Here is a 72,089-nt window from a genome sequence, read left to right as displayed (position 1 = left end):
CAATATGTCATTTGCAAATATCTTTTCCCATTCTGTTGGCTGCCTTTTAGTTTTGTTGATTGTTTCCTTTGCAATGCAGAAGATTTGTATCTTCATGAGGTCCTAATAGTTCATTTTTGCTTTTAATTCCCTTGCCTTTGGGGATGTGTCAAGTAAGAAATTGCTGTGGCTGAGGTCAGAGAGGTTTTTTTCCTGATTTTTCCTCTAGGGTTTTGATGGTTTCCTGTCTCACATTCAGGACCTGTATCCATTTTGAGTTTATTTTTGTGAATGGTGTAAGAAAGTGGTCTAGTTTCATCCTTCTGCATGTTGCTGTCCAGTTCTCCCAGCACCATTTGTTAAGAGACTGTCTTTTTTCCATTGGCTATTCTTTCCTGCCTTGTCAAAAATCAGTTGGCCATATGTTTGTGGGTCTAGTTCTGGGGTTTCTATTCTATTCCATTGGTCTATGTGTCTGTTTTTGTGCCAATACCATGCTGTCTTGTTGATGACAGCTTTGTAGTAGAGGCTAAAGTCTGGGATTGTGATGCCTCCTGCTTTGGTCTTCTTCCTCAAAATTACTTTGGCTATTCGGGGCCTTTTGTGGTTCCATACAAATTTTAGGATTGCTTGTTCTAGCTTCGAGAAGAATGCTGGTGCAATTTTGATTGGGATTATGTTGAATGTGTAGATAGCTTTGGGTAGTACTGACATTTTAACAATATTCATTCTTCCAATTCATGAGCACAGAATGGTTTTCCATTTCTTTGTATCTCCTTCAATTTCCTTCATAAGCTTTCTATAGTTTTCAGCATACAGATCTTTTACATCTTTGGTTAGGTTTATTCCTAGGTATTTTATGATTCTTGGTGCAATTATGAATGGGATAAGTTTCTTTATTTGTTTTTCGGTTGCTTCATTATTAGTGTATAAGAATGCAACTGATTTTTGTACATTGATTTTGTATCCTGAGACTTTGCTGAATTCATGTATCAGTTCTAGCAGACTTTTGGTGGAGTCTGTTGGGTTTTCCATGTATAATATCATGTCATCTGCAAAAAGTGAAAGCTTGACTTCATCTTTGCCAATTTTGATGCCTTTGATTTCCTTTTGTTGTCTGATTGCTGATGCTCCAACTTCCAACACTATGTTAAACAATAGCAGTGAGAGTGGGCATCCCTGTCGTGTTCCTCATCTCAGGGGGAATGCTCTCAGTTTTTCTCCATTGAGGATGATGTTAGCTGTGGGCTTTTCATTAATGGCTTTTATGATGTTTAAGTATGTTCCTTCTATTCCCACTTTCTCGAGGGTTTTTTTAAAAAAAAGAATGCTGAATTTTGTCAAATGTTTCTTCTACATCAATTGACAGGATCATATGGTTCTTTTCTTTTCGTTTATTAATGTGATGTATCACATTGATTGATTTGAGAATGTTGAACCAGCCCTACAGCCCAGGAATGAATCCCACTTGATCATGGTGAGTAATTCTGTTTATATGCTGTTGAATTCGATTTGCTAGTATCTTTTTGGGAATTTTTGCATCCATATTCATCAGGGATATTGGCCTGTAGTTCTCTTTTTTTGCTGGGTCTCTGTCTGGTTTAGGAATCAAAGTAATGCTGGCTTCATTGAATGAGTCTGGAAGTTTTCCTTCCCCTTCTATTTTTTGGAACAGCTTGAGAAGGATAGGTATTATCTCTGCTTTAACTGTCTGGTAGAATTCCCCAGGGAAGCCATCTGGTCCTGGACTCTTATTTATTGGGAGATTTTTGATAACTGATTCAATTTCTTCGCTGGTTATGGGTCTGTTCAAGTTTTCTATTTCTTCCTGTTTGAGTTTTGGAAGTATGTGGGTGCTTAGGAATTTGTCCATTTCTTCCAAGTTGTCCAGTTTGTTGGCATAAAATTTTTCTTAGTGTTCCCTGGTAATTGCTTGTATTTCTGAGGGATTGGTTGTAATACTTCCATTTTCTTCATGATTTTGTCTATTTGGGTCCTCTCCCTTTTGTTTTTGAGAAACCTGGCTAGAGGTTTATCAACGTTGTTTATTTTTTCAAAAAAACTCTTGGTTTCATTGATCTGCTCTACAGTTTTTTTTAGATTCTATATTGTTTATTTCTGCTCTGATCTTTATTATTTCTCTTCTTCTGCTGGTTTAGGCTGTCTTTGCTGGTCTGCTTCTATTTCCTTTAGGAGTGCCATTAGATTTTGTATTTGGGATTTTTCTTGTTTCTTGAGATAGGCCTGGATTGCAATGTACTTTCCTCTCACGACTGCCTTCGCTGCATCCCAAAGCATTTGGATTGTTGTATTTTCATTTTCATTTGTTTCCATATATTTTTAAATTTATTCTCTAATTGCTTGGTTGACCCATTCATTCTTTAGGAGGGTGTTCTTTAACCTCCATGGTTTTGGAGGTTTTCCAGACTTCTTCCTGTGGTTGATTTCAAGCTTCATCGCATTGTGGTCTGAAAGTATGCATGGTATGATATCAATTCTTGTATACTTATGAAGGGCTGTGTTGTGACCCAGTATGTGATCTATCTTGGAGAATGTTCCATGTCCACTCAAGAAGAAAGCATATTGTGTTGTTTTGGGATGCAGAGTTCTAAATATATCTGTCAAGTCCATCTGATCCAATGTAACATTCAGGGCCCTTGTTTCTTTATTGACCGTGTGTCTAAATGATGTATCCATTGTTGTAAGTGGGGTATTAAAGTCCCCTGCAATTACCACATTCTTATCAATAAGGTTGCTTATGTTTGTGATTAATTGTTTTATATATTTGGGGGCTCCCGTATTTGGTGCATAGACATTTATAATTGTTAGCTCTTCCTAATGGATAGACTCTGTAATTATTATATAATGCCCTTCTTCATCTCTTGTTACAGCCTTTAATTTAAAGTCTAGTTTGTCTGATATAAGTATGGCTACTCCAGCTTTCTTTTGACTTCCAGTAGCATGATAGATAGTTCTCCATCCCCTCACTTTCAATCTGAAGGTGTCCTCAGGTCTAAAATGAGTCTCTTATAGATAGCAAATAGATGGGTCTTGTTTTTTTTATCCATTCTGATACCCCATGTCTTTTGGTTGGAGCATTAGTTCATTTATATTCAGTGTTATTATAGAAAGATATGGGTTTAGAGTCATTGTGATGTCTGCAGGCTTCATGCTTGTACTGATGTCTCTGGTACTTTATGGTCCTTGCAACATTTCACTCACAGAATCCCCCTTAGGATCTCTTGTAGAGCTGGTTTAGTGGTGTGAATTCCTTCGGTTTTTGTTTGTTTGGGAAGACCTTTATCTCTCCTTCTATTCTGAATGACAGACTTGCTGGATAAAGGATTCTCGGCTGCATATTTTTTCTGTTCATCACATTGAAGATTTCCTGCCATTCCTTTCTGGCCTGCCAAGTTTCAGTAGATAGGTCTGTCACTACTCTTATGTGTCTGCCTTTGTAAGTTAGAGCCTGTTTATCCCTAGCTGCTTTCAGAATTTTCTCTTTATCCTTGTATTTTGCCAGTTTCACTATGATATGTCCTGCAGAAGATCGATTCAAGTTACATCTGAAGGGAGTTCTCTGTGCCTCTTGGATTTCAATGCCTTTTTCCTTCCCCAGATTAGGGAAGTTCTCAACTGTGATTTGTTCAAGTACACCTTCAGCCCCTTTCTCTCTCTCCTTCTTCTGGAATTCCTATGATACGGATATTGTTCTGTTTGATTGCATCACTTAGTTCTCTAATTCTTCAGTGATACTCTTGGATTTTTATCTCTCTTTTTCTCAGCTTTCTCTTTTTCCATAATTTTATCTTCTAATTCACCTATTCTCTCCTCTGCTTCTTCAATGCATGCTATGACTGCCTGCATTTTATTTTGCACCTCATTTATAGCATTTTTAGCTCCTCATGACTATTTCTTAGTCCCTTGATCTCTGTAGCAATAGATTCTCTGCTGTCCTCTATGCTTTTTTCAAGCAGTGATTAATTTTATGACTATTATTCTAAATTCTTGTTCTGTTATCTTGCTTAAATCGTTCTTGATCAATTCGTTAGCTGTCTCTACTTCCTGGAGTTTCTTTTGCAGTGAATTTCCCGTTTCATCATTTGGTTAGTCCCTGCGGTGGCTCCAAACTGCAGGGCACTTCCCCTATGCCGTCCAGAGTAACTTGTGTTGGTGGGTGGGGCTGCATTCAGACCTGATGTCTGTCCCCAGCCCACCGCTGGGGCCACAGTCAGACTGTTGTGTACCTTTTCTTCCCCTCTCCCAGGGGCAGGACTCACTGTGGAGTGGTGTGACCCCTGTCTGGGCTACTTCCACACTGCCAGGCTTGTGGTGCTTCTTTGATGGGATCTGGTGTATTAGCTGGGGTTGATCCGCAAGGTGCACAGGGGCAGGAGAGGCAGTCTTAGCTTGCTTTTCCCTCAGTGGTCCCCTGTGGGAAGGGCCCTGCAGCACCAGGAGGGAGGTGGACCCATCAGAGTGATGGATCCACTGAAGCACTGTGTTGGCATTTCTGCAGTGCAAGCAATTTGGGATGGGAACTGGTTCCCTTTGGAATTTTGGCTGGGGGATGGGAGAGGGAGATGGCGCTTGCCCATGCCTTTGTTCTCCCATTGAGCTGAGCTCTGTCTTCTGGGGCTCAACAACTCTCTCTCCCAGTGTCCTCTTGCCTTCCCTGCTCTCTGAGAGCAGAGCTGTTGACTTTTAATGTTCCAGATGTTAAGTCCTGCTGGCTGTCAGAACTCACAGAGTCCGGCCTCTCCACTTTTGCAAAGGGCTCTGCCTTGCCAGGGGGAGGGGGGCTGCCTGGCTGAAGGCTGCTCCTTCCTGCCAGTCCGCGTAGCATGCACCTCCTCTCCGCCCTTCCTACCCTCTTCGCTGGGCCTCTTGTCTATGCTTGGCTCTGGAGAGTCCATTCTGCTAGTCTTCTGGTGGTTTTCTGGGTTATTTAGGCAGTTGTGGGTGGAATCAAGTGATCAGCAGGATGAGGTGAGCCCAGCGTCCTCCTACGCCGCCACTTTCCCAGGTCCTAAGCCACAGTTTTTAAATTAAATATAATTTATTGTCAAATTATTTTCCATACAACACCCAGTGCTCATCCCAACAGGTGCCCTCCTCAATTCCCATCACCTACTTTCCAATAGAAATTTTAGAATTATTTGTTCTAGTTCTGTGAAAAATGTCATTGAAATTTTGATAGAGATTGCATTGAATCTGTAGATTGCTTTGGGTAGTATGGACATTTTAGCAATATTAATTCATCAATCCATGAGCATGGAATAGTTTTCCATTTATTTGTGCCTTCTTCAGTTTCTTTCATCAGTGTCAGAGCTTTCAGTATACAGGTTTTTCTCCTCCTTGGTTAAATTTATACCTGGGTATTTTATTCTTTTTGATGCCATTATAAATCAGACAGTTGCCTTAATTTCTGTTTCTGATGGTTGTTAGTGTATTGAAATGCAACAGATTTTTGTATATTGACTTCATATTCTGTCACTAAACTGTTATTAGTTCTAACATTTTTTTGTGGCATCTTTAGGATTTTTTTTATATATAGTATTGTGTCATCTGCAGATACTGAAATTTTTACTTTTTTCCTATTTGGATGCTTTTTATTATTATTCTTGCCTAATTGTCATGGCTAGAATTTCCAATCCTATGTTGAATAAAAGTGGTAAGAGTGGGCATCCTTGTCGTGTTCCTGATTTTTAAGGAAAAACTTTCCATTTTTCACCATTAGGAATAATGTTAGCTGTGGGTTTGTCATAAATGGCCTTTATTATGTTGAAATATATTTCCTCTATCTCCATTTTGTTGAGAGTTTTTATCATACATGGATGCTGACTTTTGTCAACTGCTTTTTGTGCATCTATTAAGATGATCTATTGAGATGAATTTTATCCCTCATTTTGTTAATGTGGTATATCATTTGATTGATTTACAGATGTAGAATTATTCTTGCATTTCTGCAATAAACTCCACTGGATCAGTGTTTATGATCCTTTTTATATATTGTTAAATTTGATTTACTAATATTTTGTTGAGAATTTTTGAATCTGTGTTCATCAGGATATTGGCTTCTAATTTTCCTTTTTTTTTTTTTTTTTTTTTTTTTTTTGTGGTGTGTTTGTCTTGTTTTAGAATCAGGGCAATGCTGGCCTCATAAAATATGTTGGAAAGCATTCCCTCTTCAACTTTTTGGAACAGTTTGAGAAGGATAGGTAATAAATTTTTCAATGTTTGATAGAATTCACCAGTGAAGCAGTCTGGTCCTAGACTTTTGTTTCTTGTTAGTTTTTTGATTACTCGGTCAGCCTATTTACATTTTCTTTTTTCTTCCTGATTCATTCTTAGAAGACTATATGTTTCTAGGAATTTATTCATTTCTTCTAGGCTGTCCAGTTTGTTGATGTAAAATTGTTCAAGAAGCCTTATGATCCTTTGTATTTCTGTGGTATCAATTGTAGTTTTTCCTTTTTAATCTCTGATTTTATTTGTTTGATTGCTCTCTCTCTTGATAGAGAATGTAGCTAAAGCTTTGTCCATTTTGTTTATCTTTTAAAAGAACCGGCTCTTGGTTTTATTGATATTTTCTATATTTTAAGTCTCTATTTCATTTATTTGTGCTCTGATCTTTATTATTTCCTTTCTTCTACTAACTTTGGGCTGTATTTGTTCTTGGTTTTCTAGTGCCTTTAGGCATAGAGTTTGATTTTCCTTATGTCTTGAGGTAGGTTTGTATCACTACAAACTTCCTTCTTACAACTACTTTTGCTACATCCCATTGATTTTGGAACATTGAATTTACATTTTCATTCATCTCAAGGTATTTTATTTTCCCTGTGATTTCTTCATTGGCCCATTTGTTGTTTAACAGCATGTTGTTGAATCACCATACATTTGTGAGTTTTACAGGTTTCTTCTTGTACTTGATTTCTAGTTTTGTATCAATGTGATTAGATATGATCATGTGATCTTGATATGAGTTCAGTCTTCTTAAATTTACTGTGGCTTGTTTTATAGCCGAATATGTGATCTATCCTAGAGATGTTACATGTGCACTTGAAAGGAATGTGTATTGTGTTGTTTTTGGATGCAATGTTCTATATATATATCCATAAAGTGCATCTTCTCTAATGTGTCATTTAAGGTCGATGTTTCCTTATTGATGTTCTGTCTGCATAATCTATCCATTGATGTAACAGGGGTATTAAAACCCTTATACCACGTACTGTTATTATATTGCTGTATTTTTTTCCCTTTAGGCCTATTAATATTTGCTTTATATATTTAGGTCCTTCTATGTTGAGTGCATAAATATTTACAAATGTTCTATTTTCTTGATGGATTAATCCCTTTATCTTTTTATAGTGCCCCTTTTTGTCTTTTGTTACAGTCTTGTTTACAGTCTATTTTGTATGTTATAAATATAGCTACACCAGATTTCTTTTTGTTTCCATTTTCTTTGGATATCTTTTTACATCCCTTCACTTTCAGTCTGTGTGTGTCCTTAGTTCTGAAGTGAGTCTCTTGTAGGCAAAATATAGAGGAGTCTTTTTTTTTTTTAATCATCTATTCAGCCACTCTGTCTTTTGTTTAGAGATTTTAGTCCATTATATTAAAGTAATTATTTATAGATATGTGCTTACTGCCATTTTATTAATTGTTCTTGCTCTTTCTTATAGTTCCTCTGTTTCTTTCTTCTCCTCTTGCTCTCTTCCCTTGTGATTTGATGACTATCTTTAGTGTTTTATTTAGATGTTTTTCTCATTATCTTTTGTGTATTTACTGTAGGTTTTTGCTCTTTGGTTACCAAGAGGTTTACATATAACTGCCTATATAGATAGCAGTCTTTTTTAAATTGATAGCAACTTAAGTTTTAATGCAGTATAAAAACTCAGTATTTGTATCTCTTCTTCCACAGAGTACTTAATGTTTTTAATGTCATAGTTTACATTTTTTATTTTATGTATCTTTTGACTAGTTATTGGAGTCATAATTAATTTTGTTACTTTTGTCTTTTAACCTCTGTACTAGCTTTTTTTTTTTTAATTTTTTTTTCAACGTTTTTTATTTGTTTTTGGGACAGAGAGAGACAGAGCATGAACAGGGGAGAGGCAGAGAGAGAGGGAGACACAGAATCGGAAACAGGCTCCAGGCTCTGAGCCATCAGCCCAGAGCCTGACGCGGGGCTCGAACTCACGGACCGCGAGATCATGACCTGGCTGAAGTTGGACGCTTAACCGACTGCGCCACCCAGGCGCCCCTGTACTAGCTTTTTAAATGGTTAATCCATTACCTTTACTATATTTTTGCCTTTATCAGTGAGATTTTTATTTTCATGTAGTATCTTTTCACTAATTAGTAGCTTTTCATTTCAGCTTAAAGATGTCCCCTTAACATTATTTAAGGCTAGGTTAGTGGTGTTGAACTCCTCTAGCTTTTGCTTGTCTGGGAAATTATTTCTCCTTCAGTTCTGAATGATAACCTTACTGGTGGTAGAGTATTCTTGATTGTATGTTTTTTTTTCCTTTTGGCACTTTGATTATATCATGCTATTCCCTTCTGTCCTAAAAAGTTTTTATTGAAAAATCATCTGATAGTCTTATGGGGGTTCCCTTATATGTAACAAGTTGTTTTACTCATGCTGCTTTTAAGATTTTCTTTTTATCTTTAACTTTTAAATTATAATGTGTCTTGGTGTGGACCTCTGTGATTTCATCGTATTGGAACTCTCTTTGCTTCCTGGACCTGGATGTTTGTTTCTTTCCCCAAGTTAGGGAAGTTTTTAGCCATTATTTCTTCAAATAATTTTTCTGCCCTTTTCTCTCTGTTTCTTTGGGCATCCCTATAATGCGAATATTATTCTGTTTGATGTTGTTTCATAAGTCCCTTAAACTATCTTAATTTTATAAAATTTTTTTTTCTCTTTTTTATTCTCTTTATGTGAGTTTCACTGCCTTTTCTTCTTGGTTGCTGATTTGTTCTTCTGCTTCATCTAGTCTGCTGTTGAACTGCTCTAGCATATTTTTTTAGTTCAATTATTGTATTCTTCAGCTTTGTGACTTCTGTTTGGGTATTTTCTTATATATTTTTTATCCCTTTATTGAAGTTCTCATTGTATTCATCCATTCTTCTCCCAAGTTTAGTGAGCATCTTTATAATCATTACTTTGAACCCTTTATCAGGTGAATTACTTATCTTTGATTAAGGTATTTTTCCGGAGTTTTATGTTGTTTTTCTATTGGGAACATATATCTCTGTTTCTCATTTTCCTTATCTCTCTGTGTTTCTTTTTATGTATTAGGTGAAGTAGCTACCTATCCCAGTGTTGAAGAAATAGCCTTGTGTTAGTGATGAATCTTGTCATACAACCTTGCCCCAGTTCTTGGTTATCTATCAAACTTTTTTGATTGTCTAAGCAGTCTGATTGATTCTTGACAGGTCCTAGTTGAGGTTGTGCCAAGCCATGTGAGTGTTCCAAAGAGAGAGATTTCAATCAGCCCCTAGATGCAGTCTTCTTGGAAGTGAGACCCTCAGGCAGCAGCCTTTAAACTATGCAAATAGATACAGCTCTGTGGGACCACAGTTGTTAACTCCTGCTGGCCTCCAGATGAGGCAGTTTAGAGGTGTTCCCTTGGTAACATTTGCAAAACTCAGGGCTCCAGACATATGTATATGGTACTTTCTGGGAGGTACCAGAGAGCGGTAACAAGGCCAAGAGAGAATGCAAAGATAAGTGCCCCAGCCTACATTCCCTGAGAGCTCCTCAATAGTCTCTAGGTGTGTGGTAAACATGAAGCCTGCCCCTCAGGCTGAACCTCCAAGAAAAGTAAATAGGCCTTTCTCACAGGAAGTCTGGAGCTGTGTTTCAGTTTACTGTCTGTGCCATGCCCATTTCAGTCCCATGGGACCTAGAAATACAGGTTCCCCTGGCCACTAAAACCAGATGTTTAAAGGACATCCCCTGTGTGGACTATATGTGCCAGTTTGGCAGGGCTTGACCAGGCTGTGGGGGAACCTAGAGCCAGGGCAGTTTTTCTATTTGTGGTGGGCCTATAGGAGGGTTTGGAGAAAGGGTGAGCCCATCAACTGCAGTGGAGCCATAGGAGTGTACAAAGCAGGGAAAGCTTGCTGACTTTCCCAAGACTGTGGGAGATCCTAAGGGCTGGACAAGCCTGCTTGCCTCAGTGGGGCAGCTGGTGGTGGCAGGAGAGGGCAAGACAAACCAACCGGCTTAGTGATAATGAGCAAAAATGATACCTTTTAGCACCTTTGTCCCTGGAGATAGGCCCAACAGACCCCTGTGTCTTCAATAAATGCTTTAATATTATTTAATGAATCTCCTTCAGGTATAGTCTGTGAGACTATTTCAAACTGTTTTAAGTCTATAGAAAACATAAACAATGAATTAAGGCAGCTGTGGATACCATTGCTGGCTGCGGTGCTCCACACACATTCTCTTTAAATCAGTAGATGCGAATTCATCTGTTCATCCACAGCAGAAAGCTTAATTATGTGCTCTCAGAGTGGCAAAGTAGAGTATATTTGCACTAAGACCAATTAATATTAATATTAATATTAATATTGTAGAGCCTAGTGTATTTGGTTTTTATTTTTCATTAAAAGTCACCCCCACTTGCTAATCATGCCTTCGATCTTGGCCAGGATAGGATGAATTTTACAGGCTGTGTTCAGAATACAGACAGTCTCATGATGCACTGGAGACAACCACAGTGTTTAGAAGGCTTACAGCAAATTACTTTCCACTTAGTAGTCCTAATATTTAGGGTTCAGAAAACCAATTAATACAGTTTACTGGCAAAGAAAGGGAATTAGGTTGGATTAAGGTACAATTTCAGTGCAATTTTGTCTCCTTTCCTGGTGCAGAAGTAAAATAAATAATAAAAAAGAAAGAAAAAACTTAAACTGGCTGCTGACATACTCCAATCCACCCACATATGATATAAATTATCTGTTGTTCTGAGGTCTTAATTCTAATAAAGATCTGGTGAATATATGAAATGTTTAATATACTATTGTGGTTTTTTTTCAGAACTCAAGTTAAGTTCTGTTAATATTTTTAGTGTTTTCTTTTGTTTTGTTTTCTCTTTTTACTTAAGGAAGCCTTATTGGTCTTGGGATCTTTATAAGAACTACATCTTTTCAAGGACTTTAAGTGACCCCTAACTTCAATCTCCTTTATATGACTAAGATCATATTTCACAAAAAGTAGGAATTACCAAGAATATGGAAAGTAAAAGCCAGATCATTTCATCTTTATTGTTTTTAAAATCAAGTGACTGAAAAATAGGCATACTTTTTCACAACAAAATTTCAGGGCAGTTACTAGAACCCATTACGTACGTGGTGGACCTAAAATTCTAGCATATTCATTCTTGCATTCTCTTGCCTCTTAAAACACACATGCAGGTATGTCACAGAAACAAAGCAGAGAGCAGAGAGTGGGGTTAAGAAGAGAACCTTGTTACTTGTCAGGTGAGTACTGTCTCCAACAGCCTAGGTGCTTTTTCTCATTTTGAAAATAATACAACTTAGCATTTATATAGCATACACTATGTAATAAAATAAACTTCCAGCTTATTTCTGTTAAATGATTTGCTCATTTCATGCATTCAGAACAACAACAACAACAACAACAACAACAAAATACACTGCAGGGCAATAGGTGCTTAAAAGCACTTTCAGGGAAATACAGCCATTAGAATGTCATTGGTATATTGTATACATGTTATTTTTTTAAAGTATTTTTCCTTTTTGGTACTGAGGTAGAATTAGCACCTGCAACCCACAGTAATGTTTTTTTTTTTTACAGGATGCTTCCACTTTTTAGGCAGTTTTTATTAAAGCATTGAAGCTTTGTGGCTGTGACCTCCTTTATATATTTCATATATAGCACACTTTTCAGCTAGTGTGAAAATAAACAAATAGAGCTACAGAAACTCATTTTCTTCAATACCTCTCCCACATCTAAACATCTACTTTACAATAATATCTATATGTCCTGGGGTACAATTCCCCCTATTCCCTGACTTACAACTTTTGTCTCCCTAGTATCAGGTTGGAATAGCACATACTACATATTTTCTCAGTGCATCAGAATTATAGAAAGATCTAAGCTATATAACTTTATACAGGTTTTCCTTGTGATAAAAATTCAATGTGCTAATAATCCTAAAAATTTCTCATTTCGTTCACCAAATATAATGGTTTTATGATTTACACAGGGGGCTGTACCATAAAGGAGGTAAACCATTCTGAATGGATTATAAAATAATTCCCTATGGTAACTAAAGGTGCATATGTTTCTATCCTTCCTCATAGTAAGATTTCTTTTCTTGCTTGTGAACACTTAGAAAAAAAGATGCTTTAATATAAATATGGTCTTTGTCTTTAGTTTAACAGCTGACATAAACTACAAACTTTTTTTTTTCCAAAAGTAAATATGGTAAAGGGAATAATGAAGCCAAAAAATTGTTGAGTGCTGCTGATATGGGTCACAACTATGGGCTAGATGGGTAAATCTTACTGTGTGTGTTTTTTACTTTGTTTTTAATTGCAGTATAGTTAACATACAGTGTTATATTAGTTTCAGGTGTACAATATCGTGATTCCACAATTCCATACATCAAGCAGTGCTCATCATGACAAGTGCATTCCTTGATCCTCATCACCTGTTTAATCCATCCCCCTGCCCACCTCCCCTCAGTAACCATCAGTTTTCTCTCTACAGTTAAGAGTCTGTTTCTTGGTTTGTATCTCTCTCTTTTTTTCCTTTGCTCATTTGTTTTGCTTCTTAAATTTCACATATGAGTGAAGTCATATGGTATTTGCTGCTTAGCATTATACTCTCTAGTTCCATCCGTGTTGTTGCACATGGCAAGATTTCATTCTTTTTTATAGCTAAATGATATTCCATTATATATATAATGAAGTATATGTGTGTGTGTATATATATATGTATATATATATATACTTCCATAATTTGGTTTTTGTAAATAATGATGCAAAAAAACATACGGGTGAATGTATTCCTTTGATTTAGTGTTTTTGTATTTTTTGGGTAAAAATTCAGTAGTGAGATGACTGGCTCATAGAGTAGTTCTATTTTTAACTTTTTAAGGGACCTCCATACTGTTTCCCACAGTGCGTGCATTAGTTTGTATTCCCACCAACAGTGCATGAGGGGTCCTTTCTTTTCACGCCGTTGCCAACACTTGTTGTTGCTTGTGTTGTTGATTTTAGACCTTCTGACGTGTGAAGTGATATCTCATTGTAGTTTTGATTTGCATAGCCCTGATGATTAGTGATGTTCAGCATCTTTTTGTGTCTATTGGCCAACTGGATGGTTACTTGGGAGAAATATCTGTTCATGATTTCTGCCCATTTTTTAAATGGATTATTTGGCTTTTGGGTGTTGAATTGTATAAATTCTTTATATATTTTGGATACTAACCCTTTATCAGATATGTCAGTCACAAATACCTGCTCCCATTCTATAGGTTGCCTTTTAGTTTTGTTGATTGTCGCCTTCACTGTGCAGAAGCTTTTTATTTTGATTTAGTCCCAATAGTTATTTTTGCTTTAATTTCCCTTGCCTAAGGAGACATATCTAGAAAAATGTTGCTACAGCTGACATCAGAAACATTATTCCATGTGCTCTCTTCTTACTCCATGTGTTCTCTTCAAGGACTTTTATGGTTTCAGGTATCACATTGGACTCTTTAATCCATTTTGAGTTTATTTTTGTGTATGATGTAAGAAAGTGGTCCAGTTTCATTCTTTTGCATGCAGCTGACCAGTTTTCCCAACACCATTTGTCTTTTCCCCATTGTATATTCTTTCCTGCTTTGTCAAAGATTAATTGACCATATAAATGTGGGTTTATTTCTGGGTTTTTTATTCTGTTCCATTGATATATGTTTATTCTTGTGTGAGTACTATACACTGTTTTGATTACTACAGCTTTATAATATAGCCTGAAGTCTTGAACTGTGATACCTCCAGCTTTGCTTTTCTTTTTCAAGATTGTTTTGGCTATTCAGGGCCTTGTGTAGTTCCAATCAAATTTTAGAATTGTTTGTTTTAGTTGTATGAAAGATGCTATCAGTATTTTGATAGGGATTGCATTAAATCTAGAGATTGCTTTGGGTAGTATGGGCATTTTAACAATATTTGTTCTTCCAATCCATGAGCATGGAATGTCTTTCCATTTCTTTGTGTCTTTTTCAATTTCCTTCATCAATGTTTCATAGTTTTCAGAGTACAGGTCTTTCACCTGTTACGTTAGGTTTATTCCTGGGTATCTTATTATTTTTGATGCAATTATAAATGGGATTGTTTTAAGGGGCACCTGGGTGGCTCAAGTCAGTTGAGTGTCCGACTTCAGTCAGGTCATGATATCACAGCTCCTGAGTTCAAGCCCCGTGTCAGGCTCTGTGCTGATGTCTCAGAGCCTACAGCCTGCTTTGGATTCTTTGTCTCCCTCTCTCTCTGCCCCTAATCCACTTGCATTCTGTCTCTGTCTCTGTTGAAAATAAATAAACATCTAAAAAAATTTTTTTAATAAAAAAAATAAATGGGGTTGTTTTCTTAATTTCTCTTTCTATTGCTTCATTGTTAGTATGTAGAAATACAACAGATTACTGCATATTGATTTTGTATACTGCGACTTTACTGAATTTATTTATCAGTTCTTTTTTTTTCTTTTTTTTTAACTTTATTTTTTCTTTTTTAAAATTTACATCCAAATTAGTTAGCATATAGTAAAGCAATGATTTCAGGAGTAGATTCCTTAGTGCCCCTTACCCATTTAGCCCATCCCCTCTCCCACAACACCTCCAGCAACCCTCAGTTTGTTCTCCATATTTGTGAGTCTCTTCTGTTTTGTCCCCCTCCCTGTTTTTATGTTATTTTTGTTTCCCTTCTCTTATGTTCATCTGTTTTGTCTCTTAAAGTCCTCATATGAGTGAAGTCATATGATTTTTGTCTTTCTCTGACTGACTAATTTCACTTAGCATAATACCTTCCAGTTCCATCCACGTAGTTGCAAATGGCAAGATTTCATTCTTTTTGATTGCCAAGTAATACTCCATTGTATGTATATATCACATCTTCTTTATCCATTCATCTGTCGATGGACATATGGGCTCTTTCCATACTTTGTCTATTGTTAATAGTGCTGCTATAAACATGGGGGTGCATGTGTCCCTTCGAAACACCACAGCTGTATCCCGTGGATAAATGCCTAGTAGTGCAATTGCTGAGTCGTAGGGTAGTTCTATTTTTAGTTTCTTGAGGAACCTCCATGCTGTTTTCCAGAGTGGCTGCACCAGCTTGCATTCCCACCAACAATGCAAGAGATCCTCTTTCTCCGCATCTTTGTCAACATCTGTTGTTGCCTGAGTTGTGAATGTTAGCCATTCTGACAGGTGTAAGGTGGTATCTCATTGTGGTTTTGATTTGTATTTCCTTGATGAGTGATGTTGAGCATTTTTTCATGTGTCAGTTGCAAAACTAAAAGGCAACCGACAGAATGGGAGAAGATACATGCAAACGACATCAGATAAAGGGTTAGTATCCAAAATCTGCAAAGAACTTATCAAACTCAACACACAAAAAACAAATAATCCAGTGAAGAAATGGGCAAGCAACATGAATAGACACTTCTCCAAAGAATTCATTTATCAGTTCTAATAGTTTTTTGGTGGAGTCTTCCTCTTATGTGTTTTTTATTTCTTTTTCAAAGTATGTACATTTACTTATTCTATTTTATCACTAGTTAGAAAATATCAATTAGCGAGTATTTGGTAATGGTGAGTACATGTCCTTCCCAGTTAGTTTGGCTCTAAAAGATATTCTTATTAGATCTGCAGTACACTGGGCCATAGAGTAGGTTGCTGAAAGAGAAGTGGTTGATAGTCTTAAGAAATAGTCAGTGATTAAAAAGAAAAGAAATAGTCAACAATTGTATCATCAGGATTTTTTTTTCAATTGCTAGTGTCAAAATGCCCAACGCAAATTAGCGTGGGCAAGTAAGGGTAGTTTATTGGTTCTTGTAACCCAAATGTAGTTAGCATAGTCATAGAACTGGCCTTGAGGTTGATAGAGACCATGGAGATTATCATCCTTGAGACTCTTCCTCTCTCTGTGTTGGATTTGTTTTTTTACTAATGCAGATGGATTTTCTCCATGTGTGGTAGGAACTTCAAATTTACATTCCTCCAGCTCCATAATCTGAGAAGAAAATAATTCCGAGAAGAAAGTAAATTCTCTAATGCTAAAAGTTTCCTGAGCCAGTTACTTATATGTCTTATTTTCCTGGGTTCTAACTGAAAGAGGATAAACAGTAACAACTGTTAGGACAACTGGGCTCAGTTCATAAAGTCAACCACCCCAAACAATGGATTAATTATAGAGTAGGCTTACACCTGCCTCAACTTTGTCTTATAACCACCTATGCTTCTACAGAATGCTTCTACAGTCTGCATATCTACCCAACTTCACAGAACATTGGAGGCCCACTTCAGACACTCTTTGGCTGACAGAAATAAGAGAAAGTGGGGGATAGTTTGGGTAGGCTTATCTGTAGAAAGTAGATCTTATGGGCCCTAACTTTGTACGGCATAAAGGAGAAGAAAAGGAGACCATTCTGTTTCTTAGAGATCCAATAAAACAGGCAACATGATGAGGCATAGGAATTTATTGCTTACTCTGAAAAGCAGTCATCCCTCCATATGGCCAATGAATGTCAAGTTCTGACAAATTAAAGTAGCCATAACTTCTGTGGTTTGGAGGCATGATAAGAGTACTCCCTCCAACACTGCCTTCTTATGAGGAGTAAATATTATTTATCCTCTAGAAATCTGAGGAGGGGGACACAATATTTTTCTTTTCCCTCTATAAAGAAGAACTCTGATTGGTACAGATGAGGTCGCATCAATATCCCTCAATGACTCAATGAGACCAGGAGAACCAGATACTATGCAATCTGGGACAAGTATCTACACTAGTCGCTGAATGGGTGCCATAGGAATGTTATCACAGAAAAAATGGGTGTGGGTTTTATAATTCAAACATGAACACTAAAAATCATTTTGAGCCATATAATCCCAAAGTAAGGATAAAGGGTAGGGTGGAGTGTTAATATGGAAATTTTCATAGAGGAATCAAGATATCAGACACCAAAGTGAGTGAGAGACAAACCATACACAAAATTGTCAAAGAAAAATATTAAGAACTGGTTCCACCATTTTTAATCCTCTTAGATGTTGTGTGAATATAAAAGTCTAGACAAAGTAGAAAGGAGAGGAGGATTTGCAAGATTTCTTTGGGGAGAGCTGTCGCCTTGTTGTAAATCTGCATCTTTCGCCACATAGTGTGTGATCCCTGAAACAGTGGGGATGTTTGTGCTGCCCGTTTCCTGGTGAGCTCTGCTGGTGTGAGGACAGGTTGAAAGAGAAAGTTGTTGCTATTTGGGGTATTGATGGTGGTCCTCTAAAATGGCTGGTCAAAAGTACCTGAAATCCAGGGAACAGGTTAGAGTCACTGATAGAAATTTTGGCCTGAAGTTGTTGCTGCCACAGGGTGAAAGGACACAAAAGTGAGTTTGTGTGGGTTGACCATTGGAAAATCAGAGGTGTAGGGAGGATTGGGGATGTCTTGCTGAAGACTTACCCCCATATCATAGGAGTTTAAGCTAGACAGAGTGGTCATCTGCAGTCCTGTTTACCCATTTTCAGTGCCTGTCCTTGCAGGAGGATTGTAAATTCCTGCTCTATTGAACTCAGTGTGGCCAATAGAAGGTGAATAGAGTATTGTGTGTCTCCTTTAGGCAAACGTTGTTAAGAGCCATTGCTTGCTCCTGTGCCCTTTTCTCTGCTGCCTTGATCTCAGAGGAATGTGTTGTGATGTGGAACCTTCATTAACCTAAATCTCTGTGTGTTTACCCACCCACTCACGAGGTACATTGTGAGTGAGCAGAAAATAAATTTTGTTGTCTTGAGCCAATGATTTGGGTGCATGGTTATTTGTTAGCACAGCACAAACAATTCTAACTAAAGCAAGGGACCTAGTGTAGGAGCTTCCAATGAGCTCTGAGAATGACTCTGGAGCCTCAGCTAGAAATATCTACCAATCCCAGAGAGTGAGGTGAGGTACCAATCAAGAAAGGATTCTCTTCTCCTATTCCTTCTTTGCTACACCTCTGCCCTCCTCCTGGAAAATCTTGGCGGGCAAGAAGGAAGTGATGGCATCTAATGATGTTAATATTTTGGATTATCTGAGACTAGATAATATAATGACTGAATTGAGATTATATTGGCAACTTAATGTGATCCTAGGGCTATTTATTGCCTCCATGTGACCAGGAAAGATAAGACACTGTCAAGTGTTTATCTAATGGTAAAACAAAAACATTTCCCTATGCACCTCACTGCCACCAATTAAAAAAAAATGAACTAAACTAAGCAAATCAAAACAAAGTAAAACAACCTAAAACTTTCCTCCATAGAGCAGAAATATAGGACAGTGGGAAACCCTACAAAAATGAGAATTTTAAATACATCTTATACATTGTGCTTGTTTAACATACCAGCTACATAAATAAGTCAAGAGTTGATAAACAAATGAGCAAAACAAAAAAGAGAGGGGCAAACCAAGAAACAGACTCTTAACTATAGGGAACAAACTGATGGTTCCTGGAGGGGAGGTGGGTGGGAGATGGATTAAATAGGTGATAGAGATTAAGGAGTGCACTTATTGTGATGAGCACAGGGTGATGTATGAAGTGTTGAATCACTATGTTGTACACCTGAAACTAACATAACATTGTACGTAACTGGAATTAAAATGAAAACTGAAGAAAATAGAAGTTGATTTTTTTTTAAATAGACTTCATGCCCAGCGTGGAACCCAATGTGGGACTTGAACTCATGACCCTGAGACCAACACCTGAGCTGAGATCAAGAGTCAGATGCTTAACAGACTAAGCCACCTAGGTGCCCCTGAAAAAAAAGAGCTGATTCTAAAGTAAAGTTTTAAATTGACTTCAGAATTAAAGTGTATTCTTAAATGCAAATGAAAGGATAACACATCTTACATTTATATGTAAGAACAACATTAGACATTAAAACTTAAGCAGTAAATGTGGTGGTTTGTTTTTGTTGATGAGTATGTCATATGGTAGAAATAAACTGAATCACAGAAATTTGTAGTGGGAAGACCTGACCCAGTTTTTCGCACAGCACTGAGAGTCTGACACTCTCGCGATCTCGTCTTCACTGTTTTGCTTTGTGATGTTGGGCAATTCACTTCTACATTCCAGTTCCCTCATCACACAACAAGAGTAACTATATGAAGTTTATGTGAATAATATCTAATTTATGCCTGTAAGAACCTCGAAAATATAAAATGCTCCAGAAATATCAAATGGTGCTAGATGCACATCTTCTTTTGGAAAATTATAGGCATTGTTAAAATTTGAAAAAATTTAGATCTTCATTCCCCAAAAACGGGAATGACCACGATCCAAATAGGGAACCACAGAATATTTTTTAAAAATATACTTTAAAAGCTGAAAATTTGGTTTTATACTCCACATAGATGATTTCTGAGACATTTAGTCAATTCAAAATGAAAACATGCTATGCCTATTTGTAATAATACTGGTATAAATTTCCAAGTGCTTCCATATTTATTACTTTAATTGAATCACAGAATTGTAGGTTAGGAAGAAATCTTGGCCATCACAGTGTATTTCCATTCTCCTTTTTTTCCCCAAATTTGTGATCTGAGCTCATGAGAGGCTCAGTAACTTTCATTAGTTATCACACAGATAATTAATCTGATCATCCTGTAAGTCTTCTGAGGTAAGAAGGAGAATATATTTATCCTCATTTTGTAAGTAATTTATCTGATTCAAAGTATTTTGGAGGTTTTAGGGAAAAGTCTCAATTTTGGATTAAGAAACAGTAATAGTGAAATGAGTTGGCTCGAATGTAAGGTTATGAACAGAATTGGCAGGAAAACCCAGGTTTTCTGACTCTTCTGGTGTTCTTTCCACTCCACCTAGCTACAGTTAATCCTTCCTGTCACATTAGGTCCCCAAATAAAAGTCTGAACTGTGTACCCTGCAGTTTAGGTTTATATCACATATCTTGGGTCTGGTAACAGTTTGACAGGAAAAACAAATGACTGGCTTTGTCTGGCTTGGCACTATGGGAGTAAGATCCCAGAGCTGTTGGGAAATGACTCAGTTTTTAACCAGAGAATGAGAGAGAGAGGGAGAGGTGGAATGCAGTAGCTTGATTTGAAGAGTATGGACATGTAGATGAAGGGCAATCTACCTTGAGGAAATGCCTTGAGGAAATGCTTAAAGTTTCTGGCCTCATTTTCTGTGTTTCAGACCTGCAGGGAAGGGAGCCAAGAGAAACCAACCACAGCAGCAACAATAATAACAAGGTAACAATTTCTCTGTGAAGACAAGAGGATGGTTGCATAGAGGCTAACTCTGGCGTGTAAAGTGTCTTTCTGCTCTCTTAGATGTACAGAGTGTTGGAAAGGAAAGTTGATTGGCCAGAGTGAAAAAGAGAAAAGCATTTTGCTGAGGTATGTGGATTGCTCAGATGTTGATAGTGGCTTGCCTATATTCCACATGGTACAAGGCATTAAGAATGGATTTTTGGGCATCAGATACTATATTCTCACAGGTGGAATCCATAGCAACCAGGAAGTGAGGAGACAATGTAGCAAAATAGAGGATGGAAGTTTCTAGACACAGTATAGACCACCCCACCTACTTACTCCCACCTTAATATGAAGGAAGAGGCTTGAAGAACTGTACCCTTAATGATTTAGTTGCCGGAAGGAACCCACAGAATCACAGCTTCTCAATGTTTGCACAGCTATGGAGTACTGGAAGGCTATTACACCCCCAGGGATACTGATGTGGATGGTGTGTTGGCACTGATAATGGTGATAAAATGATTTTTATTCTCATTTATCAGCAGAAATTTAATTTGACTAAAATTATTTTAAAAATTAAAAAATTTAACCACTCTCATATCTTTCTTAGCATATGGTGAGATTGACTGATAGACTATCCATCTCAAGGGGCCCACACAGGGCCCACACAGGGCTCACACAAGAGGGTGTGGAGATCTTGAGAACATTGGAAAGGTCAGCCAGGAATAAGACTGCCTGCAAATGGGAAGGTTGATACAGATTGTGCAGAAATTAAGCCACTGCGTTTCCCCAGGGTTCATCCTCACAAAGAATATTAAATAGGAAGAAATGATAAAAACTGACTGTTGACAAGAGGAAGGAGAGAGTACGTAGGGAAACTTTAGACCACAGATACCTGCTTAGAGAGGGTAAGTTGGATATTAGGGAGTGAAACCCCAAACAGCTGTGTGTCAGCATAAAAATACCAGGTGCCTGGAAAAGGAGCCCTTCAGGGTTGGGTTGGGTTAGGGAGAAAGTGGTGCCAATGCAGAGTGGACCTACGTCATAGTTTTGAGCTTTCTTTCAGTAGACAGAGTATAACACAACCAGGTGGAGGCAGGGCCTCTAAATTATTTATGGAAGTGATAAGACTTGAAGAGTTTAAAGCAGGCGGTGGAGACAAGTGAGAAGAGACTGAGGGGAAAGGTATGAGCAAGAGAGTGGGTCTTAATAGCTTTTCTTGATGAAGCAGTGATGTCAGTGGCACAGGTGTGGAGCCAACTTAGACACCCTGTTCTAGTGGGTAAGTGCATATTTGCTTTTTACACGGCTGGGTTGAATTACTTCCTCTAGGTCATCCAATTAATCACTTGGAGAGCAAGGAGTAGAATTCAGCATTCAAGGCTCTCATTTCACATCTGGAGCAGGCAAGCCAGGCTTCTCCTTCCTGAAACACCTCTTCATTTAAAAACAAAGTCTTCTGCAAATCAACGAAGTTTTGAGCTCTTTAACAGAGAATTTGCGAAACCCTTTTACTATTTGTGTGATTAAAAACTGGCGTAGTGTTAGGATGCAAGAACATTATACGTTGCTTTCTGGTTTATATTTCATTCAAGAATTTAAAATATCTATAAAAATTACATTGAATCTCCCCTCCCCCATCCCAGGTTTCAGGCTATTATTCTGGGGAACCAAAAAAAAAATGAGTTACAGATCTGAGAAAGCAGTGTGTGCAGAGCTTAACTGCTGCATGACTGATTGTATGATATATTGCTCTTTTCACTAATAACCACAAAGCAGGTAGAGGCATGGCGGGCTAATTTGGTTTATGTGTCCAGCTGGAAGGCTAGACACTGCATCATTCTTTTCAGAAACCAGTGACTGTAGGCATGCGGGGCCCGTAGTCATGACAACAATAAACCAGCCTTGAGTCTGAGCTTCAGCTCAGAAGCTGCCTTGTCTCCATTACTTCCTGCTCATGACCTGACTTTTCTTACTCTCTGGGGCTGGGGGTTGGGGGCTGGGGATTTATGAAAGATCTATTGAACAAAGCTCCAGTATATGTTTAATGCTTAAAATGTCTGGGTTGAAAGTTTTGCTTGCACAGATGGCTAAAGGCTAGAAGGAGGATAGATCAATCATTATTATGGCTAATGACACGGTTATAAGGGCATACACAAAGGTGAGCTGATTTGGAAAATGGGAAAAAGCGATGTGAAAACAGTGACTTGGAAGCATTTCTTTGAATAACATAAAAATATCTATCACAAATAAAATGTTCTTTTAAACACATAGGGGAATTGTGCTATGATTCTGAAAGTACCTATCCAAAAGGCACAGTGAGGAGTAATCAAGCAAAAGTTAGTACACAAAGTTGAGTGTGTGTATGTGTGAGCTTTGTGTGTGTGTGTGTGTGTGTGTGTGTGTGTGTGGTTTTTAAATCTGAATAAATGATAGATGCTTATGACAAAATCTACAGGTGATCATTTTTTGTCCCATATGTTTAATGGATATAAGAGTGACTACTTTAAGAGACAGAATAGTTGAGGGACAATAGTGTCATGCCACTGGGTACAATGACCTCCACAAAATGTCAGCTGCAATATTAGAAAGTTGTCTAACTCTACCAAGTCTCTGGATATTCAGCTATAAAGAGACGTTACATGATTTGCACTGTTGGGTTGTTGGAGATGAAATGAGATAATGGAGAGAAGTGGATACCAGTGCCTCGGACAGAGTAAGCTCTCAGTGATGGTAACTGTCACTATTGATGCTGCTGGTGTTGTTGGTTTGTCCAGCAATGGAAATCTGTCCTTCATGAAATTAAACTGGTGAATGATTGAACTGTTCATTGTTACAGAGGCAAGATCACAGAGATTGGAAGACTTTTTTCCTTTCTGGAGAGATGTTTTCTGACTTTGCTATTTTCTCCATAAAAATCTAGACTTTAAGGAGGGTAGAGAGAATATCGGCTGGAGAAGGCAGGAAGTACAGGGTGTGAATTGCTAACATAAAAGATACGTCTGGAGACTTTTGTGCCTTTTTACTGCACTTCCCCCACGTCAAGCCCCCATAGGAAGTGAGAATTTTAGCATCATTTTTGTTTCTTATTCCTTTAGCATATTGACCTAGTTCTGTATGATTACCTTTTTTTAAGCTTCTATTTTCCAGCAAGTTGCTACCTCAAGCCAATAGCAGAGAAATAAGACATAGATCAAATCCGAGAGAGAAGCCAAATGCCTCCCTTCTTTTCTGTGTACTGAGAAATTGAATGATTTGCTTTCCTCAGAGATCAACCTTATGATTTCTTGATCATGTGGTTAAACTTCCTAGTAAACGAGATGCTGCCCAGAGGCCATGTTACTCTCCATGATCTTGCAGAGTGTGGATCACCATGTTGAAACCTGAGAACGTGCCTTCATTTATTGACTTATAATTTGAGAAACCATGAACCACAAACTGATTAGGTATATTTTTCTTATAAGAATTTAGTGGTGTTGCAAATAATCGAATTTCTCTTTGCTTTGTCCCCAGACTGGCAGTTACAGTTTACAGCAATGTAAACTTATTTTCTAAGAGGCAGTTAGATCACATTTTTATCTTACAAAGTTTATGAGAGAAATACATTTTTGTATGCTCCTCATTAGCATGAAAAAGTTAATGATACCTCTAAAAAAAGAGAAATGTATTACTTTTCTCTAGTAATGTTAATTTTTATACATTTTAAATTGATAAACAATAGGCTGATTAATATGAGAGAAATTTAAACATTAGTAAATAAGACATTTGGAAGTTTAACTAAATATATAATTACTGTATTGCAGAAAACAAGTGATTGAATAGCTGTTCTGGATGTCAAAGCATTAGTGAAAAGTATCATTACAAGCTTATAAAGGACCATTACAATAACATTACTATAAAAACACTATTTTTCATCCAAAATGGGTTTGTGTTGATAGTTTTTCACCATCTTTTAATTAGATTCAGATAAAAATATAGCCAAAGTTTGAAGAATTTTCCTGTTGTTTCACAAGACCTCATAATTTCATAAATATTGGTCCTAATGTTTCCAAGCTTTAAAGGGGATTTTGGAAAGAAAAAGTCATTTTTTTTTTTTTTACAGAGTTAGAATGTTTAGTCTATGCAAAAGATAAATCTTTTGAAGAGTCAGAGTCTCTAAATATACCCAGAGGAAACAATTGTCTGCTTAGGAGTTTCTTCCTGGAATATTTCTGTCTGTTCGATATTGGTATATTTTTGTTATTGCTCACAAATGTTGCTGATAAAAGCGTTTCGAGTAGGGAATTGAAACAATGGAAAAATAAATCTATTCCTTAATATGTAACAGAAGGCTGATTCATCAAATGTGGATTAATGTTTACGATGTGCTTAACAGCAGAAAGCTCTGGTTTTTCTGGTGGACATAGAGGAATATTAATGACAAAAGGCCAGATTCTTCCCCTCTGAATTCTCTGTGGACCTCCCTCAAGTACTAGGGCAGAGGTAGAATCCAGGAGTACAAATACAGACTAGTCAAAGTAAACCTCCACTCTAGAGCTTGGTTATATAACATATATATTTATACCTAAAATATATAAAATATTTTGAGATAAATATATAAACTATAAAATATATTTAAAGATATTCCAGGTGTTTACTAATAAGTACAATAAGTCCATTGATTTGTACTTGCATAATATCCAAGTTACTTAATTTACCAGCCAAATTTCTTAACTTGGGCTAGAAATGTAAATATCATATAGTCTAGTTTATAGCAATGTTTCTGCAAAGTTGGATACCAATTGCAAAGATTCATCATAATTTATTGCCAAGAAAAGATATAGAATAGCTGGGCTGATTTATTTGTAGTTTACATTGGCATTTATTATGATATGATTTCATTCTCATTTACCTTTTATCAAAGACTCACCATTTATGAATTATTGTTATTATTGTTATTGTTATTATCATGCTCTGAAAACTTACAAATGATTTTCTGTTTATTTGTTGTTGTTGTTGTTGTTTGTCTAGTGTTACCATCATGTTAAATGTGAAATAGTTTTTTTTCTTCTCACAGACCTTATCTTTTACATATTCTGATTATTCTTGAACCAGTAGCTTAAGGATAGATGCAGAAGTGATGAGAATTTGATTTCGCTTTGGCTTTTATTATCAGATACCCACAAGGAAATAAAGCTTTGATCTACTTCCTTGGAAAGTTAATCCTAGTGATTATGTGGAGATGTGTGCAGTGGTAGCTACAGGGATATACATCTTTAATCTCTTGGTGTTGAATACTTAATCCAGTTTGGATTCTTGGCAAGGAGATTTAAAGAAAGCACAAAATAATTACACTCTTCATGGGCTTTGTTTTCTGGAATGAATAGTTGGTAGCTCTGCTTGCTCTTTCACAAGCATGCTTAGGAAAATAGATTTAGGCTTACAAGGAGAGATGTAAAAGTTGATGATTTTTGTGGTCCTCAATAGGTATATTTAAAATGTATCTATTAACGATGGGGCAGTTTGGGTGGGGTTTTCATTATTCAGCCTGTTTATTTGGGCAGAGTGAAGGCTGAATAGAAAATATGCTACTTTCAGTGGAATAATTGAAACATTATTCTAGAACTGGAACACCACTGTTATTAAAAAAGTGCTCTTTTCTTTTATTCATAGAAACGTTGTACGCTGGTGTTGACCATAACATGGCCACTAAATTTAAATATATCACAGCTTCATTAGAAAATGTGCTTAAGCCAAACACATTTATTTTCAAATTGCTATTCCATTTTATTGAGAAAATGTTAGGCTAAAATATATTTAAGTCAATTTTGTTAGTTAATCCATTTGTTAAGATAATATATATTATCCCTCTTTTTTAAAGTTTATTTCTTTTGAGAAAGAGAGAGAGAGAGAGAGAGAGAGAGAGAGAGAGAGAGAGAATCCCAAGCAGGCTTCATGTGGTCCGCACGGAGCCTGATGTGGGGCTTGATCTCACGAACCATGAGATCACGACTCCAGTGGAAATCGAGTTGGTCACCCAACTGAGCCACCCAGGCACCCCAAGATAATATATATATTATCTTTCAATTTACATTACCTGTTACAATTTACAAAGCACATGTCAAAAAGGAAAATCAAAAATAATCAAATCTCATCAACCTTAAATAAACATTTAGCATTCGTGATGTCTTAATGTAGTAGATATACTAGTTAGTATCTTTTTTAATTAACATGATTTTTTCCACATTCTTCCTTATTAAGCATGAGTATAATCTTATACCTGTATAATATACTATTGGGTCTATACCGTAATTCACTCAACTATACTCCACTTTTCTTTTTCTATTGTGGAAAATATCAGAACTTATATGTATTGAACTCTGAAATGTTGGCAAAAGAAATAATGTCATTTTATTACTAAATCTTCATTCCTTTTTTTAAATTGTTTTAGAAGTGTTTATCGTTGAAAGATAGAGAGAGACAGCGTGAATTGGGGAGGGACAGAGAGAGAAGGAGATACAGAATCCCAAGCAGGCTCCAGGCTCCTAGCTGTCAGCACAGAGCCCTATGTGGGTCTCGAACTCACAAACTGCGAGATCATGACCTGAACCAAAGTTAGATGCATAACTGACTGAGCCACCCGGGCATCCCACCAAATCTTCATTCTTGATTAAGACATTATAAATGGACCTGTTCGAAATTAATCCTAATATCAAAACAAAGATAAGATTTTGTACGGGTCCCGCTCATTTTCAATCTAATAATTAATAGTTCTAAATAAATTGATATATAAAGCAAATATTAAATTAGGAGATCATCCCTTACAAGTAATTTTTGGTCAGTGATATATTAGCAGTTTGATAGTAATTTAGATTCAGCATCTATGTTAATTTATCACAAGCAGAGGAGGCCTTAACCACCATCCCTTCCTTAAGTGTAGCTCTTGTTTCTTCTGTGATTGGGGCCCCCCAATTTTGTGGCTGTTTTTATTATCTTGTAAAAGTACATGTTCTCAATGAGGTAAAATTTAGCCTTAGCATTTGTCTTAGCAATGTATAAAATGGCAACTGGGCAATAGTCAAATAAGATTTGGGGGAAGACATATTTGATTTTATGTTGTATCAAAATGCACTTTTTAGGAATTCCTAAAACATTCCCTAAAACTATATGCCATGTTTTAAATGGATCAAAACAAAGTTCTTATAGAATCCTCAAAGGTTTCTTAGCATAAGCACATATAATTTAAGAATATACTTGGGGTTTTTATCAACCCCTCCAAAGAAGAATTCAGCTAGGTGTTTAACTTGTATTTGTTTTTTTGTTTTGTTTTGTTTTGTTTTGTGTTTTTGTTTTTGTTCTTGTTTTTTAAACGAATTGATAGAATGTACTGGATTCAGGTAGACAAAGGATAAATTCTTATAATCAGCTCTAAATATTCCTTATCTTATATATCTTCGCTCAATGGTAATTAGGGCTGGGTGAACTTGGTACGTTCTCTGTTTATTATACAGGAACTTTCATAAGAGGAAAGAGAATAAAATCCTCAAGCAGAATTTTTTGTTTGGCGTGAAACCTTCTCTCCTACATCCTCTTGGAAGCTAACCTCAAAATTGTAAGTGACACCTTGCCCAGGCAAAACCGTTTCCTTTTTCTCCGGATCCCCTGGCTGTTGGTGCACTTGTATGAAAGGTGTCTAGCAGTGGCAGGAGGGAAGAGGAAGCTGGTAGGGAAGGAGGCTTTCTGGGTGAAGATGAGAAACAAAATTAACCTCATTCCTAGAATATGCGTGCTTCTTCAACACAAAGAGAAAAATCACTTCATCGTTTAGGTGAGTGTCAGTCCCTGCGACTGAAACTTTTGGCGTCACAATTTATACTAGTTATTTGGGCATTTTCCTCCTTGTCCACATATTGCAAAAGCTTTAGTGTACCCAGATTTCCAGGTTAACTCCACGAGAATTTACTACATCAGTGTCACTCAACCTGGGGTTTAAGGACCTATATGGGTCCTACAACTGTTTGTTGGTAATTTAGGATGAGATAAGGAGTTGGAGCCAGAATGTCAATTAAACAAGTTGCTAAGTACACTGTTTAGCTCACCTGATGTTTTTTATGTGGCAAGCCTTTCTCGATTATCCCTGGAGCTCTGGTAATAAACAGTTCAAAGACAGACTACTCTGAGTAGCAGTTATGTAGATCTTTCTGTCGGACTTCGTGTTAATGTTAAATATGTAAAAACATTTAAGTACTTGATGTGAAAAATGAGTGTTTGCTGATAAAACTGGACAGCTGCATGGTGGGGCCAGGGTGTCAGAGAAACTGGGTCTTGGTTCAGACTCTGCCACTTACCAGTTGTGTGACCTGAAGTGAGTCATTTAGTCTCTGTTAAGTTTCAGTTTTTCTCATTTGCAAAATGTCCTGGAATTGTTCTAGATTAAATATTCTCATGAAATGTCACAAATGAAAGAAAAAAAAAACTGAGTGCACTGGTGCATGATATTCTCATATTTAGACCTATATTGTTAGTATATGAAAACTGACTATTAATAAATGAGGACAAGAGCTCAACATGTTAACAACATCCATTTTCTCTTTTGTACGGTCACAAGACCTAGCAACCTTTAATTAATAGAATGCATTTAAAGTTGTCAACTTGTTCCTGCACTTAAAAAAATTATTTATTCATTGATTTGTTTGTTTGTTTAATTTATTTATTTAGAGGTAGAGAGAGAATCCCAAGCAGGCTCTGCACCGTTAACACAGCGCCCGATGGGGGGCTTGATCCCACAAACCATCAGATCACCTGAGGTGAAATCGAGTTGGACACCCAACCAGCTGAGCCACCTTGGTGCCCCACTTTTACATATGGCAAAACTACTCATTCTTATTTATGACAAAAACATTATAAATAGGTATTGCAGATACTTTAGGGATAGTCCAAACTCTTGTCCATGAGAAAAGCAAAACTAAATAAAATGTTTGAAAAAATTAAAGAAACGTATGATTCTTTTTTTTAAATTTTTTTAACGTTTATTTATTTTTGAGACAGAGAGAGACAGAGCATGGACGGGGGAGGGTCAGAGAGAGGGAGACACAGAATCTGAAACAGGCTCCAGGCTCTGAGCTGTCAGCACAGAGCCCGACGCGGGGCTTGAACTCACTGACCGCGAGATCATGACCTGAGCCGAAGTCAGCCACTTAACTGACTGAGCCGCCCAGGCGCCCCAAGAAATGTATGATTCTAGAAATGAAAATGGCATCAAAAGTGAATTGCTTTGGGAAAAGCTTGCAACATTACCAAAAAAATAATGTATGTCAATGTTCTCATTCTTATTAAACAGGCTTATCATTCAATAAACTGTTAACTGGCTTAGTCAACCAATAAGCTGGTTAATCATTGCAATTTGCAGGGTAGAGGGAGATTTTTCTTGTATGTGTGTGTGTCTGTGTGTGTGTGTATGCATGCGCACATGTATGTGCGTTTTGCCATTATTGTTCTCCTTCTTCCATTTTTCTCAGTCACCATCTTCTGGTTTTATTGCATTGGAGCCTCTCTTTATCACCTCATCTCAGATAACTCCACAATATTATAGTATCTAGTTTTCAATCTAGTGCCCTACATATAGCGTCCTGTAACTCAAAGTAGACCACAATCCCAGATCACTTCTCTTATACCATATCCCTTTCCTTTGCTTTTATCTCCCCATCTAGAGCCTTTTGTCCAAATTGGTCAATTATTCCTTTTCACATTTGAAGTTAACAAGCTGCTATCAATTATGTTTACTGCTGTATTTGGATAGGGTAGGTGCTCAAATAAATATTTGCTAAAGTGCATTATTGAAATACAGTCTGTCAGAAGCTGAGCCATCTCCCTTAGACTCCTAGCAATTTCTCTGAACCTATTTTGTATATCACCTAGTATATAAAAACATAGGCTTTGTTGTCAGACAGATGGAAGTTCAAACTCTGGCTCTTACTGAACTATATAATCTTGAGCAAGGTGCTTAATCTCTCGGGAACTCGCTCTTTCCTACCAAGTGAGGATGATCATGTCTACCCTATTAAGTTTGCGTGAAGATCACATGTCATAATATGTATGCAAAGTATTTTGCTTTTGCTAAGCGTTTAATAATAAAAAGAACTAAGCCTTGTATAATACTTCTGTTCCAAGCATTGTTTTAAATGTTTTACATTCATTAACTCATTTGTTCCTCACAACAACACAATGAACTAGGCACCATTCTCCCCCATTTTGCAGATGAGGACACTAAAGCACAGAAGGGTTAATTATCTTTTCAAGGACACAGAGCTGGCAAGAGGTAAGCATCGGGATGACACCAGGGTGCCTGGCTTCTGCATTCACCACTTTGCTGTGCCCCTTCTCAGTATCTGTGTATTGTTCTCTCCTTATTGTTAGGAAGAGCATAGTGTAATGGGAAGAGTCATGAAACCTGAAATTTCCCTGTAGATTATCAGCAGCTCTTTACTTATGGGCAAGTCACTTATTCTCTGTAGGCTTTAATTCAGTATTCTTTATCCATAAAACCAAAGACTTGTGAGACCGACAACCTCTTTTTGTCTTCCCAGGATGCTTTTCCTTAGAGAATTGCCCCTCCCCCAAACTGTCCCAGAGGCACTGTCAGTCACATGGCCACCAGCTTCCCTACTGCAGGGCCTGCAGAGTTTTCCATATCCCCATGCAAGGTGAGTCCCTGATTGAACATGTAAACTAAGCAAGATTAGAACACTGTGTATATGTAAACCGTATGAAACCAGGGGAAAGCGAGCCTTTTTAAATTTTCAAAATATATAAACTGAAATAATCATGAAGGCATAAAGCTGCCAGTGACCATTTCTCCCACCAGGTGGAGAGCGTCTGCTTAAGACTAAATCCAACACAAAGAAAGAAGAGCTGTGAAATTGTGGTTTGAAGAGGGAATGAGAGAAAAATGACAAGAATGGGCATAATTATTTTGGTACCTGAATTCAGCTACATCTGGCCAGCCTGCCTCCATACTTTTCAGTTTTGTTATTCAATAAAATACTTTCCCCCCTAATACTAGTTTGAGTTGGCTGTCACTTACCAGAGGAATAGTTTGTATTCACACAGATTTAAAATGATGATCTTTCTACTAACCATAACAATCTTTAACCATAAATTTTTTTTCAATTTTTTTTAATGTTTTATTTTATTATTAAGAGACAGATAGAGACAGAGCATGAGCATGGGAGGGGCAGGGAGGGACAAAGACACAGAATCTGAAGCAGGCTCTAGGCTCTGAGCTGTTAGCACAGAGCCCGACACGGGGCTCAAACTCACAAACTGCGAGATCATGACCTGGGCTGAAGACGGACGCTTAACCGACTGAGCCACCTAGGCGCCGCGTAACCATTAATTTTATTATATAAACACAGTATTAAAGGAGTATATTTTTTGAACAAAGGAATAAATATTTTTAAATAAATTATTCAACCTACAATCCAAGAAAAAAATAGGTTTGCCTGGGACCAGGAGCATATTTTTCAAATGACTTTTAGAGGTTTCTGGCAATTGATTACTTTGATAATGATCTACAATAATTAAAGTCAGTCTTCCATTGGCTTAGAGATTGTTTCTGAACCAGCTGACTGCTCCTGGACCTTGTATGGAAAGCCAGCTATAACTAATGGACAGATTCAAATAAAAGAATGGTTTGCTGGGCACAAAGGTGAATCTGTTCCTGAAATTAACAATCAAAACAAAGGACAGACTTGTTGAGGAATAAGTAAGATGTAAAGAGAATTTTCAAGTATCATCTCTGTATAATAACATAGGGTCAAAAAATTCAAAGAGACTCTTGGAAGAAAAGAACAAAATGTCTCTCTCATTAGGGATCACATCCATTCTATGTTAGATCCACTTATGTTCACTCATATGCACACCAACACATACAACACAATTTCATATTCACAGAAATGAGGAGATATTGAGATGTGATGTGTAAGCAACACATAAAAGTATTAAAAACTGCTTTCAGTTTGATGTATATATATATGTGTGTGTGTGTGTATATATATAAATATATAAATGTGTATATAAATATATATATGTGTGTATGTCTGTGTGTATATATATGTGTGTGTGTGTATATATATATGTACATATATATGTGTGTATACACACACACACACACACACACACACACATACTGCTCCTAATGTCCAAATGTATTCATATACTTAGAACTACATAGAGAGATCTCTCTACAATCATCCACAATTGAATCCTTCAAAAACAGAGCAGACTCTCTTAAATCCATCCCATGTGCCAAGAAGTATGTTAATGCTTTGTACATTATCTCATAATCCTCTCAACAGAGATATGAGACAAATAATATCATCAGCCCCATTTTATATATATATGAGGATATATATATATGAGGATTTATAGATGAGATTTGGAGAGTTTAAATAAATTTCCCAAGTCTCACACCTGGTAAGCAGTGCAAGTCTTTCTGGCTTTAAATACTCACCTTTAATCATCATGCTTATGTTACCTCCCCCAGATTTAATTGGTTTTAATGATAAACAATACAGAGATATGGCCAGCCCAACAAAAGAGGGAATAAATAGTTGAGCTGAAATAGTGTAATACTGTGGGAATGAGGGAGAGGGAGATGGTACATGGGAAAAGAAGCAAGTTAGAAACACTCTGTGAGCTAATATTGGACAAAAATAAGACTAAGACACACAGCCCCTTCCCAAGTGATAAATCCTTTCCATTTGCTGTGACTCGGTTCATTTCATGTAAATTCTATGTTCAACACGAACTCATAGTTTCATAGCTCAAACCTGCTTGGCTGCTAGCATCCTCCTTAGGGCTCTGCCAGGCAGAAAGTGAGCAATGCTGCCAGCCACAGCAAGGCAATGCGTGCTGCAGCCTGCCAGATGTAGCTGCTGAAATTTAGCAGCAGATTTAGTGTTTCCTGTAGAGGCTTTCTGAGAAGGAAAGTTCCCAGCCTGCTTGTATAGGACTCGCTTGTGTTTCCATGATGCCTTGAAACATGGCTTTTTAGGGGTCATTTCTTTTCATAAACATTATTCTGACTCTATCGGGAATCAGCTGCATTCACACAGTCGTGCTTATGGAAACAATGACATTTGATTTTTAAGTGGAAAATATATTGTTTATTTTTAACTTACAAAAATAGAATTTTCAGAGTCATGAAAATGATTAGGGCAGTGTTTGGTGCAGTGTTCATCCATTTACTGAGGTGACGGAGACAAGGTAATGCTCGCTAATGAGATAAAGCTTTCAAAGCCTTGGGAATGTGGGAGGTCTTTATAAGAGGATGCAAGAAACACCATTTAACCCAACACACACGGTGTTAGCTGTTCCCATCTGTCTGTAGCTCAAGCAGAAATAGTGGTGGAGTCTCTCAGAGCTAGGGATTGGTTCCCCGTGGCCTTGCTCCAAAGAGTTATACAAGCTTTGGGGAACAGCTTTAGTGTGATTGCACATGTGGTGCCTTTTTATGATGTCAGTTGAAGAGCTGATTCAACATTACTGAACCTTGGGGTTTTGGCTCAATCATTTCTTTAAAAGTTGCATCAGGAGATGCAATACTCCTTTATGCCTAATGTATTTATTACTTCTATAATGAATGGGGTTATGTGAAAAATACTGCACATTTTTACCTCACGAGTATGTTGGTATATTGAGATGCTATTTTTTTATCAATGATATTTACAGAAAGCTTCCTACATATTAGACATAGGATATATCTTAATCTCTAACATTCTATACATCTTATCTCTTTGCTTTGTTTATTGCTGTCTCCTTTTACTAGAGTGTAAGCACCCCAAAGGAAGGGTTTTTTTGGTCTGTTTTATCCACTGCTAAATCCTAAGCACCTACAATCATGCGTGGCTCCATTAGGTTTTCAATAAATGTGTTTCACACAAATGAATGGGGACTGTGTTAAAGATTTTATAAGCATATCTTCTTGAATTTTCTTATTAACCTGTTAAAGCATTAAACCATTAAACATGTTATGTTTCCATTTCCATTTTACTGATGAGGAAAATGAGGCTTTGAGAATTTGAATAAATTTCTCAGGGCTATAGAGCAGATAAATTACAAAACCCAGGTTCAGTGATAGGACTCTGTCTCCCAACATTGTATTCCTGATCTCTGGCTCGTGCTTTTTCTCCTGAGCAATTCTACATAAAGGCTGAGCCACATGACTAAAAGATTTGGCTTTCTTCTGGATAAAGTCCCAGCAGATGGGTGGGGGGTGAGGAAGGTTGACACAGTCTCTGAAATCCCAGCTGTGTCTGTCATTAGACAAAGTCATACTTTGAGACATTTCTGGGATGCATCACTTTTTTCTGCCTATCTGCCCATCAGAAGTCTGTGGGAGAGGTCACCGTCTGGGAGTTTCTCTCTCACATACCTGACAGTGAACCGCCTATGTAGAAAGAAGAACCAAAGCCATTGTGAAGCATTAAGAAATCATTCATAGCTTTGTCTCTCCATTTCTCCATCTGCCTGGGTGTGTCTTGTATTCTAGAAAACGTGCACGTTTGTACAGGGTGTGTTTGTGGTTTGGGTCGAATGGAGAGCGAGAGAGGAGAAAATGACTGAAGCAAAAAAGAAGGTAGATAAAGTCTCCAACACTCGGGAAGAATAGAGTTATAAACACAAACAGTAAAACTGACATCTCCATATAAGTTATTCCCTGTCTAGAACAGGAGAAAAGTTCACCCCAACACTGCTCACCACAACAAGTTCACTTTTCACAGAAGATACAGAGACAAGTCTTCCTAGATCCCTGGGTCCTGGCCTGTCCCCAGCAACTTGTCCCTGTCCTTCTGGCCCACCTCTTGGTCGTTCTCCTCTGCCCCATCAGTCCTTTGTTCACTGTTTTGCATATAAGTCTGAGAGGTGATTCAGACATATCTAAAACATACTTTTGGGGTCAGTTAAAAAAATATGTAGCCACTAACTGCCATGCTTTTCCTATTCAGAAGAAATTTTTCCTAGGATTCTGTGTCAGAAAAGACCAAAGAAGTTTTGCCAGTGAAGAACTGGTACCTAGTACCCTGATCCTCATTTTGGAGACCAACATTTAGATGGAATATTATCTGTGACCTTTCAGTCTATCTATTCAATCTACACCGAATAGTTAAAATTTTCTTGTTGAGAGTGGCGTTCTGAAAATGGAGTGTGTGTTGGGTGTTGCAGAGGATGAAATAAGTGGACGAAAGGTTAGTTTCTTCCCCCTTCAACTTATACTCTCAGAGACTCATATCACTTTTGGTGGTAGTATTTGGTACCGCCATCCATTATAATTCTCTGGGGAACTTTTAAAAAATCCGATCTTTGGGTCCACCTCAAACCAATTCAATCAGAATCCCTAGGAGTAAAGGTGTGGGCGTTGAAATTTTTGCAAAAGCTCTCCAGGTGATTCCAATGTGCAGCTAGGTCTGAGACCCCTGGAGAGGAATGACTCCAGGTTTTAGAGCCTGATAGGCCTTTGCTTGAACTGCAGATGAGCCAATAGGCCACTTTTTGTGCGTGTGACATTGGGAGAGTTTTTGCCGCTTCCTATGCTTATGTTCTTAGCTTGTAAAGTGGAGATGGTGTGCCTTCATCAGAGAATCATTTTAATGATAAAATGAAAAAAAAATGTATGCGAACTAGCTCGTACAGTGCCCAGCATATAATTGGTGCTTAATAAATTAGGGTTATTATCATGATCGTCATCATTATTAGGCTTGGAAAAGACCATTATTTCTATATGTAAACATTGCACAGTAATCGAGAAGAGCAGGCACCCACCAGAGACCACTCTAGCCATCTGCTTTTTGTCAGATGGAATTTTGTACTATGATTATTTCTACTGCTTTATCCAAATCTATTTTGAACCCTAGTGTAGCAATGGCGGCAACTCTCCTGACAGATATCTACTTAAAGGATAAAGAGTTCTCGAAGTTAAGATACTTTTTCAAACATTTATATTCAGTTTATTTATTATTATTATATTTTTTTTGGTTCCATTCTCTTAGTTACGTCCTTCTGATACGCTGAAAATGTTAAAGGCTTTAGATTATTCTGTTGTGGATTGCCCTTCATCTCCCTTAGGCAAGATCAAGCACCATTTTTTCTCAGTTTTCCCTTCGCAGTAGATAAGAAACCATAAGACATTTTTGCCTTTTGAGTAACAACTGGCCCTTCAATTCATGGCCACAGATTCCACCCTCCTTTCTGTAAACTGGGCATTTCATTAGCTACAGCTTTGCAGACTGGATTACACCCATCCTTAAAACTGGTAAGAACACAAAGTACGCAGAGTACTGGTCAGTGTGGATGAGACTCACTTGGATTATGAACAGTCTTGCACAACATAAAGGTTCATATGACTGTTAAGCCGGAAGGCAATGCTCATTGGTTTAACAGAAATACAATGATTTTCCTAACAATGATTTGTGTACTTAAAACATCTACAAATGTGTCAAGGACAAAGGTTAACACCCATTTTCCATATCCTGGTAAAGCAGATACACTGACTGTAACAGATGGCACCAACATTTTTACAGGCCCTGTTTTTTGGAATCACTCATGACTTGTGCCCAGTAAATGTGCCCAATAGCTTAGCTATGTAGGGTCCGCCTCTGACATATCTCTTCGGTGTTTTGCTTTTTTGTTACTAGCTTTCTTCTAATCTTCATTACCCTCTGCTCCTTTATCTTTAGACTCTGTACCTGCCAATGCTTCCCACGCAATGAATCCAAATCACTCTCTTCATCCTTTCATGCCTCTTATTTACAAACCTTCAAAAACTCCCCGCATTGCTAGTAAAGTCCACATCATGTGGGGCAAGTAGAGAAAGTGAGTTTACTTGAATTTAGAAGCACACAGCTCTGGTTTTGGGTACTGGCTTTGTGGTGTTTTGGCTTTTAGTTGTATGAATGTAGGTATATTAGTTTTCTACTCTAAGCCTGTTTCATCATCTATTAAATGATGATAAAAATAACTACCGTAGGGTTTAATAAGCATTAAATGAAGTAATTTCTGCACATTACCTAGTATGGTGTGCAGTTCCCAGAGGAAGCTCAATTAACATTTGTCACCTCATCTGACACCCTGATTCCAGACCTGTCTGACCTACCTTTCCAATTTCATCTCTCACAGCACTGTCTCTCTGTCTTTTGCATAACCTCAGCTCCCTTCCTTGTCTACTATCGCTGTATGCATATGTCTTCTCTTCCCTTGCTCCTATGGCTTTATTCATCTGTGTGTTCTTGTGATTCTCTTTGCTATATAAATGCCTTTTTCTTAGTACCTAACCAGCTCTTCTGCTACTTTCCCCCAAGGCTGCTAGTCAAAATTAATCTCCAACCTCCTACTCATAACCCTTGTCACAGCTTTGCAATGCTTTTTCCCTTTTGCTGTGGCTTCTGTTCCATGTCAGTGTTGGCACCTACCTCCTCCATCTGATTATGAGCCCATTGAGGGCAGGGGCAGGGCCTTTCTTATCTTTGTCTGCACCTGCCCATCTCCACCACATGTTCCGTGAAGGCCTAGCATGATTTCTTGAAAAATAAACACTTAAAAAGTTTAACAGTTGTATTAATTATTTAATAATTTCATTGTATTGCTAAAATGATAAAACATTGACATATTTAAGATGGTGATCCTATTCTCATTGATTATATATAACTAGAAATATTCATCAAGTCTGCCAGGCTTAAGTAACCTCCTGGAGTAATACGATTAATAAAATTTCTCATATCTTGGGGGCCCTTATACAAATCTTTAATAGGCCCTGGGGACTAAAGTATGGCCAGTAAGCACACAGGAGCACAACATTCAAAAACACCACAATTAAGCAGGAAAAGAAAAAAGGCAAAGCATTGAGATGTGGGCTAAAACCCTCATGACTCAAAAGGATTGATAATTTTAGGTGATTGGAGAAACTTCAGTCATGTTTATTGTGACCTATGGAAGCCTTTAGAACAATATTCTCTTCTTTTTCACTTATTCTATTGGCCAGTAAAGAAATAGAATAGAGGAGAGAACTGAATAGTGAGTTTAACAGAAACAAATACTTCATCTACCTTTATAGCTTGTATTAATCATAACTTTTTCTTCCTCTTGTTTATATGTTTCATGTGTAATAGACTTATACAAATAGTGTATACAGTCTATTTGTCTATTTCTCTGCCAAATTTTAATTCATTTGATGACCACCTTTGGTTTCTCCATTTAATGAAAACTTAATTTTTCAATGTGTCCACAGTTAATCACAAATTTTTCCATATTTTTAATTTACGCTTAGCATATAGGGTGATCAGCCAGCCTGGTTTTCCAGGGACTGGGATATGGGAATTTCCTGGGACATGGGAATTTCTGGATTAAAATTGGGACAGTCTCCAGGAAACTGGAAAATTTAGCACTACACTAAAGGACTTTTCAACTTTTCAGAGAGAAATACAAGGCATTATTCTTTTCCACAAGGTGTTTGCAATGTAGTTGAGGAAATCGGATGCATGGAAACCCAGTATAGACAATTCAAGAGAGAAAGAAATCAAGCCTAAAAGTGTGTGGTGCAGAATATAATGGATTCAGTGTTTCAGAACCCATAGTGGGAAGGTGATGATGAAGGGAAACTTTCTTTGCATAAGTGAGCTGAGAGTGGAAATGCTAGACGTGCTAGGAGCTTAGAAACTCAAGAGGAGAGGGGTGAGGGGTAAATGGAGAAGAGAGAAGGTATGAGTGTGAAGCAGTGAGAAATGCAGCAGCCTGACCCGGGCTCGGAGGGGATGAGCTGGGGTGGTCCAGAAAGGCATGTTGGGAATACAAATTGAAATAAAATTGGAGAGGTATCTGCAGTTTGGGGTGACTTTTCTTTGGGCTTCCAGAATTTGCTTGAAATGGACAATTGGCTGCAATTAAGACTTACATTTGGTTGCTCAAATTCCTGAAAAGGAGAATTTTATATGTCTCATGGAATAAACTAACAGATGTGTTACTAATGCTCGTGGCTGCTTACGTGGTATAGTTTGTGCAGTAAGTCAGAGAGAGAGCCAGTATCTACGGTGTTTGTGTAGTGAAGTACTCTATAGCCAAACCAAAATGCTGAAATAAAGAAGTTTCAGCAAAGAAAATAAATAACTGCTCTTTTCACATAGAATTGCCCTTTCTCTGATATTGGCAGCCCCAAACATTTGGCTCACAGGGGCACCCTTGCCATTTGTTTTATTGCTTCTCTGCAAGTTATTTGTCTCCAATTTTAGCAGCTGAATTATTTTTCTAATCCTTCTCAATTAACATGCCTTCTGCATCATCAAGGAACAGCAGTGAAAGAGGAAGTTACATGGAAATGACATGCCATCTTTCCTGAAGAACAATTTTCCTGTCAAAAATTCAAGACGAAGAATGTGAGATGGTTTTTTTTCTTCATCTGTTGCCAGTCTCTACTTAAAATTCAGATGAACTGCATTTTCTCTGACTGGTTTTGCTTTAATATGAACTCTGTAAAAGATTCCATTTTCTTCTCACCACCTCTTCCTTCTCCTCAAAAGCAAGATTCTGCTTCTCAGAGTAAACAGGCCCTGCTGAGCAGAGCCCTTGGCCCATAGAAAGCCCACCCCTTCAGAAGGAAATCAGATCCTTGGGCAAAGTAGGTGAAGAAAAAAAAAAAAAAGCTCAGCTGTTAAAACATTTAGTCTGTTTTTCTCCTCAACCCCTGCTGGTCCCCTTGCTTCCCAGCCCCCACCTCTACATGATCTTTTCCATCCTCCTTATGTGCTGGAAATGCAGGACCCTCAGTGTGGAGCGAGTATAGGAAGGAGAACATTCCTCGGCCTCCGCATCCTCACAGCCATCTTTTGCCTCTCCACCCTCCTTGCCACATTCCTGGAGGATAGTGGAAAGATTGATTGGATGATTTTTTGGCAGCTCTTTACAGAGCCTGCAGCCACAGCTTGGTTTAATTAGGAATCAGCGTTTCTTTTATGTAGGTCACATCAGGTTTTGATTCCAGATCTCGTATAGCTCTAACCTTTCTAAAAAGTCAGAAATGCATGTGCAATTGGAAGAAGACTTTTTTTTAAAAAAAGCGTTTTCATAATTCTCACCAGAGTCATGTATGCTAGTGCTGTTGTGGTCTCTCTGTTTTGTCTAATTATCAGACTAAGGGTGCATCCTACAAAGCCTTTTCTTCCTCAAGGCCCCTGTTGTCTGAAGCACATATGCCCATATTATAAAATTATTAGCAGAGATCTGCGGGTGGGAGGACAGTTGATGGTCTTTTGCTTGTTTCTTTGTGCATTTGCACCCAAAAGATTTAATGGGTTCCCTTTGTATGGAATCAAATGCTAAAGAATCTATTTAGGGTGACTTTAAAAACATTTAACCAGTTACACTTGGAGGTGTAATCAGAAATAAATACAAGGTAGTAAGAGAGAGAGCAAACTGGACACTATAGTGACACTTCCTGAACTGAAACCCCATGTTAGATATTCTCAGATCATAGGCGGCCCTTAGGAAATCTCGTCTAAAGAATTCATGATGAACAAAGAATATTCCTTGGCAGGTGGCCATGTAAGAACCTCTAATGATTTCAGATGTCTGAATGATGAGCATGGATCCTGATATCGCCTTTGAAAACTTCTGAGCTAAATACTTTTTGCCTTTCAGAAATTTGTTATAATCAGGGCATGATTTGATTTAAATGGTTCTTCAGGTACCACATTTTATGTTTACTTTAGCTTATGGAAATTTTGAAATTTTAGCCGTCAAATAAAACATAAGTAGTACATATTCATACATTAAAGAGCAACATAACAACCTTAACCACCACCTCCAAAAAATCATATGTGTATGTTGATACAGACAATGCACACTTAAGCGATTAACGTGACCGCATGGAATCTGCTGCCCGAAGATAATTAATGAGGCTACTCAGCGAGTGTCATGCAAACAAGTGAACACTGCAAGCTCTCAGGAGTGTGAAGCAGTGTCCTGTTTACGTTTCCTGGATGGCTAAATGAAGAGCAGTGTGAAACACTGAAATGAAATACCATGAGCCATTTCAAGTTGTGCATCTCTCAAAATGTTAAGAGGAGCTATTATCCTTCAAAGGCTGCAGGTCCAATCAATTTCAAATTGTTAAAAGCAGCTGGAAGGAGGTGTCCATCAATGGAGGAGGTGTCTCGTCTGTTGGAGAAGCTCACAGACCCTTGGGCTCATTATTTTCAGAATCAAAAGGGAACCACAGCTGTCTGTTCTGATACATTTGATTAAACTGCTCAGCCGAGGGTCGGAAACAGATTGAGGTACCTTCGTTGACTTTCACAGCCAATAGTCTGGGTGCGTATATTGACTTTCCAAGCTTCTTATTGGGCAGGAAGTATCACAGTAATAGGACTTGCCATGAGATCTCTGGAATGTTCATTGTTGGAACCACATCATTGAAACTGCCTGTCTCAGGATATTTTACTCTTGTTCTCCTTGCCTGGGACTCTCATCCCAACAAATAATATCCAAAAAGAATAAAATGAAATCATTATGGTTTCAAATTGCCTGAGGCAGAAACTTTACCTTTACTTTTCAGAGAAGGAGTTAACAGAGGTACCAAGCACATAGAAGGGGGGAGTTTGTATACTTGCAAATCAAATTTAAGTCACCAAACGTCTGTTGGCTGTAATCTTAAATGCTTAAAGAAAAGGTTTCTTGACTATAGCTCTTTACTCACTTCTGCTTTCCCTAATTTTATTCTATAGCATATAGAGTTTCATATTTTTGTTATGGCTGGAGTTAAACTACAGACCTTCTCAAATTTGCAATTGATGATAGTTCAATACCTCGAAATTAAAAACAAAAACAAACCAAAAAACAAAACAAAACAAAAACAATCCACAGTGTATTCTACAGGGCTGCAATGCCCCCTCCTGTCTGCACTGCCTCTGGTGGAGAAACTCACTTGCGTTTATGGGAGTCGACTGCAGCAAATGAAAACCGTGTCCATACTCTTATCACCATTCTCCCACACACATAAAAGGCTGTAAAAGTCAGATCTGTCTGTAGCGACACTGATCATGCAAATTCTATGCCATTGCCTCATTTGGCCTACCATAATTTATAAGAAATAAAACATAACACTTATGGTTGCTGCCATTTCTATTAAATTGCCCAGTTAAGCCCAGTTATCTTTGTGGCTAGAAAGATAGCTTAGTAATATCTTGTTCACGCTGATGTGTAGGTAATCTTAATCTATGGTATAGATAAACAGCAACAAATCTTTTCCCACCACTAAAATCTTGATGAAAATGATCACTTGGCTTTACCTGACTTCTGTCTCTATCTTCAGTAGGACTTCGTTTTTTTATCTTATAAAATTCATGCAATAATTTACAAAAAATATTCAATATAGATCGTGCCTTAACTCCTAATAACTTCTTAAAAAGGAATTGGTGAAACCCTTAGCCAGGGCTAATCAAAAGAAAAGAATATCCCTGATTTGGTCCGTATTCTCCTTGTCCACCATCAGTTTGGCATTGCTTACTCCATTCTTCTATACCCCCTATCACTCATGCCTTCACAAGGTCTGCATGCTCTGGTTGTTTCCCTGAGCAAGACTTTTAGTGAATATTGCAAAGGACTCTCAGGACGTCTCATTGCATTTGTTCAAAGTTCAGATTTACCATGGGGTCTTCACCAATCATATTGTTAAAGTAGATTTGCTTGTTCCTAATATATTCTGAAAACTAGTTCAAGTTCTTGTTGCACAGTTGGAATATATAGATCTTCTCTTAAGAATTGCAGGTGTGTGAGGGGCATGGGTATGTGTTTGGGTCTGGTGCATCTATGAATGTGAATTGTGTTTCGGTGACTGAGAGTTTTTACAAGTGCAGGCTTTGTGTTGGGAAGAGAGAAGCTTTTTCTATGAGCTGTAATCCCAAAGGAAAACTCTTCCTCATTACATGAAAATAACAAATGCTGAAACTTCCTACAGGCCAATATACTCTGCACATTTTAGATTTTCATGCACCTTTAATTGCATTGGTGACAATAATTAGAAATCAGCTTTAATCTACAAAATGGGCTAGTCGGTTCTTGTATGTTTTCTTTTCAAATAAAGTTAGGCTTAAAGCCTTCATGTCATAACTTCTTTCGGGGGCTGGGGTACACTTCTGGGCACGGAAAAATGTGTGTGGAGGTCAAAGCGGAGATCAGGCCTGCTTCATAATTTCTTTCCTTATCATGCATTTTGGGGCCACCGTAATATTAGTGAATCTTAGCGTCACTGGGCTGGTAGCAGAGACCCGGCATGAAAAGATTGCAAATAGAAAAACATGGCCTATGGTACCCTATTTTCTTTAGCAGCTCTCTTTATTTGATAATCATTGAAAGGATTCTAACCTAGACATGAAGCAGTAAATACTCTCCTTTGTCTCACTGTATATCCATAAAAGGTTTGTTGAGTAGGGCCTCAGGAGGAGGCCTTTAAGGTTGAGATGCCTGTGTCCTGATGCCACTGATGAGTCAGCTGTATCTCCAGCTGGCTACAGGATCCTTGGAAAAGACATTAATTCCTGTCAAATTTTCCCTCTGGGTCTTCCAACTAGTACTCACTCGGAAACAATGACCTATTTTTCTTTGCCATCTGCTGGTAGAAGTCTTTCAGATGCCTGGTCACTGAACCTTAGCCCCGGAAGTTACAACTTTTCATGAGTCATGGTGCGGCTGAATCCAAAGTTAAAGTTGTAAGTGGGAGGGTTTGACAAATATTTAAACACCTATCTGATGATGTGAGAATGTTGTTTTTAAAAGAAAGAAATCGTTAGCTTGTTCTCTTTTTATAATGTTCCCAATGGCAAGAGTTAGACAAGTATGGGCTCCCATAATGTATCTACCATTTGGGGGTAGCTCTCGGGCCATTAAATTTAGAATACTTTAGGCACAAAAGAACCAAGTGGAAAAAGCAGCACTGTGAATGAGTAGAGAGTGTGTACCAGGGAGTATACCAGCTCTGTCGTCTATAAAGGTCTTAATCACCAGCAATCCATTAGGAATGTTTTGCACAAGGGAAGGGATAAAATAGCTAATGAGGAAAACTAATTAGAAATGGAAGAATTTAAGTATAAATTATGCCAGCTATCCTCAGAGTCAAAATAAGCTGTTCCAATAGGGGAAAAAAATAGAATGCTTGCTTTTTAGATATTTGTCATTCTTTAAAATGTATTTTCACTTCTAATTAACTGCTTTGCAGAAATTGCATATGTTCAAGATATGATGCCCTCCTCCTGAACATTTTGAATTTTAATTTTTGGAATAAAGAGTCCAAAAATATTGTAATGTGCAAAAGTGGTGAAAACTGAATGTCTTACGGCAATTATTGGGTACTGGGAAGTATGTTGAGTGCTTTCCAAGTGTTTGCATATTCAGTCCTCACAGCTCTCTGGGGTAGGTGTGGCTGTTTACTAGAGATGAGACACTGAGCTGCAAAGAGGAGGACTTTGGATGTGAATATATGTGTCTAATGGCAGAGACCAAAGCCCTAACTTTGCTGCATTAGAAATCATTGGGCCAGGGGCGCCTGGGTGGCTCAGTTGGTTGAGCGACCAGCTTCGGCTCAGGTCGTGATCTCACAGTTTGTGAGTTCGAGCCCTGTGTTGGGCTCTATGCTGACAGCTCAGAGCCTGGAGCCTGCTTCCGATTCTGTGTCTCCCTCTCTCTCTGCTCCCCCTCCCCCCGCCGGCTTGTGCCCTGTCTCTCTCCCTCTCTCTCTCTCTCTCTCAAAAAGAAATAAACACTAAAACAAATTAAAAAAAAAATCATTGGACGATATGATGCTTCTGATTCAAATACAGTGAATGTTTCTAACTCTTATGTGGTCCTCTTTGGGAATAGTTAAACAAAAAGTCTCAATACTTATTTGTTCTGAAACCTTTGGTGTACCAACCAGTTATTTCCAGTTACTGAATGATGGATAGTCAGTCAACAACACTAATCAACTATCTACTTTCTCCTTTCTTGGTTCTTTACTTCTCTCCCATAGTTTTAATGAAGGGAATCTGGAACTTCAGTGATTATAATAATCATCAAAAATTGTAAACATAACAAACTCAAGTTGTCCACGTCTTTGGACAATTCACGGAGGTGAAACATACTCCTTAAGTCTGGCTGTGCATAGTGAATTCCTTCCAAAGCGCACAGTGTGGGAAGGGAGGGGGGAAAAGTAACTTTGCAGTGGATAGACCTGACAGACAACACCTCATCCAGGTGATGAAAGTCAACATCAACAGTAATAAGTCAGGTTGGGAGTATGTGCCCTTGATATGATGTGATAGAAATGACACTTTACCGCTGAGGTTTTCTTGTGAAAAACACATTACCCCAGTCTAATCATGAGAAAACATCAGAAGCATCCCAGTTGAGAAATATTTTACAAAATATCTGACTAATACTCCTCAAAACTGTCCAGGTAATCAACAGCAAGGAAAAGTCTGAAAAACTGTCACAGCCAAGAGGAACCTTAAGGAGACATAATGACTAAATGTAATGTGTTATCCTGGTTGGTAGAAACAAAGGACATTAGGTAAAAACAAAGAAATTCTGAATTAAGTGTTGACTTTAGTTAATAAGGTATCAATATTGGCTTGTAATTGTGACAATGTACCACATTCACGTTAGATGTTGACGACAGAGAAAATAGGGTGTAGGGTGTATGGGAACTCTTTCTACTCACTTGGATTTTTTTTTTCTGTAAAAACCACAAAGTACTCTAAAAACAATATTATTAAAACAAAAAGGTATTGGGAAAAATCAGCACTCATTTAAACATCTGTTGATTTTGGCGTTCCTATGGTCATGTATTTCTTTAATTTCTTTCCCAAATGTGATAACTTCATTAGACAATCTGAAGGCAAGAATTTGCCTCTTAATTTACTCTTTTAATAAGCATTTATTGAATATAATAATAATAGCTAACCTTTATAAAGTATTTATTTTTGCCAGACCATATGCTCAAAATGTAGCTTATATCGTCTCATTCAATTCTTACATCAACATTTTAAACTAGCTGTTAACATTGTCCTTATTTACAGATGACGAATCTGAGGCTTAGAGGAGCTAATAGCTTGTTGAAGGTCATTTGGCTAAATTGTAGAGCCAGAGTGTGACTAAAAGCCACCTGTCCATGGTCTCCATGCTTTCAGATACTTTATCAGGTAGGCTTGTCTTAGGCTGCATACAACAGAAATCTGCCTATAATTGTTGCATGTTATTTTTCTCATGTGAAAAAAGACTTGGTCTTGTGTGACTGATGCAGGAAATAAGGACTCAGACCCCTTGATTTCTCCTTCCTCATCTTCAGTATATGGCTTTCTTACAATCCAGCCTCATGTATGTATTCTAGGATAAGAGAAGAAAATCATAAAGAAGAAAGGGTGTCACAAATATCAGGAAAGCAAAACTTTCCCCTAATTCCCAGCACTCTTCTGTTAATATGTTATTGTCAGAATACTGTCATCTAGTGCCAGAGGGACTGGGGGATTTAGTTGAGTATTTTCTTTAATTTAAAATAAAAATGTTAAGATTGCAATTGCTGTTCAGAACAAAACAGAATTCAATCTGTAGAGGGAAAGGGGGAAGATACCTAGCATATAGTTGGTGAATGAATTAAAGAATAGATATTAGATGGCAACTGGAATGTTTGCCAACGTCATTGAGCTCTGCTAGGTGACTGGGGTACAGATCCACCGGAAGCCAAGTTCCTGCTCTTAAGTCACTTATAGTTAACTAGACGACACAATCTTGTAGGCCATGTGGAACTACAGAGATAGTCACAGGAAGAGAGGAGTGACACTGAAACTCAGCCTGAGAGAAGTGGAGAGGTCTACCTGGAGGAAGGGGCATTTGAGCATAGAATACAATGATGAATAAAAGGAATGCTAAATGAAGGGAACATCTATTTCATGCACTGAGGTGAAAACACATGGTACATGGTAGGGACCAGAAGTAGTTGGCATTGAGGAAGCTCTGTATTTAGTCTCCTTGAGGCACATCTCTAGATGACACTGGTCTTTCTCTTCCTCTTTCCCACCTCCCTCATAGCTCTTCATCTGTCAGGTCTCAGTGTAAATACCTTCTCAGAGAGACTTCTCCCATCGCCCCATCTAGAGACCCTCCACTCTGCCCCACCTGTTAATCTCTAATTTAGCTGTTGTTTATCTCTTTCTTAATATTTACTCTGTACCAAGTATATGGTAATGAATAAACAAATGTTTGTAGAATGGTAGAAGAAATTGTAAATGGTCCAATTAGATATTTAATCATTGATTATATCTTAGCATTAATCTTATGATTTTTTTTTCTTTTTTCTCTCCCGAGAATTTCCTTTATGGTTTTATTTAGCAAGAACCAAGGACACTCAAGTAGGGGTCATGTCTACTATGACTCTGGATTCTTCAAAGTACTTAATAGAATATTTACTTACAGTAGATGAATAATATAACATTATGGAATGTGCATGTGATATGAAGCTAGGGATTTATGAAAATATATTAAATGTAGCCATTTCTATTGTGAAGGGAATTGAAAAATTCATTTCTACTGCTATTTAAAACCATTATGGTCTTACTTGTCATTAGATCAGTTAATGTTTTGAGAAGTTCAAACAAAATTTAGTTGCTGTTGATTTGCTGTGACAGTGTAGAATAGAATGCATGACATATTTTGTGATTCAGATTTCTATATGATTGCAGAGAGATGTTTATGTATACACGTCCTTTGCCTGGTGAGGACCCATCAAATGCAAAGAAAGACAGTAATAAGAAAAATAAATTCATTTCTTAGAAATTCTGAAACAATTGAATGCAATCTGTAGAAATTTATTCTCATTGGATACTCCTCATTTATACTGGCATGGCCAGTTTCCCAGTAGTTTTATTCTTTATTTATGATGTATTTTCTGCTTTTGCCTCATGCTGTGTCACAGCAAGTAATCTTGTTTTGAAATGCAATATGACAAGGAGCCTGAGACCAGATCCCTCAAGCAGTCCTTTCCAGAATGGGGTCCAGGACTCCTGAAGGGCCCCAGGACTTCATGTGAAGTTGTCAAAGCTGAAAAAGTTATCTGGGGGGAAAGGTTAAAAAGGGACCTGGGAGATAGTCCAGTAGGGAACGTGGGTGGTGGGGAGAGGAGAACAAGACCATAAATTATTTATTGACAGAGACCCAGAGAAAGACCCGAATTTTAGTAGATAAGCTTTGCCATAAGAATAAGAAAAATAAAGACTCACCATGACAACTGTGTAGCTGTATTCATCGTATTCAGTATAAAAATCCACAAAAGTACAGAATTAATCTCTCAAGATCAAAGCAGTTAGGCATTTTAGTGGGAATGACTGCACACTGAGATCCTGTTGATAGGAACCACATAGGAAACAAATCCAGGTTAAATAAGTCACGACCTGATGCTGTCTCTCAGAGATTCTCCCTGATTCTGTCCAGTACCAAAGACACTGGACAGACTGGACACAGTACCTCTCTCCAGGTCAGTGCCATAAAACTGCTAAAAGTCACATGATCTACCTTCAAGCTTTGCCCTTTCCAATTTCCTTCTCACTGGTGTGCAGTTGGGTTCTTCTTCCCCACTGAGGTGCAGTTGTAGGTTTGAGGAAAAGAATTAGCTACCATTTCCTATAAAGAGGCAGAGCTGATAGCTTTAGAATGTGAAGGCTATCTCAAGGATCCAGAACTTTTTATGCAGCACGGATTTTGGATATCTTTTCTCCATGAGGCTTCAGAAAGAATCAGCTGTCTTATTCCTAGTTTCTTTCTTTTTTTAAAAAATTTATTTATTTTGAGAGAGAGAGACATACAGGGCATGAGGGGGGGAGGGGCAGGGAAAGAGGGGGGACACAGAATCCAAAGCAGGCTCCAGGATCCGAGCTGTCATCACAGAACCTGATGCAGGGCACAAACCCATGAACCGTTATGTCATGACCTGAGCTGAAGTCTGATGCTTAACCAACTGAACCACCCAGGCGCCCCATTCCTCGTTTCTCATATATATGATGCATCATATAGGATTGCCACACAAACTTGACTATGCTTGAATAATAGCCTCTAAAAATAAGAAGTAAACTGTCCATCATGGTTGGAAATCAGGTTGCTTTAGACTTCTGTGGAGATATTTCACCAAGAGTATGGTAGCAGTGGACATAATGGTTGGAGCACTCTAGCTTTAATGACTGGTAACCACAAGCAAAATTTAGTCTTGCTCATAGGATGGGGACACGTTGAAGATTAAATGCACGGTGATGGTATCTCAGGAGCATTCAAAGTGCAAGCGAGTTTTTGGGATCCTCACAACATAGATATTACAGGTGTTTCTCCTGAGTAAGCAATATCTGGAGGAAAGGATGTTTGAATAGAAATCTGAAGAATAAATAGGAGTTAACCAGATTAAAGGGAAGCTGGGAAATCTGAGGTGAGTGGCGCAGAGCATTCCAGGCAGAGGCAAGAATGTGTTCCCAGGCTGAGAGGTCTGTGGCATGTCTGACAGAGCTGCAAGCCATCAGTAAAGCTGGGTTATGGTTCACAATTGAGGAAGGATACAGAGATGGGGAGAGACATAAGCAAAGTGATATTGTGAACAACCTGTGAACACACAGGGTAAAATGAAGAGATTCAGAGTCAGTGGGGAGCCCCCCGAAGACTGTTAACCAAGGAAGTTATGTAATCAAAGGCATGTTTGGAAAGATTCCTGTGCCAGGTAGAGAGTAGAGAAGAAACTGGCAAAGACAAATGGCAGATAGGTGGTTAAAAAGATCTTAGAGAAATCCCGGCAAAAAGAGTGGCGGCCTGAACTTGATCAGTGTCTTTATTATCTACTGTTGCATGACAGTTCCTCCCCCAACTGATAAAATGAAATAACTTAGTGGATAAAACAGCAACCATTCTATTATGGTTTTGGTGAGTAAGGAATTTGCACAGGGCACTGGGCATGGATTGTCTCTGATATAGGATGATGGGACTCTCAGTGAGGGCCACTGGGCCCTCTGTCTGGGGCGTTGCTTTTTCTGGTCAGGCAGGAGTGTCCCCAAAAGCCTCCTTACTTGCCTTCCTCACACTTACATGCACAAGGGAGAATGAATATATCCTTGAATCTGTGTTTCCATAAATATTTTATACACCCTTTTATCATAAACTCATCATATTGATTGTATTTTCTGTGCAAAATTATATGTATAAGGCAAATATTACCATGCAATTTCCCCTTTTATCACTTTCAATCTAGAACCTAGAAGCTATTTAATATGTATTTTACTTCAGTTGAATTTAATAATTACAAAATAATGAGATACAGTGTTTTTATGTAAATATTTCAGTATCTAACAATTAAATAGACATCAACATTTAATTTCAATTAGGATACCAATCTAGTAAACACAGAGGTAAGTGTCTCAATCTTTTCCCATATAAAAATTAATGTTCTTTTGTTAACTAGCAGTAAGAAAAGAGGATTATCAAACATTACTGTGCAACTCTGTGGTAGTCAAATTTTATGCTGTATCATCAAAGCAACTAAATTAGCCCCCATTAATATTTGCATCTTCTTCTCCTAATGACCTTAATTCTGCTTTTTTTAATTTATTTTAATGAACCATGTGGCAAATATTCCCTAACTCATATCTCATTTGGAAAGAGGTGGGATATATGAAATAAATACATGAATAAACTGAGATGAGTGTGTATATCATCAGCTAGAGAGCTATTTATGCCTTTTAACATCAAAAAGTTTATCTTTTTAGTTGATTAATTAATGGAACACTATTTGTAGTTCCCTCCCACACATTTGCCTCTATTTAATGATATGGAAAAGAAAGATAGTAACACAGCAATGAAATTTTTAATGATATTAAATGTGGTGGCTTGGCAAGAAACTATAGGGATAGAGAAAGTACATGAACGAGCCTAAAGAATTTAGGAATCTGAGCAAAAAAGAAAAGCAGGATTCAAGCAGGAATTAAATGCAGATTAAGACATCTGGAGAGAGGTATTAAATGCAGACATTCAGGAGGCAGGTAAAATCATAAAGGCTGTGAGAGAGCAATGCTGAGGTAATAGCACATCAGCTATTCCATTATATAGTGGCAACATAATGACTAATTCACTTTTGTGTCTCCAATTTTGAATCCCTCTACAGAAAAGTGATAGATTATGTATCTCTTGAAAGAACTTTAGAATTCCAGAAGCTTCAATGGAAGTGCCATATAATTACCAGAATGAGGAAACTGCCTAGTATTATAGTACAAGATCTCCACCTGCTTCTCCCATTTATTTCACACTAAAAAAGGAAGCATACTAAGGTCTCTATCAAGGGAGCCACTAATGTGATGAATATGAAAAGCATTCATCTATAGAATCACCCAGAACCTCAACACCCTTCATTAACTTTGGAGCTCTTATCCCCTATTTATTTAAAACTGGCCTGTGCCATCACAAGGCAAGTACTGGTATCCAGTGTCTGTGTCCCACACTTGACTATAAAGGGAGGACTGACTTTCCCATATTCATTTGTAAACCTTATTATTGAAGATAATTTACAACACACACGCGCGCGCGCACACACACACACACACACACACACACACATATAATGGAAACGGACCACGTGGAACTACCTTGCAGTTGAGGCCATAATATATATATATATTTTATGGAAATTAGTTTGGAGGACTCTATGTACCTATTATCAAGCTTATCAACTCATGTCCAATCTTGTTTCTTCTATACACACTCATGCTCACTCACTCACCTCACACTCTGGGTTAGGTTTAAGCGCATTTCATCATCTAGATAGTATGTAGCTCTAAAGAGAAGTATGCACGTATATGTATGTATGTATGTATGTATGTATGTATGTATCTATCATCTATCTATAGATATAGATAGATGTGTGTGTATATATATATATATATGATATACTTTATATATTATACATATACACCTAGCAGCATTACAACTGTGTCATTACCATCCCAAAATATTATCAATTCCTTCCTTAATAACATTGTATTCACATTTATACCTTTAAAGTCCAGGCTGGTTCCCACATAGTAGTACTCAGGAAATGTCTGTAGGGATGAATGAGGGATGACTTTTTTCCATTTATTCAATTTTTTAGTTCAATAACAAAATATCACTACTTCCATTTTATTGCTGCTCTTCTGTTTCTCAAAACCCCTCCCGAGGGTCTCTTTTCTGTGAAAACTTCCATAATATTCTCAAAGTTTATTATGACTTCTGCCTTTATCCCACTGCAGTAAATTCTGGATGTTTTTACGCACTAACAGTGTGCTGGGAACTCTGCTAGACACTTAGCATAAACAGATACATTTTGGACTCAGTTGGATTCTAGGGTCCATGCTTTTCATGGTTTTTATTTATCTTTGTACAGCACTAACTAGCAAACTTCCTGCTACATAGTAGAAACTCAAAGAAGTCTCAAAAGTGGAAAGAATAAGAGAGGGAAGAAAGGGAGAGAGGGAGATGAAGGGGAGGGAGGAAAGAAGAGGAGAAGGCAAGGAATGAAGACGAAAGAGGGGGGGGCAGAGACTTTTTCAGGACAAAAGTCAGTAACAGCTGTCTTTTGATAGGAATAGGAACCCAAATTAAAGAGCTAAGTGGCCCTTGCCTAGAATACAATACTCTAGATCGGGGTCTGCAGTGTGTTTTTCCCAAGTGGCTGAGCAATTGAAGCCTCAGAATGACAGAGACTAAGGATGTGGTAGCAGGTGGTGGAGGGGTCTACAGACAAGGGAGACAGGAAGTGGGATGTGGAGGAGGATAGACATGGAGGGGTGGGGTGTCTGGAGGCAGCACTCAGCCACATCTTTCTCCTTTGCATTTCTTGCAAGAGAAAATTGTCTCTTGCAAGGTGGCCTCAACTGCAGGGTAGTTCCACATGGTCCGTTTTTTATGTCTGAATTACAACCAATCTAAAGTAACACCTGAGCCTCACCCTGTAAATCTCTCTCAGAGCTCTCTTTGATTCTTTATAGCTTTCATCACACTTTGTACTTCAATATTTAAGTAGTTTCCATTGATTGTCACCACAATCAGATTATAAACTGTGCAATGGCAGGAACTATGTCTATTTTGTCACCATATATATGTATATATATATATATATATATAGCTTATTAGAATTGCTGAAACATGATGATCAATTATTTAATATATATATATGGATAAATGGATGAAGGAATGAATGATAAAGCATATGGCAATTTCGTTTGTGACTTAGCATTAGTACCATTTTCACAAAGTGTGAAATGTGATTAAACAAACATGGTGTACCTACAAGCATCCATTTTTAGTTGAATGACTGTTAATTATTACCTTTGTGCACTATTTTATATTTTATTTTTAGTTTAGGTGTAAATTAATATTAGAGTAAATATTAATTAAAGAGGAAGAACGGGAATGTAAAAGCCCAAGGGTTTGGGGCACCTGGGTGGCTCAGTCAGTTAAGCATCTGACCCTTGATTTCGGCTCAGGTTATGATCCCATGGTTTGTAGGATTGAGATCCACATCAGGTTCTGCACTGCCTGATTGGGATTCTCTCTCTCCTCTCTCTCCTCTCTGACCCTCTCCCACTCTCATGTGCATGCTCTCTCTCTCTCTCTCAAAATAAGTGAATAAACTTAAAAAAATAAATAAAAACCCAAGGGGCAATTGCACATAAGCAATACAGATACCTTTTTAATCATCAAACTTATCATCACTTAGAACCAAGTGATCTTGGTTCTCCCTGATTTTGGAGATCAAGCTAAAAGGCTTTATACACAAGATCATGGTTAAATAATAGTGAACCTAGGGCCAGATCAAAGGCTCTTCACTTTTATCCCAGTAATTTTCCCTTAATTCATCCTATCTCACATTGTCACAATCACCCAGATTTAAAATTTCTTGCTTTATGGTGACCGCAATCTGGAGATTTAACAATGAATTTCCAAGTGTAAAATTTAACCTGCCCTCGCTTTTCCAAACAAGCATTCAATAGGGGTTCCAACTGTGCGAAGGAGGTAAAACGTGAGTGTTTTTTCTAAGCATTATTTGAACCCACCATTTGAAGTCATGCACAATAAACCATTTATCCATGGGTACAACCCTCCTGGTGTCCAATTTCTCACATATGTGATACCATTTCAAAAATACAACTGGAACTATTTCCATGGTAATGTAACATTGCAATATTGCAAGTGTTTCATAAACAAAGGAAAAGTCCCAGGTTGGACCATTTGAGGATTCACACATAAATCTGGGTTGCAGATGTAATTTCTGAAATATGTCATTATTGTTACAGACATTGCAAATTAACAAGCATTTTTCTTTTGGGGGAAAATCAAAGCCATACCAGTTAGCACTAATGAGAAATAAACTCAAAATAGCTTGACAATTAAATAATTCAAACATTACGTAAAAGCCAAATCTATTTAAAAACTAATTTCCCCCGCTAAGTTACTACAATTTTCACTTTGTAAATCACTCTAGAAATGATTTCATGGTACTTCACTCCTATGCCTTAATACTTAGGAGGAAAATAGTGTGCCCAAGTAAGGCATAAGAAAGGAACATGTTATTTAATCCAAAAAGTCCAAGTGAATGTTCGAAAATAAGTATCTTAGACTTTTCTTCACAGGTCCACTCATGTTAGTAAATTAAGTCCTTTAGGAAAACATATATTAACCCTTTAAGTTTACTAGTGGACTCATACTCAAAGTCACACATTGCAGCCAATTTTTACTTTTCTAGTCATTCCTAATAAGTTAGGATTTTGATTGCAACAAGGTAGATTAAATAAAGGACATGAGGAGGAGCTAACTGCAGCATCTACTGTCTGTTTCAGTGGCCCTCATAATTTTAGCTGAATCTCTTGAAATTCTGGTAAAAAATGGCAAAAAAAAAATTACAGAAAGAAGAGTTTTGGTTTTTTTTGTTTTTTTTTTGAAAGAAGAGTTTTTATATTTTGTAGAGTTCATAGATTCTCTTCTTGGAAGTTACCTCAGAAACCCCTCCTTCCTGAATCTCCTTGACAAAGTTTGTAACAAATGTTTGTTTCTATTTCAATTTTTTTTGTAAAGGCAATTAGCCTCTTCACAAAAACCCTTCTTCCATTGTCTGTTAGCTGTCATTGTTAGGGAATTTGTTCCCAATACTTTCCAAAGATCAGTCTTCTGGGACCCCACAGAACAAGCCCAGCCCCTTTTTTATCTGACAGCCTGTCATATGTGAGGACCACTGTCATAACTCTACACATTGTTTTTGTACACGAAAACTTCATAGGTGACTAAAGGAGTCGCCATTACAGGCAGAGGAGAGGGGAGGGGAGTCTGCCTGGATCTGATGGTGCTTCTGGGACTGCCCCCCCACCCCCCCCCAAAAAAAGGCAGGTTAGCCTGGCAGGCAGGACTGTTTCCAGACCATGGCTTTAAAGGGTGGAGTCAGGTTATGGGGCTGCTTCAGGATTGGCAATTGGACCAATGTCAGTGAACTTGTCTCAGTGGCACAGATAGGCCTGCCTCCCTCGAAGCCCCTAGGCAGGGAGGACTGGCAGCTAAGAGGTACTGAAGCTGGGTCACGGGCTGCTTCAGAGACTGAGGTCCATGGGCACAGGTGGATGGTGCTGGTAGCAGGACTTAGGTGAAACAGGGCTGTACGGAGTCCAGGGGGGGAACACGGCTGTAGACCCAGGGGTCTACAGCCAAGCCCACTGTTGGTGAGCCTTCCTACTACCTGGGCACAGGCCTGCCTCTCAAAGTGGCCCTCCTTCGTCTTGGGCTTCACCAGGGTTTCACGGTCTCCTACCTGGATTCTTTAACTCCCACAAAGGAACTTTCATCTGTGGGTGGCTGCCAAATTATTGTTGCTGAGTAGGGATGAAGCAGAGGACCATGTGACTGATATCACTCCCCCTCACACCTCTCTTTGGTTAGCGCTTTGTGATTATATATTTCATTTATTACAGATTCCATAAAAACAGGAATTTTTTGAGCACTCAATAATTTTTTTGAAAATTTTATTTTATTTTATTATTATTTTTTCAATATATGAAGTTTATTGTCAAATTGGTTTCCATACAACACCCAGTGCTCATCCCAAAAGGTGCCCTCCTCAATACCCATCACCCACCCTCCCCTCCCTCCCACCCCCCATCAACCCTCAGTTTGTTCTCAGTTTTTAAGAGTCTCTTATGCTTTGGCTCTCTCCCACTCTAACCTCTTTTTTTATTTTTTTCCTTCCCCTCCCCCATGGGTTTCTTAAGTTTCTCAGGATCCACATAAGAGTGAAAACATATGGTATCTGTCTTTCTCTGTATGGCTTATTTCACTTAGCATAACACTCTGCAGTTCCATCCATGTTGCTACAAAGGGCCATATTTCATTCTTTCTCATTGCCACATAGTACTCTATTGTGTATATAAACCACTATTTCTTTATCCATTCATCAGTCGATGGACATTTAGGCTCTTTCCATAATTTGGCTATTGTTGAGAGTGCTGCTATAAACATTGGGGTACAAGTGCCCCTATGCATCAGTACTCCAGTATCCCTTGGGTAAATTCCTAGCAGGAACACTCAATAATTTACAGATGGTTTACTGGTATGATCCTATTGACTTTGGTTAATTTTGCAGTTTGAGCACAGTTTCTATTGCAATTTTATATTTGTCCCCTTTTGGGCTGGGGTATCTAAAGTCATAGACACAAACACAATGGTGACCAAATTGGGCTTCCTTTCTTATGGCTTGATCTGAGGTTGTGTGTAAATGCCATTTAATAAATAATTGAGGATAAAATGTGCATATTTAAAAAATCAGTCTGTCAGGGTACCTGAGTGGCTCAGTTGGTTAAGTGTCTGACTTTGGCTCAGGTCATGATCTCATGGTTTGTAGGTTTGAGCCTCATGTCGGGCTCTGTGCTGACAGCTCAGAGACTGGAGCCTGCTTTGGATTCTGTGTCTCCCTCTCTCTCTACCCCTCCCCTGCTCATGCTCTGTCTCTCTTTCTCTTTCTCAAAAATAAATAAATTCAAAAAAATCAGTCTGTGATTATTTTTCCCTGAATACTCTGTTAGAGGAAAATGCCCCTTTTTCATTTATTTGTTTGTTTTTAATTGAAATATAGTTGACATATGATATTAGTTTCAGGTGTACAACATAGCAATTTTATGATTATATACATACGAAATGCTTACCACAAGAAACGTAGTTACCATGTGTCACCACTCAGTTATTACAGTATAATTGACTATATTCCCTATGCTGTACTTTTCATCCTTGTGGCTTATTCATTTTTGTAACTGGAAGTTTGTACCTCTTGACCTCCTTCACCTATTTTGCTCATTCCCCTCCCCTCCTCCCCTCTGGCAACCACCAGTCTGTTCTCTATGTTTATACGTGTGGAGAAAAATACATCTTGGAAAAGTAAAACCATTCCAAATTTCCTTCTGCAGCATCTATATTCTTCCTTAAACTCCTAACACCTTTAACCAGACATTATGAAATATTCAAAGTTTCTGCTGGTTATATTTTTCTTATGATTTGGTGAGAAGTTGAAAATAGCTATCATTATTGAATAACCTCTGAGGCAATATGGTATTGAGTTACTGTTCTAGAAGATCAACCACTGATTAACAATGGAACAATCATTCATTTTTGGACGTGGATGGCGGGATATTGCAGGGATTTTGCGCTTGGGGGATAAATTGTAATTATCTGAAATATATATTTTTATATACATAATAATAAATATATATGTTTGATGCAGTATCTTAGGGCACCTATTGTGGCTCCTGGAATACTGCTCTTGATTGACATTGGCTGTGAGAATGCCCCCAGCAACTTCAGTCCTAACTCCTCCCTAGATATTCTGCTTCAGGCAACTCATGGAATAGCAACACCCAGCTAGAGAGCTCCAGGGACCAATGGAGATGCCAAACATAAGAAGAAAATCATCACAGACATTTTCATTTTTAACCTAGAAGCAAAGTGGTTACTAACGGTAAGATATTTTTGAAATCTCAAATGGTCATTTTTTTTTTCATCTGTTTGATTTTGTAGAACTAAAAAAATCGATCAACTCTTCATCATTGGTAGAACTGAATATAAGGTCATGTGATTAAATTAACTGTATGGCACAAATAAACATATTCCTTTATAATTGGCTTTTAATCCTATTTGCATATCAGAGTCATTTGTGAAGTTTAATACACATTAAACAATTTGGTCAATTATACTTTTGTCAATTAAAGCTGAAAAATAGGAGTCATCTGTGAAGATTGTTAAAGCTTAGATGCTTCAATTTCATGCAGCTCTTTCACTCACTTTGGGCAAATCACCAAACCTCTCTGTGCCTCAATTACTGCCTCTGTTAAATGGGGATTATAAGTACATCTTCATAGGAATGCTCCGAGGATGAAATGAGTTAGCATATGTAAATCCCTTAGGACAGTGCCTGGCACATAGAAAAACTGCTCTCAAATAGTATTTGCAACTGTTATTCTATGTGTGGGTAACTTGGATCTTTGCTTCTAGGGGTTCTGGTCTGGTCAGGGTTTATTCATAGAGACAGCTCAATTTACCTAGTCTGGTATTGTGAACATGGGGCTATGTGGAGAGAAAAAGGTGTATGTATTGCACCCATTAGTCATACGTGTGGAGGTGGTCTTGAAAAAGGGTGAAAGGGAAGGAATGCAGAAGCCATGTTTTGGAACTGGAAGCAGGTACTCCCGTACCTTCATGATTCCAGAATGAGATTTTGCCTTGCCATTTTCCCAAAGTCTTCCACAGTCTATTGAAATGTATTTATTTTTAAACATGAAACTAGATATGTTTATGTAACCGAATCCCATTCTCTAAGTGTTGTTTCAACTTATTTAAAGCATAGATCCCAGATTTCAAAATATGATAACAACATGTAGAAGAAATCCTAGACACGGTCGAGAAAGTTGGGCAAGAAATATTTGGCAGAAAGAACAAAATCTGTAGGATCTTAGAAAGTCCACCGGAAGTTATGGCCTGAGATGCATACCTATTCCGCAGTAGGATTTGTCTGGTATTAAGAATTCTTATGTACTGCAACAATGATCAATTTATCACCTCTCAACTCCCGATCTAAGTGTTCATCACCTGCTTTGCAGCCAGCATGATACTGAACTCGTCAGTAGAGGGCGCTGGAGGGACATTATAGGAGGTAAGCATTTGTTTTCTGGTTCCTTTGTGTTGTCAGTTTTTTCCTCCTACTCCTGCATTGCTTCCAGAGGCACTGTGTCCCATCATTGCACCCAACACACACAGTCTCCCCGCAAACCCATTGCCTCAGTCTCAACCTGGTGACCACCTCACACACTGTGACCCTGTTGATGTGGACCCTATGTGGCCCAGGGTGCCCCCACCCTGCCAGTAAGCAGGCTCCCAGTGCCTGGCTGGGAGGCTGCTTCTGCTTGCCCAATGACTGTGAACTCACTCTCGTGGGGCAATGGAATGAAAGAACTCCACCATCCAGTGGGTCCAAATATACCTCTGCAATAAGTCTGAATACCAGCCTTAGGAAGCCAGCCCCCTTTCCTTCCTTTTTGTTCCTTCTTTGAGTTCTCTCCCTCAGCCCTAGGGTATTCTTTAGAACAGGGATCAGAAACTTCATCCTCCTGCTGGTTTTTATAAATAAAGATTTATCAGAACACACCCATGCTCATTCATTTATATTTTGTCTCTGGTTGCTTTGATGCTACAATGCAAAATTGAACAGTTCCAACGGAGACCTGATGGTTCACAAATCTAAAATATTTAATCTGGGCCTTTTAAAGAAAAAGTTTGCTGACTCCTGCCTTACAGTTCTTTGTCTTCTATAGTTTACTCCATTGTTACAGTTAATAATTCTTTATGTTAAAATGCCCTTGTTCAAATTACTGTGTGTTTTCCGTCTCCTAATTGTACCTTACTGATTTGTGCACTGCATATATATGTACCCCGTCTAGGGATTACAACCCATAGAATTGGTACTGTTTCCATTTGGGAAAGAAGCAGCCACTATTTTACCCGAGACCAACAAAATCCCCAAGGCAAGGAAATATTATGGATCTGGCTACTCCCTACAAAGTGGGAGAGGGAAAAAAATGGGGAGAACAATCATAAGTTAATTATATCGATAAATTACCTCACCACATCCATACCTTATTCATTTGTTACACTTGAGAGCAATCCAGATGCCTGGCACATAGTAAGAATTTAGTAAATGATTTTACTGAATGAATGGGGTGTATGAATAATATTTAAAACGAAAATACACTATGGGCAACATTTTCTTTTTTATGCAAAGAAATGACAAGTAATAAAATGTAGATAAGCTATGGGTCATTTGTTCCTCAAATATTTACCCTGTGTGAAAATTATGGGGAAAATATATATATATATATATATATATATATATATATAGAGAGAGAGAGAGAGAGAGAGAGAGAGAGAGATGTGCCTGTGAATATATTATCTTAAGCTATACATGCAAATGAAGTGGAAAACACAAGAAAAATAATTTTGTCCTGAAACATTCTGATAATTGAGACAAGCATTGCATTTTTGGTTTGAATTAGCTGAGCTGAACCAGAGTTACTCATTTGACTTTATGTGTGAGGCCACAGACACAGAGAGGTTCATACTGGGTTCACTTCAATAAACAGCTGTGGACTGGGGTCAATTCTTATTTTATTTAGCATTATTCATTCATTCAGATTCCATATCCAGCTAATTACTTGCAGGAACGGTACTCATTAAGAAGAATAACTCATTTACATGGAGGAAGGCTACACTTTGCCCTTCTGCTTTATCTCCCTTCCTTCCCTTTGCATGTATTCTTTCATTTGGAGTAATGTGAAGCGCGCGCGCACACACACACACACACACACACACACACACACACACACACGTGTCAAATCAAACCACTTTAAATTCTGATTTCTTGTTTCCCAAACATTCAGACCTTCTCCTGGGCAGAAATTAGCCTCTGCCAGGTAATTCCAACACAAAGTTACATTTTATTTCACCCTCTTCACGTTTATCACTTCTTCCTGTCTGCTCACAGACCACTTTGCATGGTTAGCTCTGCCTTCCCTTTGGCTGATTGCAGGGCATTGAGTGGAAAGCTTCCGATGCCAGTGATATTTTCTCTACTGTTTACAGAAGCAGAAAAGAATTTCACACGTTTTTGAGCACTTCAGCTGTTTCAGCGCCCTTAAATGACACTTATAAGCCATTCTAAACAAACCGACCTGCCTACCAGGAAACCAAAATACCTGTTAGCACTTTTGTTTTTCCACCAAGGATGAAGGGTTTTCTTTAATGCACCAAATGAATTCAGGAATGCATTTTCTTTCTAGGCCTGACACAAAGATAAATTTGTAGTTAGCCCAACATTAAAAAGGTAAAAGTAGTTTGTTGTGTTATCAGCAGATGTCTTGTTATGAGAGAAAGGGAGAGTGGTGATTACTCTCCAATGCAATCTTCTAGAAAAATATGTATCAATTATCCTGTCATTTTGTTTAAACCGAAACCCTAGGTTAGTGGTTCTCAAACTTGTTTGCACATTGTAATCACCTATGGAGCTTCAAATAGTGTTAGTGTTAGTGTTAGTATTAGTATTAGTGGTAGTGGCAGTGGCAGTGGTAGTGGTAGTAGTAATAATGGAAGTAGTAGTGGTAGTAGTAGTAGTAGTGGTAGTAATAGTGGTGGTGGTGGTGGTGGTGGTAGTAGTAATAGTGGTGGTGGTGGTAGTAGTGGTAGTAGTAGTAGTAATAGTGGTGGTGGTGGTGGTAGTAGTACTAATAGTGGTAGTGGTAGTAGTAGTATTAAAGTGGTAGTGGTGGTGGTAGTAGTAATAGTGGTGGTGGTGGTAGTAGTACTAATAGTGGTAGTGGTAGTAGTAGTAGTAAAGTGGTAGTGGTGGTGGTAGTAGTAATAGTGGTGGTGGTGGTAGTAGTGGTAGTGATGGTGGTAGTGATGGTGGTAGTAGTAATGGTGGTGGTGGTGGTAGTAGTAGTAGTAGTACTAATAGTGGTAGTGGTAGTAGTAGTTATAGCAGTAGCAGTGGTAGTAGTAGAAAGTAATAAGGATACCTGTATCCACCTGCAGAGATTGTGATTGAATTGGTCTGGGGTGTGGCCTGGGCTTTGGAAGTTGGCAGAGCCCCTCGGGTGACTATAGTGTACAGAGGAGCTTGGGAACCTCTACTCTAGGCTGACCTTTGCACTCAGAGACTAACTAGTACAGTGCTGTGCTAAAGAACTTTCTGAGGTGATGGCGAGTGCTCCTACAGAGAGAGCAGGAGGAATAGAAGGAAGAGGTTGGGTGTTTTCTTGTAACTAGGAAGCTTGTAAGAGCCCCATGCAGATCTGAGATCCAGACCTCAGAGAAGAGGGTGTGGTCCAGCTGGTCCTGGTGCCCCTGAGTGGAACGCATCATTCTGGAAGTGTGGCAAGAAAACGGAATGGATTGCTGTTGTGGGGAGAAGAGCCGGTACTGGAAGACTGACAAGAACAAACAAAGAGGGTCTTTATCCTCCTCCTCCAGCCTCACAGTCTCCTCTATGGCTCCCCAGTCACGGGGCCTAACAGGGGAAGAGCCGGCTAAAGGGAAATAGCTTGCAGGGTCCCAGCCCAAGTTAGTACCTCCAAGCCAGGTGTGGAAAGGTGGGTGTGGAGCTGAAGCCAACGTTTAATACTCAACGTGATTGTAACCAGAGAAATGCATATGTATATAAAATGAACATCTTTATACATATCAATTAACATAGATTTTTCCAAAACGGTATTATTACAGGCTCTGTGAGCTTTGTGAGCCTGCGCTCTTGTGCATTGTGGGCGGACGTGTAAAATAACATCCCAGAAAGCACACCGCCAGTCCTGAAGTGTTTGTAATGCTTGACCCAATAGTTTTGCTTTCAGAAGTCGATCTTGAAGACGCAACGAAAGCTCCGATCTAGGATTTAGGTACAACATATTTACCGATACATTGTTTGCTATAATATAATCTTAATGACCCCAATAGGATAAGGTTAAGCACATTAAGGAGAACAGATATTTAATTTTATGAAAAGATTAAAGCTGGGTTTACAGTGCAACTTATGAACAAAACTATGGCTTAATGTTTGAGATGCTGTCTTTTCATTGAATACTTTGCCACAAGCATTGCTGATTTATTAATTTGCTTTTCTCTTTATTGCTGTTTTTTGTTCCCTACAATATACCTATATTATATTGATAATAAAACAATGCAAATAAATAGCAAAGGAATAAATCTGTGACTTTAATAGAATTAAAATAAGAATAATGTAAAAATATGTAAACGAAAATAATACACTGGAGAAAAACCTGCAGGAACTATAAAAATGTTTTGCTTTAGTATGTAATGAATTCATATAGATTCATAAAATAAGCATAAGCACTAAAAGGTAAATGAGTAAAGGATCAAAATTATTTATTAAAAGGAAAAATACATGTGATTAATGAACTCAAAGGGAAACGTTGATTATCAAACGAGCAAAGATCACACAACTTGATAGGCATGGTATTGTTGGCTGAAAGTCATGGAACCGTTTTTGGCAAAAAAACTGAACTATTTATTAGTAGTTAAAATACACATATCCTTTAATCTTACAAAAAGCAATTCTTAGACTCTATCCTAGGATTATAATTTGAAATGACAGGAAAAGCTTTCTTTCCAAAAGTATTTATAACTTTGTTATGAAAAAATAAAAGAAAAAACACTAGAGACAATGCAATATTTTAAACATATGAGAGTATTTTAATAGCCCTACTGTTATGAAGAATGAAATTTAATGGCTCCATTAAAATTATATTTATAAAGGTTTTTAAGAAGAATTGGAAAATGTTTAAGTTTTAATATTAAGTGTGATATGCAGGTTAAATAGTTTAACATTTGGCGTTATCTCAGCCAGGCAATGTTATGCACACAACAAAGTTGGAAAGAATAGTAAGGAGTTAAATGTGGTTGTTTCTACTTACTGGCATTAAACATGATCTTTTATTTGTTTACACCTCTTTCAGCTTCCAAAAAGTTCTAAAACAAACGTGTATTTTCTCATCATTTCAAAAATATGCATTACTAAAATTTAAATCTTAAAGTTTAATAATAAGAATAAAATTTGCCCTGATTAAGGTACTTTGACCAATCCCATCCCTAAATCCTCCAATACTGAACTGAGAGACTCTTGTCTTTGTAAGGCCTTGACTTAGGGAAACCTGTTTGAACTTTGACAATATAGCCTGGAAGGGCTGTAGATCTAAAGGAAGTTCAGTCCCTGCTAGATGTGGTATATAGTCTGTTCTTGCAGAAATTTGTGATCTAGATCCACAAACTTTTTCTGTAAAAGGCTGGATAGTAAACGTTTTAGGATATACAGAATTCTGTCACATATTTGTCTGTATTTGTTTTTAATGTGAAATGTAAAAACCGTTCTTAGCACATGGGCCATACAAAAGTAAGTCACAAACTAGTTTGGCTTGAGGGCCGTACTTGATTGCTCTCTATTCTAAATCACATATATGGTGAATAGCTAGAGATTCTGTGTGATAAATCCTGGGACAGCTAACTCGATGCTCTGTTCTCCATCCCTTCTGTGGGCCCATACAGCCATCAGAAGAAACACAAATTGATGTTAGTGTGTCTGTTACTGCCAAAAGAAAAAAAAAGGTACAAAGAGGTCAAAACTCAGAGTTTTACAGCAAAAGTTGCTTATTCTTACAGACCTGAGCTGGTCAATTGCTGATCTAGGCCATGCTCAGCTGAGCAGCTTGGCTGACTCATACGTCTGAGGGTGCAACAGCAGGGGTAGGAGAGAGCAAGCCCAAACATGCAAGCGCTTTTCAATTCTTTGTGGAGGAATTGTTCAACCATAGCAGAAGCTGAGGTAGAACATAGTGGTTGAAAGTCCAAGAAGCAAGTAAGGATGAGGGAAGATGTGATGTAAGATATTTTGAATGTAATCCCCACTACAAAGCATTCCGATAGATCCATGCCTACCCTTCTTTTATATCTGGTACCCATTCTGCAATGATCGGCCCATACTGTTTCTCTTAACCAGATGTCCTCACTCCTTCCTCATTCAAGATGGGGCTGGTCATAACCTCCCAGGAACCTTAAGAAGTTTAGTAGTGAAATAAACCAGAATCCCTATTGCTACAGCTGGCTCTATCTAGGTCAAGTGTCCTTTGGACCAATTAATTTGTCTAGGGATCTGGGTACTATAATTATGAGCTCTCCCATTTGAAACAGATGTAGGAGAGTGCTGTTTCCAGAAGATAGGAGTGTTGCAAAACAATAAGAAAATATTTCCCCAAAAATTAAAATAGCCACATTTATTGATTAGTATTAGAAACTGTGTTTAGTGATCTATATGCACATGATACCATTCCATATTACAATCATCTAATGAAGTAGGCATTACTAATGTCTGCTTAACATATAAGGAAACTGACGTATAAGAGCTAATTTGCATGCCCAGGTATGTGGCAGGGTACATGGCAGAGTCATAATTCTAGCCTGGAGCCCTCCAATTTCAAAGATGAGATTCTATATTGCCACCTATCCTTGGAGTCAGATTTGTTTTCTCTAATTTTTATCTCCAGAATTCTCTTAGAAATGATCTTCCTTCATTTTCTGTTTCCTTTATATCTCTGTTTTTAATGGACCATCATTCTACCTACCCACCCCCAGTGTCTAGGAATCCACTGATGTTTTACTTTTTTGTGGTAGTTTTATTTCTTGTTCAGCATGTATCTACTTTGCATTGATGTTGGGTTTGGCCGTCTGACGTGCTTTGGCTGATAGAATGTTGGTGGACACAAACAGATACCTTAGATGTGCCTGCCAGATCTGGCTGGCCTCTGGTGCTGTGGAGTTGAACCGTGGGAAAGAACAGGCCATTTTAACTTAGGTCCTAGAATGAGATGCATAGAATATGTCTACAACCTGGAGCACAGCAGTCCAGCCGAGTCCATCCTAGATTGGAAGAACCACAGCTGATCTGCAGACTTGTGAGAATAAATGCTGTTGTAAGTCACTGGGTTTAGAAGTGGTTTGTCATGCAGCTCATACCTTTGACTCCTTAGTGGGATTAAGGACTTGTAAGAAACCAGAGTTCTCTGATGAAGAGCAAGGTATTACAGGATAAAGAATGTGTGGACGTTCTCTGAATGATGGTTAGTGTGGTGTTGTGTCTGGAAATGTTTCCTTTTCTTACCTTGGGCAGTAATAAGTTTGTCATTGTAGGAAATTGCAAAGAGGTAGATCATTATTAGAGAGTAATTTGTTGGTAACACTGTCTTTTCAGCAATTCTGTCTCATCAAGAACTTAAATTTATAGTCACCAGTAATGTTTCTTATAATTATAATATGTTGCTTTAATGTAGCAATTCTTGTATTTTCACGCACTTCATTGTCTCCCGTTTTCCAGGTAAATCTAACAATGCTGCACTTTATAAAAAGAAGAATGAAGTCTAGAAGAGAGGGTAAGCACTTGAGGTCAAAGTGATCTCTTAAGATGTCCTAGACCATGTGGGCCAAGACTAGACCTAGAATAGTGCACAGGATTTGGAAAGGAGCAGGAGGCAGCACTCTAATTTAGGCAAAAACTACTAGAATGAGGATTATGGAAGGGTCAGGATATAAGTCAGTTGAGATTTCAACTAGAATAGAGAATTTGTTTAAGAATTGGGAATAAATGTGTTCAAAATGTTCTGTGGAGAAATATTTTCAGGTATTAAAGAATGAAAGAGAAGTTTACACCTGCTAGAACAGACAGTGGAAAGCTTGTACAAAATCACAGTGAAAATAATGATGCATGAAGATCTGTCTTATGATGATAGTTAAAACCTTTAGAGTTTGAAAGACATGTTATAACGGACTACTGTATGCCTATCATATGCCAAACACTGTGTTTGGTAGTTATATTCACAAAGTGGATAATTAGGCATTGCAGAGGTTAGAAAATTAAGTAAGATATTGTCCCTTCTCTCACTAGAGTAGACAGATATTTTTACAGCTACAATACAAGTTATACTTTAATAAGTGCTATAATAAAGGCAAAAAATTAAGAGAATATAGATAAGAGAAAGATTAATTATTATTAGGAGGATAAGGCAGTTATATAAGATGCTGCAAATGGACTTGGTAGTAAATTGCTCATAATGGGCAAAAAGAGTACAGAATCAAAAATGATGTCAAAGCTTTTAGTCCAGGAGACTGTAATTATGGTATTGGCACTAACAGAAATAGAAACCTGGAAATTATGATAATATTAACTTTGCATCAATTTCATAATTGATATGGGTTGGGATGAGTCAACTAAACTTCTAAAATTCAGTTCTAAATTCTTTCTGTGGCTTGGTTATAAAACATTATGTCTGTTTTTAAGAGTTGACCTTATTGAACTCATGATGTCTAACTCGAGTAGGATTGGTATTTAAATGAGTGAAGAATGGGGAAGTGTATCCCAATTGGGTTCTTCTTGGACATAAATGGTATGTTCTGGAAAATGTACGTAAACACTTAGCTTTGCTAAAAATATATTATCTTACAGGTCATTTGCAGTATCTTTAAGTTATGGAGGTTGTGTAAAGATAACAAATTGAACTATAACCCTGAAAAGTTTGATGATAATCGAGACATCCATAGAATTGTAGACATGTGAGAAGAGGAATCTCATATTGAACTGCAACGGAATTTCAGCTAACATGAGCTTTGGTCTAAGGAAAGAAAAATCTTAGCCAACTCCATGAAGTCTTGGAAAATATGTACAAAGACATTGCCAGTAACATTACATTCCCATCAGTAACACATGCTTTTCTTGAGGTTAAAATTACTATTTTAAATAAGTCAGCAAAGATGGTAAAATTCCTGCAGATGCTATTATTTTTAAGTTTCTTATTAATGCTCTAAGTCAAACTTCCCTCCCCCATACAAGGGGCTCTTGTCTGGCAGTTCTAACATGCTATTTCTGCAAACTGGATAAGGTGCTTTTATTTCTCAGGACCTCAGTTTCCTCATCAGAATGAAAGGGTAAGAATGAACTTACTCTCTCCCTCCCTTCTTTCCAACCTTTGTTTCTCCTTCCCTCTTTTCTTCCATGAATTTGTATTGAGGACCTCGTTTGTGTCCTAGTTTGAACTCACACATTTTACCCAGAATATTATAATCCCCTAACAAGCCTCTCTAACTCTTCTTGGTCTGGTATAGATAATTCTACCTGAAGTGGCTCTCATTGACCTTTTTGAAGCTTCATCTCAGGCTGCTTTCCCCAGTCATCTCATCCCCTGGGTACTGTAGCACTCTCTGAAAGTGAGGGACTGCTCTCTCCCATTTTGCCCAAGAGCAAATCCACTATTCTACAAACTCTTATCAAATGACCTTACCTCTGTAATACCTTCAGGAAGAGTTAATTCTTTCTTTCCTTTTAGTCATGTGCTTGGTATTCGCCTCTATTGTAGCACTTAATTCCATTGTATTACACTTAACTTTTTTAATATGTCTGTCTCTTTCAGTACTGGGCATAGTGTTTTGCAAATAATGGGTGGTCAATAAATATGTGTTGAGTTGTGAACATTGAGTGATTTTTATTTGGGCTTGAACTGTGTAAGTGTCCTCAGTTTTCAACTTATTTTTGATAACTCTAGAAATCACTGAAAATAGGAGCAGGAAAATGTGATTTTAGTATTAATCTAAAAATTATATTTGAAATATGATTTTGTATCAACTTCAGGGTATTGATAACTAAATAAAACAGTAAAATTTGTAATCACTCTAAGTTATGGAGACATGTCTGGGCTTCTTCTAGGTGTTATGAAGGCATTGGATGATTGTCCATATTATGGATTCCTGAGCTATTTCTTCACCAACTGCCCCCAAAAGCAACACATCTGTTTCCTGAAGCCTAGAGAAAATTCTTTGCTCACCTGTAGCTTGACTTCATGTTATGTCTTCTGATACATTTTTGGAAAGCCTGTATGACACATTTTCGTATATATTTGGCTTCAGCTTTCATTTGAGCCAACTTGACCACTTTGCCTTATAAAAAATACTTATAAATTCCAAGATCTAATTGGCATAAGGATTACTTTTCCAAAGATGAAGCCAGATGCAGAACAGCAACCCAGTTATGTTCTCTTAGCTAGAACTTTACTTGTTTTTTTCCTAACAGCATCTCTTTAAACATTATCAGGAAATTGAGTAGAAAAACATTTTTTGAGGGGTAGATGGGCTATAATTTGAAGAAATACATCAAAAACGTTATCTTTCTTCCTTTATCAATCCTGACTGATTTTTTCAGTACTGATAAGTTTTACAAAGATTCTACTCCTAAGTTTTTTTTATTTTTATCTTTTTTATTTTTAGAGAGGGGGGAGAAGCAGAGAGAGAGAGAGAGAGAAAGAAAGAAAGAAAGAAAGAAAGAAAGAAAGAAAGAGAAAGAAAGAAAGAAAAAGAAAGAAAAGAAAGAAAGAAAGAAAGAAAGAAAGAAAGAAAGAAAGAAAGAAAGAAAGAAAGAAAGAAAGAAAGAAAAAGAGAAAATCTTAAGCAAGCTCCACATCCAGCACAGAGTCCAACGCAGGGCTCGGTCCCACGACCCTGAGATCATGACCTGAGCCAAAATTAAGAGCCAGATGCTCACAACTGAGCCACCCAGGTGTTCCCCCCAAATTCTACTTTTTAAATGCAGACTAATGCCTATTGCTTACTTGACACAGTTTTGAGTATTAATATCTCAATGCAAAACCTTAAATCTTGTATAGTTCTTAAAAGAACCATGTTTTAGAAAAAAATAGAATAATAAACATTTAGCTTTATTAGTACAAAAAATATTTAAAGGTGAAGATTGCTATTAGATATTTGGAGTTAACCCGGTTAGTGAAAAACAAACACGGTCAACAATTTCATGTGAAGTTAAAGTGAACAAGACTTTAAGCCTGGTGAGGAATTTCTTTTAATGACTTTTACATGCACATTTCAATACAGTGGTAAAAATTTAAGCCATTCTATAGTAGAGATGAAGTAGGAATAAACGTCAAGAAAATGAGTACACTGTAGTTAAAACTTACTTGAACAAACTTGGAAGGGAAGAGAAAAATGCTGATCAAAGGGGTGGGGGGGCATCATGGTCAAATACAATGTTATTTCTTCGTAAGTATTTCCTTATTAGGAGGTACTAAAAAGCAACCAAAAGCAGGCAGAATCTAGTGAGGATTCAAACCCGTGAAAATGCGTGAGATTTCTGTTCATATTTGCTTAAGAGTCAGTCTATGATATGGGGTTGGTAGAACTCAAGCAGAAAACCACAGTCTTATTAGCTTGTGGTAGGTATCAGAGGAGAGAGTTTGAGACTTCCAGAGTGGGGATCGAAGAAGAGATTCTGAAAAGGAGGAATCCACAGATGGGAAACTCCCAAATTTTCATATAAACTGCTGTTGGATTGCCAAGGCACTGGGGTGACTCCAAGGAGATCATGGAAAGCAAGCAATACATGACCAAAAATATTGTACAGAGATTTTAGCTGCTGCTAATTTGGATTGGTTAAAAGTAAAGAGAGTTGACCATACCAAGTGTCTTAGAAGAATTGCAACTTTTATAGACTTCCGGTGAAAATTCAGAATGATAAACCACTTTGGAAAAATTTGACAGTTTTTTTTTTATCATGTTAATCATCCATTTGCCATATGACTCAGCCATTTTGCCCTTAGGCATTTGCCAAAACAAAATAAAGCATATGTTCACATGAAGACTTGCACATGAATGTTCATGGCAGCTTTATTTGAAATAGCCACCAACTGGAGATAATCCAGATGTCTAATTTGGGAATGAATAATCAAATTGTGGGGTATCCATGCAATGGAACACTACTTAGCCATAAAAATGAACAAATTATTAATATACTGAATCACATGGGTGCATCTCAAAATAATTATTCTGAGTGAAAGATGCAGGGAACCAGTGATGCTATGTTGCATTTATATAAAATTCTACAAATTAAAAATTAATCTAAGGCAATAGAAAGTAAATCAGCAGTCACCAGGTGAGGGACAGCAGGGAGGGGCCAGGAAGGAGGGGCTGTAAAAGCCAAGAGGAAACTTGCTGGTGATAGAGATATCTGTTATCTTGATGTGGCAGTAGTTTCATTCGTGAATCCATGTGCCAAAGCTTACCATATTATACTGTAATTATGTGGAGTTAATTGTTCTTCAATTATACCTCAACAACATTTTGTGTTAATATTTTTATAGTCTCTGTTAAAACACATACTACTTACCTACTTTAGTCTTTTCTCACAGCCAAATGTAATTATCCCTGGGAACTCAAAAGTCAGTATTAGTGATTAGACCACATAAGACCCTACTTTGAACTATTGAGGCATAGGGAGGTTGTTTCTGTAATTCTAATTTACTATTCCATATGAAAACACTAGTCCATGTGAAAGATTTTTCACGCAGTGTATTATTGGCCAGAAGCTGAAAGTGTGAAATTGCAGCACACCATTTTAGGAGAGAATCTAGGAAATAACTTAATTGCTTTTATTAGTTTACTGT

This window comes from Herpailurus yagouaroundi, unplaced genomic scaffold (genome assembly GCF_014898765.1).
Source record: "Herpailurus yagouaroundi ecotype Mexico unplaced genomic scaffold, PumYag 182, whole genome shotgun sequence".
NCBI lineage: Eukaryota > Metazoa > Chordata > Mammalia > Carnivora > Felidae > Herpailurus > Herpailurus yagouaroundi.
The sequence above is the reverse complement of the archived record's forward strand: the minus strand, read 5'-3'. Positions refer to the sequence as shown.